The sequence below is a fragment of the Rhinoraja longicauda genome, chromosome 1 (assembly GCF_053455715.1).
Source record: "Rhinoraja longicauda isolate Sanriku21f chromosome 1, sRhiLon1.1, whole genome shotgun sequence".
Lineage (NCBI taxonomy): Eukaryota > Metazoa > Chordata > Chondrichthyes > Rajiformes > Arhynchobatidae > Rhinoraja > Rhinoraja longicauda.
In genome coordinates this window covers 61,424,645-61,496,733 of record NC_135953.1, presented here as the reverse complement: position 1 = coordinate 61,496,733, position 72,089 = coordinate 61,424,645, and the positions used below count along the sequence as shown (strand labels likewise).

Here is a 72,089-nt window from a genome sequence, read left to right as displayed (position 1 = left end):
AATTTAAAGCCTGCCGAGGATAAAATTGCTTGATACATTAAAACTAGCCTGTCCGTTCAGATTAACAGAATATCTGATAGAACTAACGAAAGAATGGTAAGATAGCGATGAAGTATTCTAATTGAATTTTATCCCTAAAACAACACCTGATGTTGGGAGATCTATTTAAATTTAAATAGTCTCTATTTAAATAGTCTCCATCTCTGCCCTTGTAATATCAAGTCAAAAAATGGGCTGTGTTGTAAAAGGACATAAAGTACTGGAGTAACTCAGCAGGTCAGGCAGCATCTCTGCAGAACATTGATAGGTGATGTTTCAGATCCACTTCTTGTCTCTTGTATTTTGCATATCCTGACAACTAGAAAAAAAATCCTTGCACACAAGATAATTCTTACTCATTTTAAAGATATAGGTGAGCATTTACATAATATAATGATTGGTCACAAGGGAAATCTCAACATCTCATCAGTGGAGGAATTCACTATCTAAGGAAAAAGCTAGTTCCATTAATCAGACCTTTCCTGTCCTATGCGCTGATGAATCAAAAGCAGTGTGTCATTCATTCTTGTGGAAGGAGCAATTGTATGCATTTAAAATATGTAAAAATAAAATTATATGCCAAGTCTTCAAGGATAGAAAGTAAAAATTCCTCCAGTTTAACTTCTCCAAATTTGTTTAGGCTATTTATTGGCGCAATGCACTATAAGCTGCTGGGCACATTCTTCCTTGAATTCAGGTCAGGTCATGCAATATCTGTATAGGTCTTGGTCCTAGTAAGTTGGTTATTATACAGACAGAAATGGCAATGAGAGACTTTCTGTGAGAATCTGTCCAATGGCCCAGGGTTTCTAGGCTCTTAGAAAACAACAAATCTGATATACATTTCTCTAATTCCTGTGGTTTGCATATTTTTCCAGCTAAAAACCACAGGGAATTTTGCCCCTTCCAAAATATAAAGGCTTTCATTTGTTCAGTCACAATTTTTTTCATATTGTTTTTTTGGTGGTTACAATTACTGAAGAAATCATTCCCATTTATTGAAAAAAGCTGTGAAACATTTTTGCTGGGTTTTATTTTAGGGGTTAAATTCTGTGTATATAGTCGTGTAAAATGATCCTAAAGTGGCAGACCCTTTCCTTCTCTCACAATATCTGTTTTCATTGAATGCAGAAAATAAAAATAACGCATGATGTGAAATAGCTTTGGAATTACTAGCACCTATTTTGCATAATTCTTTAAATTTAAAACCTCCATTAAGGTTGATTTTATAGCCTTTATATTGAACATGCTTTTGTGTTTTTTTCATGCAGTGAGTCAGGACTGGCTTCAGACAAGGCAGTATAGAACACAAACAATAATTATGTCAGACCTAACAAGATTAACTCAGAGCATTATAATTTTATTTAAAATAATAGCTTGAAGTTAAATGATCATAGATGAATCGTAGATGAATCTCTGAAATTACAATGTTTTCGGATGTAGAGGATCAAAGTAATTGGAGCAGATCACTGCAACAAGGGAAATAATCTAAAATGAAAATGTAAGAATTATTAATTTTTAAAAATGACATGGAGCATATGTTGGCATTGGCATAAAATAGCTCCTAACCGTTCAACATGGCAGGTGCTGGATGCCTGGCCATTCTTTGTAAGAAGAGCATTGCTGTCTATCTTGAATAGAGATTTAATTGGCTTCCTGGGTATACAGATATAACATGGCCATTGGCATGGTGGCACCTGGATGGTGCTGTTCAGAAGCTGGTACTTGGACTGTGAAGTAGGTGAGTTAAACATCAGTGATAGGAAAATTATTGAAAAAATTAATTTGCTCTTGGAAGGACAGACAATAATGAAGGATAGTAGGCAAGACCTTGTTCAGGGCAGATCCTGCCTGGTTAATTATATTAACGTTTAACAAGACGTAACTAAGTGTGTCAAGGTGTGTCAAGGTTTGTAGGTTAATTGGCTGGGTAAATGTAAAAATTGTCCCTAGTGGGTGTAGGATAGTGTTAATGTACGGGGATCGCTGGGCGGCACGGACTTGGTGGGCCGAAAAGGCCTGTTTCTGGCTGTATATATATGATATGATATGATAATGCAGCTTGGACGGACTTCAGGAGGATTTTAATTTATTTTACGGATACAGTGTGGAAACTTCGGCTCACTGAGTCTGCACCAACCTGCGATCACCCACACATTAGTTCGATCCTACACACTAGGGATAGTTTACAGAAGCCAATTAACCCACAAACCTGCACGTCTTTGGAATGTGGGAGGAAACCAAAGCATCCGGAGAAAACCCACGTGGTCACAGGGAGAACGTACAAATTCTGTATGGGTAGCAACCGTAGTCAGGATCGAACCCGGGTCTCTGGCGCTGTAAGGCAGCAACTCTACTGCTGTGCCACGGTACCACCCCTCTGCCATGCCATGACTCTGCCGTGTGGCGTATTTCACAAGATGTCACATGATAGATGGGATCGAAGGATGTCCATGGCAAATTGGATCTGAAAGTGTCTGGGGAATAAGGAGCAGATGGAATAGCTGAAGTAGTTTCTGTGAGTGGAAGCCTCTGACTCCACCCCCCCTCCCCCCCACCGAGGGTTGTTGAATTCCAGGACATTCCTACAGGTATAGTGCTGTCAGGTAAGCTCACAATTGTTATATAGTATTTAGATAAGGTATTGTAATGCCATGAGTTTGAAGACTTAGGTCAGGCGCTGGGAAATGGGAATAATATAGCTAGATACTTAGTCATATAGTCATACAGCACGGAACAGGCCCTGCAGTGCAACTCATTCATGCCATCCAAGATGCCCCCCCTCCCCCAATCTAAGCATTTGGCCAATATCCCTCTAAATCCTTCTCATCCACGTACCTGCCTAAATGTCTTTTAAATGTTGTTATTGTATCTGCCTCAACCACCTCTAGCAGCTCATTCCATATACTCACTGCGTTCTGTGTGAAAAGTTGCATCTCAGGTTCCTATTAAGTCTTTCCTCTCTTATCTTAAACCTATGACCTCTAGTTCTTGGTTCCTCTACTCTGGGGAAAAGACTGCACATTCACCTTATCAATTCCCTCATGATTTTATACACCTCTGTAAGATCAACTCCTGTGCTGCAAGGAATAAAGTGCTTGCCTGTCCAATCTCTCCCTATAGTTCAGGCCCTCAAGTCCTGGTAACATTCTTGTAAATCATCTCTACACTCTTTCTAGCTTAATGACAATTTATTTGTAGCAGGGTGACCAAAATTAAACACAGTACCCCAAGTGTAGCCTCATTAATAATGTCTTGTGCGATTGTAACATAACGTCCTAACTTCTGTATTTAATTTCCTGACTGATGAAGGCCAATGCACTAAAAGCTTTCTACATCACCCTATTTAATGCGATGCCACTTTCAGGGAACTGTGCAACTGCACTTCTAGATCTGTCTGCTCTCCGACACTTCCCAGGGCCCTACCCTTAACTGTGAAGATGCTGCCCTAGTTTGACTTCTCATAATGCAACACTTCACACTTGTCTGAATTAACCTCCATTAGCTATTCCTTGGCCCACTTGCCTAACTGATCAGGATCCTACTGTAATTCATGACAACCATCTTCACTGTCTACGATCTCACCTATTCTACTGTCTGCTGTAATGGTGAACATGGATATGGTGGGCCCAAGGGCATGATTCCTGTCTCCTGTTTCGTTGTTGTCCTGCCAATTCCTTGGCCCATTGCCTTTCAACATGCAGTGGAGCAGAGAGAGGACTGCACTTGAGCCTGATTTTTCTGGCTGGATCTCCACATGAAATGAATTACATAATATACGAATATCCTCAGAATATCCTAATTGCCTTAAATGCAACATTTGTAATATTGAAATAAATCTTTAATACTGTTAAGAACATGATTGGTGACATAACATCTAAAGGGGTAGCTTTTGCACTCAGAAAAGGTGGGTAAATGGAACGAGCTGCCAGACGTAGCTAAGGCAGATAGTAAAATAGCATTTAAATAATACTCGGACAGGTACATGGATAGGAAATGTTTAGAGGATATGGGCCATTCATGGGCAACTGGTGCAGTTTTGTCATTGTGGACAGGTTGGGCTGAAGGGCCTGTTTCTGTGCTCTATGACTCTATAACTCTAAAAAATAAGTCATAAGGGAATCCTGTTACTTTTAGAAACATAGAAAATAGGTGCAGGAGTAGGCCATTCGGCCCTTTGAGCCTGCACCGCCATTCAATATGATCATGGCTGATCATCCAACTCAGTATCCCGTACCTGCCTTCTCTCCATACTCCCTGATCCCTTTAGCCACAAGGGCCCCATCTAACTCCCTCTTAAATATAGCCAATGAACTAGCCTCAACTACCTTCTGTGGCAGAGAATTCCACAGATTCACCACTCTCTGTGTGAAAAAAAACTTTCTCATCTCGGTCCTAAAAGACTTCCCCCTTATCCTTAAACTGTGACCCCTTGTTCTGGACTTCCCCAACATCGGGAACAATCTTCCTGCATCTAGCCTGTCCCACCCCTTAAGAATTTTGTAAGTTTCTATAAGATCCCCCCTCAATCTTCTAAATTCCAGCGAGTACAAGCCGAGTCTATCCAGTCTTTCTTCATATGAAAGTCCTGCCATCCCAGGAATCAATCTGGTGAACCTTCTCTGGCAAGAATGTCTTTCCTCAGATTAGGAGACCAAAACTGTACGCAATACTCCAGGTGTGGTCTCACCAATGCCCTGTACAACTGCAGCAGAACCTCCCTGCTCCTATACTCAAATCCCCTCGTTATGAATGCCAACATACCATACCATTTTGCTTGCTATCAGACGAAGAAGATCCTCTGAGGCATGCTTGGAATGAAACATAGATATTATATAAACGGCAATTGTGGTATTTATAAACAATAATAAGGAACTGCTTGAGATCACCATTCAATTTGCTCCAATAGGGATTCCATCAAATCTTTGGCAAATGATCACAAGGTGAAATGCACCTGTGACTTTAGGGGAACATTGAAGTTATCATCACTTCACAAATTTTAGATCTGCAGAAACGAAAACAATCATCAATGCATTTTCCAACCAAATTAAGAAAAGCCATCAGATTTCCAAGAAGCACTGGAATCCTAGTTTGCTACAGTTCAAGGAGAAGGTGTGTCTTCAACTTCTGAAGAATAATGTCCTGACAAAAGTAAACACTTATCTGTGGAATTAATTTAAAGTCAGTGGAAAAGAATATATTTTTACAGTAAAGAGAAGGAACATCATGGCCAACAACTGCGAATAAAACTTAACAATGCACAAGAGGTTCATGCCTGTTTCTGTTGAAGAGTAATTCCAATGCATGGAACGTGGGTACCAGTGACAAAGGGAGGAGCAGTAATGAGGTCTTGAACTCAGAACTAGGGAGTCAATTAGAAAGTGGGTCTCTGAGCAATATACCCAATGTCATATGTTTGGTTGGGGCCTTGATGTAGGAGGGCAACTTTACGTTCCTACTGCATCTACTGCATCTATTTAAAAGGTATGAATCATATTTCAATATGAATTCCACTGTGAACAATGTTGTACCAGGAAGACCTACCATTATGTTTGGGGAGGTTTAAACTAAATTGGAAGGTTAAAAACATCCACATGAAGAAGTCAGGGCTGGATTAAGCTAGTGAGGGGCCCATAGCAAATGTTATAAAGGGGCCTTAAATGCGGGACAAGGTGACGTCACCGCCCACGCCCCACGTGACCTCACCCAGCCAGCGGCCAGGTGCTCCCGCTCCACCAATAACGGCTGCCTGGGCCGGGAAGCGGGTTGCAACCTCCCTTTGGCGAACACACTCGGCTCTGCTCCCCGAACGCACTCGGCCCTGCTCCCTAAACACACTCGGCCCCACTCCCCTGACACACTTGGCGCTAGTCCCCGAACACACTCGGCCCCCCTCCCTGAACTCCATTAACGTTAACGAGCTCCGTTAGCCTACACTGTCCAGGCCTGTAGTGTTGGGACCTACAGTGGCCCGCGGGCCTAATACGGGATTCTCAGAGAGTGTGTGATGGAGGGGTTTAGTTTAGAGATACAGCGCAAAAACAGGCCCTTCGGCCCACCGTCCGTACCGACCAGCGAACCCCGCACACACTTGGGACAATTTTACACATACACCAAGCCAATTAACCTACAAACCTGTATGTCTTTGGAGTGTGGGAGGAAACCGAAGATCTCAGAAAAACCCACGCGGTCACAGGGAGAACGTACAAACTCCGTACAGCCAGCACCCTTGGTTGGGATCGACGCCGGGTCTCCGGTGCTGCAAACACTGTAAGGCAGCAACTCTACCGCTGCGCCACCATGGGGAGAATGGTGGAGGATTGCGAGAAGAGGACTGGAGGAGTGGGAACCGAGGGTGCCAGAGAAATAGAGACAGGGAGGAATGTGGAAAAGGTAGGGCCGGAGGAGTGAATAGAGATGGGAGTGGAGGTATAGAGGTATAGCACTTAAGGTCATAAGGTCAAAGGGAGTGACTCACGGAGTCGCTCAAGTGATCTGGGGGGCAAGCAAGCTTCCGGCACAGACTCGCCACACACGCAACACATATGTCCCGCTGCATTACTCCAGCATTTTGTCTACCTTCAATTTAAACCAGCATCTGCACTTCTTTTCTACACATTTTGTCCATTCCACTGCAAAATCCATTGCAAATCAGGGCTGCCAATGCCCTTCCAGAGCTGGACACACTACAGCGATTCTGGGCTGAGACACCAGGAGCCCAGCCAAGACATGCTACCACTCTGGATGGATGCCCCACTTAATGTCCACAACCCATCAACGCCATAATTACACGGCGTGTCCTGGAGCAAGACGGCCAGGTCCAGAGTCTGTCTGACCTCTTCCCTCTCGTGTCCTGCCATCTTTGAATTTGCAGGGAATTGGAAGCTTAGAACATGTTGTCCACCACAATGTGTAGGAAGGAACTGCAGATGCTTGCGTAAACCGAAGATAGACACAAAAAGCTGGAGTAACTCAGCGGGACAGGCAGCATCTCTGGAGAGAAGGAATGGGTGACGACTTGGGCCGAGAAGGATCTGGACCCGAAACATCACCCATTCCCTCTCTCCAGAGATGCCGCCTGCCCCGTCGAGTTACTCCACATTTTGTATGTAACGTGTCCTCCACACCTCAAGGGGGAGCGGCTTCCAAACTGCGATGTCAACCATTGTATTGTGATGAGTGGAGGACCGATCTACCATCCGTGGCCAGAGAAGCTTCACTTCATGCACTGGAATCGGCCACCGACACAAGTCAAGTCACATTTATGACACGCAGGGAAACAACAGTTAAGCAGCCTGATGTGATTAAGCACTATATTTATGTGGTGCCATTCATAAAGATTTTTGGTTGGGATTGAGGTGTTGCAAGTTTACTGGCGATTTTGGCTGCAGAATCTCTGGTACAATTCTAGCAAAATTCTGGCAGAATTCTGGCAAAAGACTGCGACAATTCAACGGCTGCTGGGACCAAAGACGGTCCCGCTGTGCTGGCAGCCATAGTCAGTGCTTTCCTCCAGTAAACCGCTTGCCCCCAGAAGACGTTGCATGGCAACAGTACATGTCAGGGGTCATGACCTTGCCTGCCGTGCAAGGGCTCCATAGGGGTGAGAGGGACGGAGTAGGGGTAGGGAGTGCTGGAGCAGTGGATGCTGAGAGGCATGCAAGGTGTGGGTAGAGGAGGAGGAGACAGGGCCCAGAAAGTGAGGTGAGAAGGCCGGGGGATTGGTGAGATAGAGGGCCCGAGCTTTTGGGATGGGTGAGAGGGAGTTGCAGGATTTTGGGAGCACATGGGCCAGAAGAGTAGAGAGAGAGAGGTACGGACGGGTAGGGGCTGAGTAAAGGCCGAAAGGGAAAGTGTCTATAGAAATGGAAAGTAAACGCCGGAGGAGGGGGGGGGGGGCATGGAGGGAGGTGTGGGGGAAAGAGGTTCGGGGGGAAAGGGAAGAGTGTAATGGAGATGCGCAGGGGGGAGAGTGGGATGGAGAAGAAGAGGGAGAGTGGGACAGAAGACTGAGAATAAAGGGGGGAGGTAGATTGGCGTAAGAGCTGACTGGAACAGTAACAATTTGGAGGGATGGAAGTCTGGCAGGCGAGAGGGAAGGGGGTTTGGGGAGAGAGACGCCCAGTGGAGTGGGGAGAAGGAGAGTGGGGGGAGACAGAAGACCGCAGGAGTGAAGAGAGAGCGACGGCCCTAGCAAGGAGAGGGAGGGACGGAGGGGGAGGGGCGGAGGGGGAGGGAAAGAACAGGCGGGAGGTATGTGGAAGAGTGAGCAGCGGAGGATTTGGGGAGCAAGTACCAGAGGAATGGGGAGAGAGTACCAGAGGAATGAGGAGTAGGGAGAAGGAGGGCCGGTGGAGTGGGAGTGTTGGGGGGGGGAGGTGATGAGTTGGTGAAAGTCACCCAGGGACTTGAGGAAAAAGACCCGATGAGCGAGGAGTGAGAGGGCCGGGATGTGTGGGGAGACAAGGCCAATATTCGAGCAGAGAGGTCCAGAGGACAATAGACAATAGGTGCAGGAGTAGGCCATTCGGCCCTTCGAGCCAGCACCGCCATTCAATGTGATCATGGCTGATCATTCTCAATCAGTACCTCGTTCCTGCCTTCTCCTCATACCCCCTGAGGAGTGAGGTGTTTGGGTGAGGCAGGAGGTGTGTGGAGTAAGGGGGCCAGAGACTGGGCGGTTGGACGGTGATGCACCGGCTGCCCATTGGTCCATGCAGCCTCGCCAACATATTCAAACCGTGGCGGTTGGGGAGCGGCGCGCGTAACACAGCACCTCTCAGTGGGATGCCGATTTCAAGCATTTAGCTTGCAAACATTTAGTGCAGTGCCCTCAAAAGTGGGGGGCTCGTGGCAAATGCTGCTTTTGCTACTAGGTTAATCTGGCACTGGAAGAAGTTGAAAGGATGAATAACAAGCAAAATGAAGTGACACTGTTGGATCTTATCAATACAGAAAGTAGTATTATCTTTGATAGGATAATATGAGGACCAGAATACAAATAGATATGTGAGTGCACAAAGAGTTGTGAATAAGGTTGGTGAAATCCAAACATGAATGGTCAGGTGGGAATATGATGCATGGGCAAAAATGGAAATATGACTGAACAATGGTAAGGCTTGATGCTTAATATAAGGTCATAAGGTCATAAGTGATAGGAGTAGAATTAGGCATTTTGGCCCATCAAGTCTACTACGCCATTCAATCATGGCTGATCTATCTCTCCCTCCTAACCCCATTCTCCTGCCTTCTCCCCATAAGTCAAGTCAAGTCAAGTCAAATTTGTTTGTCACATACACATACACGATGTGCAGTGAAATGAAAGTGGCAATGCCTGCGGGTTGTGCACAAAAAAGAATTACATTTACAGCATATAAATAAAGTTAATAAGTTACTATTAGTGTCGACAAAAATTTAGTCTCTGGGGTTTTAAAAGTTGACAGTCCTGATGGCCTGTGGGAAGAAGCTCCGTCTCATCCTCTCCGTTTTCGCAGCGTGACAGCGGATGCGTTTGCCTGATCGTAGCATCTGGAACAGTCCGTTACTGGGGTGGCAGGGGTCCCTCATGATCTTGCTTGCTCTGGATCTGCACCTCCTGATGTATAGGTCCTGCAGGGGGATGAGTGTAGTTCCCATGGTGCGTTCTGCCGAATGCACTACTCTCTGCAGGGCCATCCTGTCCTGGGCAGAGCTGTTCCCAAACCAGACTGTAATGTTGCCGGACAGGATGCTCTCTACAGCCCCAGAGTAGAAGCAATGAAGGAACCTCAGAGACACTCTGAATTTCCTCAGTTGTCTAAGGTGGTAAAGGCGCTGCTTAGCCTTACCCACCAGTGCGGCAATGTGCATTGCCCACGTCAGATCCTCTGTGATGCGGACTCCCAAGTATTTAAAACTGCTCACCCTATCCACAGTAGACCCATTTATCTCCAGTGGCGTGTACGTCCTTGGATGTTTAGCCCTTCTGAAGTCCACAATCAGCTCCTTTGTTTTAGTGACATTCAAGAGGAGGCTATTGTCCTGACACCAGAGTGCCAGATCAGCCACCTCCTCCCGGTAGGCCTTAATTAATATTAATATTCATTTATTGTCATTGCAACGAGTACAACGAAATTAAAAAATAGCCAATCCTGACGGTGCGTACAAACATATATGCAATAAATGCAAAAACAAATAAATACATAAATACAATTAAATACAATTATGTTAATCGTTGTTGGAGATCCGGCCCACCACCACAGTGTCATCAGCAAACTTGATGATGGAGTTTGAGCTGAACCTGGCCTCACAGTCATGTGTGTACAAGGAGTACAGTAGGGGGCTAAGGACGCAGCCCTGGGGGGATCCTATGTTCAGGGTGAGGGAGCTAGATGTGTGTTCCCCCATCCTGACCACTTGCGGCCTGGCAGTGAGAAACCTCTGACACCTGTATTAATCAAAAATCTATCTATCTCTGCCTTAAAAATATCCACCGGCTTGGCCTCTACAGCCTTCAGTGGCAAAGAATTCCACAGATTCACCATCCTCTGACTAAAGAAATTTCTCCTCATCTTCTTCCTAAAAGAACGTCCTTTAATTCTGAGGCTATGACCTCTGGTCCTAGACTCTCCCACAAGTGGAAACATCCTCCCCACATCCACTCTATCCAAGCCTTTCACTATTCTATATGTTTCAATGAGGTCCCCCCTCATTCTTCTAAACTCCAGTGAGTACAGGCCCAGTGCCAACAAACGCTCATCATATGTTGACCTTCCCATTCCTTGGATCATTCTTGTAAACTTGCTCTGAACCCTCTCCAGAGCCAGCACATCCTTCCTCAGATATGGTGCCCAGAATTGTACAAAATTCTTCCAAGTGCGGCCTTAAGGGCCTGTCCCACTTAGGCGATTTTTTGGGCGACTGCCGGCAACTGTCATAGTCGTAGCAGGTCGCCGAAAAACTGGTGACTGGCTCCCCTTACGACAATGTCTACGACAAGGTACAACAACCTACCACCTAGTCGACATCAAGCCACGGCAAGCAACTGACAACCGGCGACCCAATCATTGCGACTTAGGACGTCCACCCATGACCGCGCCTACGACAACCTACGACCACACAGGCGACAACCTACAACAACTGAAGTCAACCTACGTCTACCCGCGACAAGCTACGATAAGCTACGACCCTGTCGGTGACAACTGAAGACAATTCACGTCATTTTCGCCTCTGGTTTTGACACCGGTGCCTGTTGCCGGTTGACATAGGTTGACCTAGGTAGTCGCCAATGGAATTCACTTAAGTCAGCACCGGCGACAACCTACGTCACCTGGCGACAACTTACGACAACCTACGACAGCACCTACATCAGGAGATGTCAAGCTATGATCATTGGCGTCAAACCAACAGTCGCCAATTTAAAAAAAAACATTTCAAAATCCAGCGGCGACCAGAAAAAAGGCTACAACTCTTTGGAGACTACTCACGACCATACGGGCGACACCCCGGCGGCCGTGTGGTGACAGACTAGTTGCCTAAAAAATTGCCTAAGTGGAACAGTGCCTTATAAAGCCTCAGCATTACATCCCTGTTCTTGTATACAAGCCGTCTTGAAATAAATGAGTTTGCTTTATTTACTACCGATTCAACTTGCAGATTAACTTTTGGGGCATTCTGAACTAGCACTCCCAAGTCCCTTTGCACCTCCAAATTTTGGATTCTCTCGCTATTTAGAAAATAATCTACGCTTTGCTACAAAATGTATTGTGAGATGCAAATGTCTTGCCCTCTCCTCGGAATGTCACTATTTGTTCTTGCGGTTCTTATCCGCGGTTCTCATGGTCCTTAGTTTAAATCAATTAACCCTTTTTACTTCTCTCTCACAGTATGATTCCACACTTTGCTACATTATATTCCATCTGCCACTTCTCTGCCCACTCTCCCAACCTGTCCAAGACCTTCTGCAGAGTCCCTACTTTCTCTACACTACCTGCCCTTCCACCTATTTTCGTATCATCCGCAAACTTGGTCACAAAGCCTTCAATCCCCTCGTCCAAATCATTAATATACAACGTGAAGAGTAGCGGCCCCAGCACCGACCCCTGTGGAACTCCACTAGTCAATGGCAGCCGACCAGAAAAATCCCCCTTTATTGCCACTCTTTGTCTTCTGCCAACCAGCCAACATGCTATCCATGCTAGTATCTGCCCTTTAATACCATGGGCCCTCATCTTCCTTAGCAGCCTCACGTGTGGCACCTTATCAAAGGTTTTCTGAAAATCTAAGTAAACAACATCTAATGACTCTCCTTTGTCTGTCCTATTTACTTCCTCAAAGAATTCCAGCAAATTTTTCAAGCAAGACCGCCCCTTCACAAAGCCATGCTGACTTTAGCCTATTTTATCGTGAATTTCTTAGTACTCCGTAACCTCATCTTTTATAATGGACTTTAAAATCTTACCAACCACTGAAGTCAGACTAACTGGCCTATACTTCCCACTATTCTGCTTTGCTCCCTTTTTTGTGCAGCTAGGAAATATTTCCAATCATCTGGAACCTCCCCTGTCTCGAGTGATTCTTGAAATATCACTGTCAATGCCTCCACAATCTCTGAAGCCACCTCTTTCAGAACCCTAGTGTGCAGATGACTTATCCACCTTCAGCCCTTTCAGCTTCCCAAGCACATTTTCCCTAGTAATAGCCATTCCACTAACTTCCAACCCCTGACTCTTGAATTTCAGGCAGGTTGCTGGTGTCTTCCACTGTGAAGACTGATGCAAAGAAGTTATTCAACTCCTCTGCCATTTCTTTATTTCCCATCATCACTTCTCCTGTATCATTCTCCAGTCTCCCAACTTCCACTCTTGCCTCTTTCTTACTCTTTATATAACTGGAAACTCTTGCTATCCTCTTTCATATTATTAGCCAGCTTACTTCGTATTTCATATCTGCTTTGACCCGTATTACCTTTTTTCATCTTTTCTCCCCGTATTGCCTTGCCATGTTAGAGAAACACATTAAGCCAAACACAGTGTAACATATTAGATTCTAACTAATTATGTACATTATTTAGTTACTTACATCATTTACCCTCGCTCTGCAAAATATTTTTTAAATAGCTTAATTGTTGGAGATGAAGACATTACTGCTCAAATTGCCATTCTGTTGTTTTTGGAAGTGCGGGGTGCTTTTGGACTGGACCCGCAGCATGGTGAGCGCCCCACTGTGCCGGCTGGTCGCTCCCCTCAGCCGGACTCTGGCGTCCTCTGCTGGCGGTAACCTAAGCAGCTGCGGGCTCTGCAACGATGGGTGAATATGGACAACTGAATCTAACGTAAAGCGAGCTCCAACGACCCGACGCTCTTACCTAACGTTTACTCAGTGTAACCTTGACAGCTAAACTTCATCGTTTTAGCTGATATCGTTTTAGCGGACTCTGGAGGTTTCATTATTAAAGAGTTGTGAAAGTCAGGCGTTTAAGGATCGAAGACAAAACGAGAATGGAGTAAGCACAATGAAACCAACTCGAAGAAGTACGAACACAAAAAGTACACTGACATACCATGTCGGTTTTGAGATATACATAAGCACATTCGATCTGTTTGCCTTACAATCTATTTCAGTGACCTTACAATTCCAGTAAGATTGCAATTCCAGTGCTATTTCAGTAAGACTGAATTTCAATTCGAGATATATTCAATTTGTACATTGGTCATCTTCAGTGCATGCGACGACACCAGAATATATATATTTTATATAGAGTTGTTATTTGTGACTTATAAAGAGCTTTGTCTGCGACGCGCCTTCTGTTGAACGCTGCCACGGGAAATAATCCACATCTCCTTATCAGCTGTCTGGTGGGTGCCCCATCTCATTCGCTGAAAGGATTTGACTCCGTAAAGCGCCAGAGTAAACATAATTTCTAAATGGATTCACCCATTGTGCAAATCCATTAATTACTTCAGTTCGCGTAAAAATCACCGCCGATAGACAATAAGCCATTGCCAAGTTGATGCAGTGAGCCCATGGTTCGTAGACATTGTGATGATTACCGCTGAGAGGAGAAGTCGGCTTCCACTCGGAATTCTTTCATCAGGACGTTGCAGATTAAACAAATCAATCGCGCGAAGGTCACGGATGTCACTGTTCTGGAGGCAGGAATATCCTCTGTAGTCCCCTTGAAATGTGCAGTGGTCAGCGATGCCGTTGTCTTATCGGTGCTTACTGACGCTCTCCGCCTCACTGTTGCTGCTGCCTTAACCCAGCCGCGCGTTGTGAACAGCGTCCGCAAACACATGGCAAGCGGCATAAAATGCCTCTCCGTGTGCTCAAATTAAACGCTCATTAGGTAACGGGGTGTACTAAAACTAGATTCGCCTACTCATTCCCACATTAAATCTGTGGTGTGCACAAGGTTTATTACTAACTTTGGTCATTCTGAGAGAGTTTGATCTGCGGGTATTGGTCCTAACTTTATCTGGACACCATCTATAAGTTTCTGCTTTTCCCTGTTATCTAGCTCTTCTTATCTACTTCTGACTGGCACTACTCACCTACCGAGATCATTTTGGACCCTAGAGTTTATTTACACGCCAGCGGATCTCAGAATAGTAGTCAGTCTGCTGTTTTTCAATAAACTGAGGTATCTAGTGTAACACTTCATTCTGGACCTTTTCTGCAAAGAGATGCTAACATTACTGTGTGTGACGCCAGCAAGATTTAATGCATAGGCATTAGAATGTATTAAAGTTCTGCACGGTTTTTGTTTTGTATATACTGTATTTTTATGGTGAATAAAGTTTATTTTTGAAATAAAATATATCCCGGACCATTGCGAGGACGGAAGTGTCCCCGGGAGGCGCTTCGTGACATGGGTGGGCATCAACGAACGTAGGACTCGGTAAATGCGCAGGACCTTCCAGTCCCAGGTATACCTGAAGCCGCGGTCACATCAGATCGCGGAGGTGAGACAGGATGGAACTACAATTTGACAGGCATCCTAACAGCTTAAAGGGCTGGCCATATGTTCATGCAACCTACCCTGTGTCAAAGATTGGGTCCAATTGCCGAGATAAATCGACTGGGAAATGGACAATGTCTTGTCTAGGAAAACGTGCTGGAGTAACTCAGTGGGTTACATTTCTGTATGACATAGTTAGGCGACCTTTCGGGTCGGGACCCTTCAGTTCGGGACTCGGGTCTGAAGAAGGGTCTAGACCCGAAATGTCATTTACCCATGTGCTGCAGAGACTCTGCCTAACCCGCCTAGTTCCTCCGGCCCCTTGTGTTTCGATTTGGCAAACCAATATGCTCGTGTCTTTATTTCCTTCTGACCAGCTCACCGGGTACTCTAATGGTCCGGTAGGAAATTGGGGGTGGACTGTGGGCTGATCTCGTACTACCTGGTTAGATGGAGATTTGGTGGTCATATACTTGGATTCTCATGGAGTATCCTGATGCAAAGGTCAAATCAATGTGCAGCAGCCCAGTTTACTGTCAACAAAATAAAAACTGCCTGCAAGTACCACTGACAAACGCTTGAATAATGAATCAAAACAATAACTGTTGGAGAGAGAATGGAATTAACGAACTGTAGAATTGTGAACGTTAAAGTGAATCCATTCGTGGTAAAATTGGATGGATCACGTGGGGTATGTCCTTATCTCACCCTTCACGGTGCACTGAATGATCACAATTGTGATTTCCTCTGATGTTCTCGCACATTAAAATGCACCCCATTTTAAAGAAAACGGTTAGCATTTCGATCATCAATGGGTGCGTGTGTGCGTGCGTGTGTGCGCGCGTGTGTGTACGACCAGCGACCGTGGAGGGTGGGAGCTGAGAATATTAGTAGTTTATATATATACATATATTAGTTTGAGTATATTAGAATCCGAAGAAGGCTCTCGATCCCGAAACGTCACCCATTGCTTCTCTCCGGAGATGCTGTCTGTCCCGCTGAGTTACTCCAGCGTTGTATGTCTATCTTGAGCATATTAGTAATTGCCCTTGCGATAAATGTTTCCAAATTGATTCAGGGAGGGGAGTGGGTTGACTCCGAGAAGAGATTATGCGGACTGGACCGTACTCTGGCGTTTAAGAGAAGGGGTTCCATCTCGCTTGATTGGTAAACGCTATTTCGCAGAGCTGGGCTTTCTAGAGCCGATTCATGGTCTCGGAGTATGGAATTGGTCTTCGGTGCAGAGATGAAAACACATTTCTTCGTTCAAATGGTGGTTATTTATCCAACAGTGAATTGGAAGTCTAGTCGTTGAGTTTAAGCAAGGCAGACATCGATATATCTTCAAATATTAAGGGAATTAAGGGACAACGGGTTTGCACAAGAAAGTGACACTGAGGTAAAATCAGTGTCATGATCTTATTGAATGGCAGAGCACATGTGGCCAAAAGGTCCACTCCTACTTCTATTCCTTGTATTCTCACACTCACAGTTTGAATGGGTTTTCAGTCAATTAAACGCGTTTCTGGAGAAATAAGGTCAGCAAGTGGAGCTGGTCCAAATATATGACTTACCTGCTTTAAAGACAACGCACAATGAATGTAGTAAACACGTAATGTGGCACAATAAATAGTAAAACACATGTAATATTAACGGACGAAATAGACACGATAGCAAACTCCTAAAGTTTGAGAACAGATCACGAGAAAAGGATTGGGATAATGCACCTGAAGATCAGGCGAGTCCAAGACTAAAGACCAAATAACTCCCAACATTTAATTTCAGCCAGAATGGAGGAACTGCAGATGCTGGTTTATTAAAAAAAAGACAGAGTGCTGGAGGAACTCAGTGGGTCGGGCAGCATCTGAAGTCTGAAGAAATGCCCCGATCCAAAACGTCACCTATCCAGAGATGTGTAGAAAGGAACTACAGATGTTGGTATATACCGAAGTCAGGCACTAAGTAACTCAGCGGTCCAGGCAGCATCTCTGGAGAAAAAGGATGGGTGACGTTTCGGGTCGGGATCCTTCTTCAGACCTGCTGCCTAACTCACTGAGTTACTCCTTCACTCTGTGTCTTTATTTAATTCCAGCACCCGCGACCTAACAAATCATCCGATCTCCAAAACAAACAGGAAGGTTTAAAGTCGTGAAACCAAGCTGGCACGCTGAAGTCGCTCGTACTCTTTACTACACGGGTGAAGTGTGCTTGGGCATCAATCAGTGAAACCTTGGTCTCAAAGATGAGATCAAACGCCACCGTAAGTTTACATTTGCAACGAATTCGCGGAACGCGCTGGCAATAACTACTCGCACTAATCCCAAATCGATTAAATTTAAAAATCACGCAAAAAATTAAGATAGACATCCCCTCCCACCCAAAGGAACAACGAGCCTTAGCCCATCACTCACAGGGAACAGAGTAATGGTTGTTTTGAGACGAATAGCGCTCACTGCGTGGGGTTGTGGTGAAGTCGAAGTCTGGATTCTATTAGTGCTCATTCTGAATATATCCAATCTTTGTGTAGAGGTGGCGAATAATTCACTCAATATTCTTCTCATATTGGGATTGGTACAAAAAAACTCATCATTCCGATGGGTCACTTTGAGTCCCAGCACTGTGTGACATATGGTCAAGGAGTTGACACTGTAGGGACCAGAGGTCTTCAATAAACCATCAGGGGACACATATGGTGAGCATTTTAACGCTTTCTGTCAGACGCACGGCCTGATAAGAAACAAATAAACAAACAGACCTGTCAATTTGGAGACATTTTTTTACCCTCCTACCCATTAGGACCACACAGATCCCACTCAGGTCGCCGGGCAGTTTATTTAATTGCCTTTTCCCGGCAGATCATCCCCAGCAAGAAGAGGGCCCAGCTGGTCCGATTTAACAATCCGCGTCGGGCAAAAGACGCGGAGAGATTTAAATGTTTGGGATTTACAAACGACGTCCCACCGAGCGACAGCAGTTTCAGTAATTTTCACCCCCCCCCCCCCCCCCCCCCATTACTCCCCTGAACCCAAGGCAATCAAACGGGGTTAGTCTGCTCTCGCTGCATTAAATGAAGGAGATTAGCTACAAAGTGAGAGGTAATTGCGTTTCAGGCTGGGAGAGGGCTGGTTCTGCCCAGTTCGTCCCTTCCTCTTGTCAGATTCCGAGATCCGCAAATAAATTCTCACACAAGGGGACTTTTTTTTATGGTAAATGTTTGTTAATGAGCGCGGAACAGAGACTCTGCGAACGAGGCTGGTAATTAGAGTTGGATGGGCTAAGGGGAGCTGGGGGTCATTGCTCGATCTCCAGAGAGTGCCGGGCAGCGCTCGCTGGCAGCGGTCCCGGGGATGCACTGTAGTTTCATCAACTGCATGCTCATAAACAGGGCGATGCTTTGATTTCCGCTCGGTGACACTGTTGTTTGGAACAGTTTTTGCTTATTTAACATTTACATCAAAGCATTCATTTTAAGTGAGGTCACAAAACAAACGGAAACGACAATCTAAATAATTGCTGGATTATGGGCTGCGAAATGTTGGAGCAAATAGTGTCTTTATTCATGAAAGGCTCTTTAGTTTTGTCCCAACCCGCACCTGCATCTAACCGCAATGGTTGCATTTCCAATCTCGACGTGGAATAAACTAACACGAGAGTAATCTGCAAATGAGTGGCCGCCTTCTCCAGATCCTGATCGGATTATGCTGATGTGTGTTTGTGTAAAGAGTTACGTTGCATATATGCGTCCTATCTCTACTGTGCACAAATGTAGACTGGTTGCATGCACGTCAAGGTTGGATCTCCCTCCCCCCGGAACGTTGTTTATGAACGAAGAGACTCGTTCACAAAAGCACTGAGGTGAACCATAGTTCGTGAATTAGTTCGGTTAAGTGATATGGCGTGGAAACGGGCCCTTCGGCCCACCGAGTCTTCGATGTTCAGCGATCCCTGTACGCTATCCTAAATACTGGGAACATTTCCAGAAGGCAATTAACTTTCAAACCTGTACGTCTTTGGAGTGTGGGAGGAAACCGAAGCATACAGAACAAGGGGCCACAGTTTAAGAATAAGGGGTAGGCCATTTAGAACTGAGATGAGGAAAAACTTTTTCAGCCAGAGAGTTGTGAGTCTGTGGAATTCTCTGCCTCAGAAGGCAGTGGAGGCCAGTTCTCTGAATGCATTCAAGAGAGAGCTAGATAGAGTTATCAAGGACAGCGGAGTCAGGGGGTATAGGGAGAAGGCAGGAACGGGGTACTGATTGAGAATGATCAGCCATGATCACATTGAATGGCGGTGCTGGCTCCTGCACCTATTGTCTATTGTCTAAAACCCACACGGTCACGGGGAGAACGTACAGGTGCCATACAGACAGCACCCGTAGTCAGGATCCAACCTGGGTCTCTGACGCTGTAAAAGTTGCGCTGTATCGCGCAACTCTACCCCTGCGCCATCATGCTGCCTGACAGCAGCAACTATTGATCCACCTCCGCACCAGGCACTGGGATGAAACCGGACCAAACCATGGAGCCAATGGATTACCCAAACCCAAACCTGCCGGCTCTGGTCTCCATCCTCTCCAATGGCGGAGGGGGTTAGAATGGGGTAGCTGGTGTCAACTGTGTTGGTTCGGCGCTGAGTTCACTGAGGGATACCGCGTTTAGCTGGGATATTGAAACTAGATTATCCAAGACACTCTGACTCGTCCATGTAGATCTGGGGTAACCTGTATGTCGGTGAAGAGTGACCATCCAGCCAGGCTCATTGGTCAGTCGCGGCGATAGCCTGGTCATGTTCATAAATTCAGAAGTGATAGGAGCAGAATTAGGCCATTCGGCCCATCAAGTCTACCACGGTATTTGGGAGAGGCATTCTTCCAATCTATTCTAGACAAACCAAAGGGCCAATGCGCAGACGGCCACGGTCTGAGTGAACGGATAACCAAGTATTGTGCAATCGTTTTGGTGTTAACCAGTCAATTCGGTATCAGATGCGCCTTCGCCACTCCACCCCCCCCCCCCCACCCCCCCGTCTCTCCCACACTCATTCCATTTGCACTCAAGTTTGCTCTGACCTCGATGTTTACATCATCCCGTCAAAGTCGGCGACCAGTTTGTTTCCAGGGACCAGTAATAACTTTCAGAGTAAGACCAGGACTCCGCCTCCCCAGCCAAGCACACCCAAACAAGCATCTATGACTTCTTAAAGTCGCGCAGCAACCATCTCATCCGAACCAATGTGGTCCTGTGGCGTTAACCGATTGCAGATAAACTAAAGAAATTTGTCGTGGAAAGGCGGCTAACATAACTTATTTTATGTCAATGTACCAGGAATATTCTATATAAATAAAAAGTATACCTGACGCGTAGTTATAAACAGAAAATGAATATAAAAATGGATAAGGTGAGAGAAGGTGGGCGAGGACAACGAGGGAAACGCAAAGGAAGCAGAAAGGGGATAAAACGAACTGGGAAGGTGAAAAGCTTATGTAAAGACTAGGTACACCCCGAGCCCACGAGTTATTCCAGTTTTTTGTGTCTTTATTTTATAAACCAGCATCTGCAGTTCCCTTCCTAAACTTTTATTTCCTCTCCTTCGGGAGTGTGCATTATTTCAAACTTGTTCTTGCTTCCATTCAAACGCACAAGTGTCCTTCGGCTAGTTGTTTTGGGGGGTACTATGGATTTCCCGAGCACCCACAAACAAGCGACTGGCCGGACTGGTCTGGCGTTGCCTCCCAACGATTTCCTGGAGCACATGTGGAAGTAATAGTTCGCCTGTACCTTCACAGCTCTGAAGATATATTACCGCAGCTAGCGGCTGGAGGCAAGATGAGAAACAGCATTCGGCAAACAAAAAAAAAACCCAAACTATTGCAGCCGCTCCTTCCAGCAGAGAGTCTGACTGACACACACTTTACCACCCGTGTACAAACACTGCGCGGGTTCAGTAGCTGTCCCCCATCTCCAACACCCCAAAATCTCTCACAAGCCTCCTGTTGCTTTCTGCCCAAATAGTAAAGAGGGGGTTGGGACCGAGAATCAGAACAACCTTATTATCCACTAAAACTGAGATTTCTGTACAATCGCAAACAAACTCAGTCGGACAGACCAAGGGCGCCTCCTTCTTTTACTGATGGGAGTTGCTACGAGTCATTCCTCAAAAACGACCAATTTATCACACAGCAACACAATTACATGGTGTTATGAAATGCGTTCTGCTTTTCAAAAACTTGTTTTTCCTGTAGATTTATGGTGGTCACAAACGCTGAGAGCGAGGGAAAAACAGAAAGCATTTAGTCATCTCCCTTCCCCTTAAAAATGCCCAGTTCTCCTCAAGCCTTCAATCCTTTCACTTCAGTTAATTTTTTTTCTTTCGAAATATTATTGCGTAGATACATTGTTCTCGTAAAGTTGGTTTTCGCCTGATGTGTAAATCTGTTCACAAAGATCTGGAAGCTGAACAACAAAATAAGGTTCTCCTCCATGCAAAACCTTCTACAAAACGCACATATGGCAACTTTCTGAATAAGACGGCCCTAGAAGTGACTGTGCCCTGCGTGGATAAGAGTTGGGAGGCGCAACCAGAATCTGAAGCTATAGCAAGACTCCCGGCGCTGACTGAGAGCAGACTCTTATTCTGAAGCGACCACAGGGGCTTCATTTCCTGACAGTTATTTACTTAAAGCAAATGATTAGTTTTTTTGGAAGGATGGACTGCAACATTGAATCAATTACAAGACGCTGTTCTGTGCGCCCATTAACAACCAGAGCCCAACTCCAACGTTAAACCTATATGCTACCGCCCGTTTTAAGAGGAGTTTGTGGATTTACCATTTTACGCAAGGTAAGTGGAACGTGATGTAAATTTATTAAGCCGATGCTGGCTTGTTTTATTATCGTTACTCGCCGATTTCGTAAAGAAATCCGCGCTCTAAAGCTGTGACAGAGGAACGCAGATTGCTAACTCCCCGTTTCGTTCTCTCCCCCCCACACACATAGGGTCAGTTTCAGAGTTGTTTCGAATTTATTCTGTGAGTTTCTAGCTCCTAGTATTAGTTTGGACGACTATTTTCTGAAGATTGTTATCTTTGGCTTAAAAAAATTGTGCGAGAGTGCGCATTTCTTTGACTTGGAGGGGCTGGATGCTGAATGTTAAATACTTGTCTGAGGACTGCAGTGTGTTTTTTGGTGTGTTGCTGTTGTGTGAGGGGAGTGAGTCCGATGGTGTTGTGTCACGCCAGCCCGCTCGCTGCATTGCACTTGGACAGCACTAACGATGATGGCTCTGGTGCGCAGATCCTATAATGACAAACACATTGGCGGTGGATGTGGAAGCCATCGGTTGCCTGCGTCAGGGGTTTAAGGAATTTCGAACAAGATACAGGATTTTTTTTTTGCTGGCAATACTCTGCTATCCCGGGATCGAGGGTGGAGGAGGGAGAGATTTTTTGGATTGTCCGGGAGCCCTGCCATGCGGATGAATTGCGTAAACAGGAAGGAAAGGAGCACGGAGCCAGGACTGTTGGAGTGTCCGTGAAGTGAGCTGTACTGAGAAAGCTGTGCTGGAGTTTCGGCGGGCGCTAAAGTGGCCGAGGTAGGGACAGAACGGTCGTTTATTTTACTTGTTCGACTCTTTGTCTTGGAGCTTTCTGCCGTTTCCCCTCACACCCTGTCCCATCACTTCTCCCTGTTTGCGCTCACACATCTTCCCTGCATCTTTGGCTATTTCTGTTAAGCATTAGGCTCTTTTCTGTATGAGGGACCCCATCAGTAAATAATTCCTCTTTCTGCACTTTCGTCCCATCTCCGAGGTGCCGTCTTTCCCAGCCGTTCCCAATTCATCTGTCCTCACTCTTTTCCCATTCTTTCTTCCTTTTGTACTTTTCCTTTAAAAAAAAAAATTCCATTCCTTTTTATAATCTATCTTCTCTCGTTCTCTCTCTCTCTTCTCTCACTGTTTCTCTTTTTCTCCATCCCCTCCCCCATCCTCCCTGATCCACACACACCCCAGTAATACATCTGTAGTCTATTATAATTTCCCTGCATTTTTTTTAGTTCTAGGCTTTTCTCAAAGGCACTGGGCTCGCAGTTCCCCTACGCCCCCACCTTTCTTTCTCGGCACAATCTCCCCCTCCTATCCTCCCCTCAGCCCCCACCGCCCAACGCCAACATTTCGCCGGTTTTTTTCACACAGCAGATTGAGAAGCAGCAGGCGGCCGGTCGCGCAACCATTTGGCCCGAAGCCATCTTCAGGCTCTTTACCCAAGTGCCAAAACCCAGCGGGAGGACTGGACCAGCTGTCCGGGTGGCACCGAAACAGTTAACGCGCGCCAAGGCGATAAAAGAGAGCGCACGGAGAGTCGGTAGCTGGCACTTTAAGGAGAGGCGCCTTGCTGCTGCTTCTAGCTATGTAAAGTCGAGTACAATGGAGCGCCTGTAAGGCAACCTTTTGATAAAGCAATTTCTGTTCTAGGGAAATCCCTTCTATTCGCCCTGGTTTAATCCCTCTATTTGATAAATGCGAGGCGAATGTTTTAAACTGTTGTAACCCGTTTCTTTTCGTTATTGACGATGGCGTGGTTGTGTTGTTCTATTCCGGGCAGGCAGTTCAATCTTTTATTAACTCATGGCTGGATTTAGGGCAGCGGTGCTCGATTGCAATCGGTGCTCGAAACCTTTTCTCCGATGTGGAGATGCACAGCGCCAGCGGGGGAAGGCATTGCTCGTCGTTTGCAAGTTGCCAGCTCAACTGAGCACGGGAGGGTTTTCATTACACCCCATCGTCCTCCTCTTGCAACACAAGAGAGGCGTTCGTTGTCCAATCGCATCTCTCAGTCTCCGAGGGGCTGAAGAGTATTTTTGCAACAACGGTTTTGGACCGTGGCGGTGCTGCGGGTCTGACTCTGTCAGTCTGGATTCAGCTGCCCTCTTTTTGATGGTCTCCAGAGGGCGAACATTAAAAGCGGTTCGCTGAGTCTGATAACTAAGACTTATGTGTCTGACTTTTACTACAGCAGGCAGGATAATGGGTTACAGTCTCAGAACCCAAGTCTTCAAACTGGTGCTTACATGTGCACACGCAGGGCAAAGGCTATTGGCCATAGAAACCAATTTTCATTTGAGCAATCTGGTAGTCGAGGCAAATAAATGTGGTCAATTATTGGGGTTCGAATCACAAACCCTATCTCATAGGAGGGTGAAATATTTAAAGCTACAGAGAATCAAGAAGTTGCAGATGCTGGAATTTTGAGCAAAACACAAAGTTCTAGAGGAACTCAGTAGGTCAGGCTGCATCTGGCGAGTGAAATGGACTGGCGACCTTTCAGGTCGGGACCCTTCAATGGATAATCGACCTTTCGGGCCAGGACCCTTCCCCAGACTGAAGAAGGGTCCCGACCTGAAACGTCGTCTATCCACTCTCTCCACAGATGCTGTGTGGCCCGCTGAGCCCCACCAGCGGTTTGTGTTTTGACTAAAGCTATAACTGAGTAACATTGTCCGTACAAGGCTCATGGAGACGCTAGGTCGTTGCACCTAATGGTGGCATATTCAAGCGTTTAAAAAATAATTTTGCTTTTACAAAACGCACTGAGTTTGAAACAAAGATAAATAGATAAAATATATGGTTGATTTATCAACTTTTCATGTGAGTATTTGAAAAACGTTACAGAAATAGGTTAGAAAATTGTACGGACGGCGAGAAAACGAAAACAAAGCACCCCGAGTTTTGTTGTCACTAATTCGAATCGAATTATTTATGGAACTCAACATCGGAGATCGAATAGAAATTTGTACTAATGTGAGTGCGAGACGGGAACTATGGCTCCCCCTACACGATCAGGCTAGAATTGCACTCATGGTTTCCCACAGAATAAGTATTTATATTGTTGCAACATGCCCTCTTGTTCTCCACTCACTTGCAATAAAGGGCAAGAACCAGTTTTCAGAAAGTGGCAATTCCCGGTGCAACCAGTTGGTCGCAGTCATTTTATTTTTGCACGAATTTACTCCAGCTTGCATTAGAAGATTGATGTTTGCACTCCGCCAAAACACAAAGTGTTGGAGTAACTCAAACGGTCAGGCAGCATCTGTGGAGGGAAATGGATTGGGGCGGCATTAGGGGCGGGACCCTTCCTCAGACTGTCGCTGCCTGACCTGCTGAGTTACTCCAACACGTTGTGTTTTGTTCTAGATTCCATCATCTGGGGTTCCCCGTGTCTTCGTTTTATTCTCCGAACATTTTAATCACATATACTCTCTGGGTATTTCTAAATGCATTGGAGATTCGTTGCATTTGGGAATAACCAGAGAGTGCATGCCATCAATGCCATAGAAAATAATCAAATCAAAACTAGCTGCAGCGTTGTGGCAGTGGTTGGATTATTGGAGTGACACTGCCTGCACAGTAACAGGCTTTGGATGTTCCCCTAAGGCTTACTTTTACACCGCCCAAAATGTGGGAAACGCGAATACAATGGACTTTAATCAGATTGAATGGAAGTTTTAACAATCTTATGCGTTTCGCAAGGCTTTGCCGAAAGGATGCTGGAGAATTTAACAGCCTCAGTTGTATCAGTATTTGACAAACCAATCCAAGTATCTCAATTGCGCCAAGTTCTCCAAAAGGAAAACAGCGCTCATAGACAAAAAATGCTTATTACATGTTTACAGTTTTAAAGATTTCTTCTAGTCTAACATAACCATTTAACGAGCATAGTATATCGTTAAATTAAAATAGGCATTATATTTCCCCCGTCAGCCTGCATTTTAAAATGGCTAAATACTTATTGCATCAAAATTAAATTGCAGGATTCAAATCCTGGGAAAGTTTAGATAGTAGCGTCTGATTTAAATTTAACCCAGAACTCACTCGCCGTAATTAACATTACTCGCTTTCTCAAAAATAGATGTTTACAGCTTTTGCTGTTTAGGCAGGGGTTCCGTATCAGCGGCATGTAAATCACTCGAACCAGCCCGTTTTCCACGCATTCCCAATTCCAGGGAAGGGTTAGTCTCTACTCCAAACATTTCGCGCCCGAAATCCTCTGTTAAATGGAATCACAATGGAGAATATAGTTTTGTCTGTTTATTTCGTTTGAAAAAGTTAAAACAAATTTAGCAAATATGCGAAACTGACATACTATTCACATTTTGTTAAACTACAACATTAAATTATTTGGTTGATCTTCTAATGTTTTAATATAAATGTAATGCTAATGTAGATTTTTTTGTTTTTGTTTAGTTTTCCTTCCTGAATCAGTGACATTTAATTGAATGACTTCACGTTCGAGTTGTCTCCACGTTTAAAAATACACATAGTACAACTACAGTTGGAAAAGGTACAAAATCAATACAATAAAAGTAAATACATGCTAAAAAATATAAAGCTGGGTGCGGATGTTGTGTCTGTGTAGCGGGCCTTTGTGAGTCCGCTGCTAGTCTAAATGATGGAGGGGGGGTAGGTGTGGATGTAAATATCCAGGCAATTCCAGGCAGCAAGCTGTTGACCGGTGGAGACACAGCTCCACCTTGTGGATTATTTCTCGCAGTACGAATCGATGCACTATTAACCCTTAGATAGTCACAAAAAGCTGGAGTAACAGTCTGGAGAGAAGGAATACGTGACGTTTCTGGTCGAGACCCTTCTTCACCAGTTTTTCCAGCCAGGCTTAAACATCAGGCCCAGAGTCAAGAATGTTTCATTGGCATGTGTATCGAAACAGAACAATGAAATTCTTTCTTGCAGCAGCACAGCATTCAATAGATAATGCAATAAACAAACATAAAAATAAGTTCAATAAATAAAAAGTACAATATAAAAGAAAAAAACAAATCAATGCTCAAAGTCTCTAGTGCAATCATGGCAGTTTGTAGTTCAGAGGAGAGCTGGAGTTTGTAGTATTCAATAGCCCGATGGTTGTTGGGAAGAAGCTGCTCCTGAACCTGGACATTACCATTTTCAGGCTCCTGTGCCTTCTTCTCATTGGCATGAGGCAGTGCCTCCTGTTGATCCTTTCGATGGTGGGAAGGTCAGCACCCATGATGGACTGGGCATCGTTGACCACTTTTTGTAATTTCCTTCATTCCTGTGCATTGGAGTGGCTGAACCTTGCTATGATTTAAAAAAAATGAACAATAATTTTAAATGAGTCGATCTACAATTAAGTGAGACGAGTCCAAATTTAGAATTTTTCCAACAAAAGACCCATCAACATAGAACATGGAACAATACAGCTCATAAATGGCCCTTCCACCCACAATGTCCTCGCCAAACATGCCATATCTGCACCCAATTCATATCCCTTCATTCCCTGCATACCCATGTGCCTATGCGCAAACCTCTTAAATGTCACTTCACCACCACTCCAGCAGCGTGCTCCAGGCACCCACCACTCTCTGTGTAAAAAAAAACTTGCCCCACACCACTCCTTGAAAGTTTATCTCTTTCACCTTAAAGCTATGCCTTCTAGTTGTTGACATTTTCACCCAGGGCAAAAGGTTCTGACTGTCTACTCTGTCTATGTCTCTCAACATTTCATATGCATCTATCAGGTCTCCCCTCAGCTTCTGACACTCCAGAGAAACCAATCTAAGTTTTATCCAACCTCGCATTAAAGTTAATACTATCTAATCCAGGCAGCATTCTGGCAAACCTTTTTTACACCCTCCCCAAACATTTAGGGTTAATAAATTAACAACCACCCTTGTTTCCTGTCCTCTCTTGTGATCAATAACGGACTGGTGAAAGCAAGTTAAAGCAAATTTACTGAACAATTGAGATTTGATTAGCAAGCGTATGTAGGTTAATTGGCTGGGTAAATGTAAAAATTGTCCCTAGTGGGTGTAGGATAGTGTTAATGTACGGGGATTGCTGGGCGGCGCGGACTTGGAGGGCCAAAAAGACCTGTTTCCGGCTGTATGTATATGATATGATATGATATGATATGTTTTTGGCATATGCTAAGTTTCTTTGGCACATCACATGTATTCCCATGGCTTGCTTGGCTTTGACCTGTCAGACTGTTACTGCTCAATACTAGAATTTTGTGTTCATCATGAACCGAGATGTGCTTTAGGATGAAACCAGTCTCCATTTGTAAAAGCACAAAGTGCTGGAGTAACTCAGCAGGTCAGTCAGCATCTATGGAGGGAATGCATAGGCACCGTTTCGGGTTGGGACCCTTTTTCGGACTGAAACAAATTGTGTCTCCATTTGTAACCTTGATTTTAATTCTGTACAGATGAGTTTACCTACCTCAGATTCTAATCAATGAGAGGGCAGTTTAGACAGATCACAATGCTTTCAGATCAGAGTGAGATGAAGGATGTTGTGTTGTAGAAGATGCACACTTATACCCTCAGGACAGTGGTTGTGTTTTGTCTTCCCCATCGGGGCTTCTCTGAGAGTCAGTGTGTTGCCAGCTGAAGTAGGTTTTGAATGAACAGAGACTTTCTTTCCATTCACAGATCATCTGTTAAATGATTACAGATGAGTTTATGACTCTGAACATTTGCCAAGTTGGATGCATGCACAAGTGTGCAGAATTGTTTTTTTTTGAAGGGGGAAGGGGAGGATGAACAGTTCCAGCCGGTAATCAAGAAAGAGAATGAGATTTAATTCACAATCTCTTTAACACCTCAGGAGGAGATAATTTGTCAGTGTTTTTAGGGAACTGGGAAATGGATTAAAGCATTCCTATTTTACTGGAAATTCAGGCCAGAGGAAATTGGAAGAAGATTTCATCACAGGCAAGTACTAGCACAACTCATCTTGCCAACTCCCTTCACACAAAATAGTGCAGTTAAAAAAAATTCACTAATAGCCCTATATCCAGAATCACATTTGCAAGAAATGCTCAACAAAATCACCAAAACAAGCTCCCGAAAAGCAACTTCCGACCAAGTGCTCTTTTAATGCCTCTTGGTGTATTTTCTAGCATTAAAGATGCAATATAAATCCAGTTGTAGTTGCTTTGTAGTGTATGACCTGAACAAAACACTAAAGTACAAACATTGTAACATATATCACATGTTCTATTTCTTTTTTACTGCTGCGCCTCAAAACATCCTTCCATTTTATATCATTTTCTGGAAGTATTTATGGGTGGCCAATGTTGTCCCACCTGGAGTTTGACTTGGACTGTTAGTGGGAAGTTACCTCCCACAGCAAGCATGGCTGTCAACCCAACATCATCCTAAGAGGAGGTGTCTTGTGAGCTCCACGTGCAATACCCTGATTCATCATAGGACTGAGAAGCCCTTCAGTGAAAATGACCATGTACTGAAATGTCACAAGGACTAAGCTTGGTGAAAGTGTGATCCATAAATCCACAGGTGGTAGCTGGCTTTTGGTTGGTCATCCTTCCATTTGCATTTTTTGCAAATTGCATTATGTGGCGAAAATATGACTGTTGACCTCACAGGATTAGTGGAGGGTGTCAGGAGGAACTGATTTGGAATGCTTGTGCTGAAGCACTCGGTGAAGCAGTGTTCCTGGAACACCTATGGTCTGCAATTGAACCCAAGTTTTGTAAAACAGGATACTCCATATTACAATGATCTTCTACAATTAAGGCTGATTGATTCACCTTTCACATCGACTGTGTTCAATTCATCAGAAACAACAATTTCTCATCAACCAAGGTAGCTTCTTTTTGCTGCAGAGGTGCAATAGTTTATTGACTGAAGATTTTTCACTGATGGATTTGCAATCATGGCCTTCACAGTCCAAGAGGTGAAGCAGTCACCTGGATCTAAATCCTGGAATTTCCTCCCAACAACACTTCGGGAGTACAGTACCTTCACCAGAAGAGCACAGCATTTTAAGAGGGACACTCTCCACCACCTTCACAAGGGCAGTAAGGGTTGGGCAATAAATGTTGGCCTCGCCAGTAATACCCTCATCCGGACATTAGGGGTGGCTGAGTGGCGCAGTGGTAGAGTTGCTGCCCTATAGCACCAGAGACTTGGATCCGATCCTGACTACTGGTACTGTCTGTACAGAGTTTGTACGTTCTCCCTGTGACTGGATGGGTTTCCTCTAGGTGCTCCTGTTTCCTCCCACATTCCAAAGATGTACAGGTTTTTTAGATTAATTGACTTTGGTAAAAATTGTAAATTGTCCTTAGTGTGTAGAATAGTGCTAGTGTATGGGGTGATTGCTGGACAGTGCGGACTTAGTGGACTGAAAGGTCTGTTTTTGCACCGTATCTCCTAAGTCTAAAGTCTAAAATGAATAAATATAGAATGCTGTTTTGTGTAATGCAAGGGGTATCGTTTAATAGGAAGTATTGATTCTAAAAGCTTGATGTTTCTGTTTGAATATGCATCATCTATTTGTTCAATTACGTGAAATGCTTTTGCTGATCTTTGTTTGAAAATTATACTCATTTTATATCCTCTCCCTTCTTATCAAACACACCTTCAGTCCATACATGTACTTACCCTTTCTGCTCATAAATAATTATTACTTTAGTAAATGTTAATCAAATAAATGAACCAAGTGAATGGCCCTGTACTGGGAGTCTAAGAACAGTGAATGTTTAAGCATAAAGTTTCTAATTTCTGTAAAAAATGATTGTTTTGTTAACATCTAGAGACTTAACCACACAAAAAAAAACAAGGGGACAGACACTCTGGCATTTTGGGTCGGCATTCTCGTGCAACACTCCAGGAGTACTACACTGTCTCAGGTGTCATCTTTTTAATGATTTATTAAATTAAGCTCTCAGGTCAATAGACAATAGACAATAGACAATAGGTGCAGGAGTAGGCCATTCGGCCCTTCGAGCCAGCACCGCCATTCATTGGGATCATGGCTGATCATTCAGGTCGATATAAAAGGATATAAAATGGATATAAAATGAATATAAAATTGGCTCTATTTGAAGAACTTGTAATTGCCTCTGGTGTATTGGCCAATGTTTATTCCTCAGTCAATTTTACTGAAATTAAATATCAGGTCATTGTACGTACTATGTTCAACTTCCTGCGGTACTTTAAAAATACTTTGTGGACAGTACAGAACGTAGTCACATGATGTATAGAAGGAGTGATGTAAATGCAGTTCTCTCTTTTATCTTTTAAATTCATACATTTGAAGATTTGGGACTGATCATTTCATGGGGTAATTCAAAAATGTAAATATTTGTGTTCAGCTTGACAGGGACACCGCGGTATATTGGTATTCACTCTTCTGTTCTTTCCCCCCAACATCCCCTCTTGCATCTTTACCCAGACATTAGCCCCACATCTGTTCTTGCGCACAATAATGTTGCTGAGACATCACATTTGTTGGAATGTAAGAGCTGCTAGTTTTTTTGTGCCGGGAAATAGCCAATAGTCATTCCTAGAGTAACCACAAAAGCAAATTCCAGTAGATGAGAGAACCTGAATTTAAAAATAAAAAGGAAAACCTGGAACTTTTCAGCAGGTCAGCCAGCATATGTGAAGAGAGAAATACGAGTGGGTGTTTCAGATTGATGTCCCTTAATCAGATTGTAGAAAATTTGGATATGCAAACCATGGAGGTAAGAGGAGTGCTGGAGAGGACCAAAGGAAAGCACTGTGTCAGATAGAGACCAGCTGAGGTTGGATGTAGCAGTGGTAGAGGTGGAAGTGGATGTTAAAGTCTCATAACTAATGAAGTTGCTGTCTTGGGAAACAATGAAATTTACCAGCAGAGGGGAAAGCAAAAAAATCCAAATGCAGAAAAAAGTGAGATAGGAAGCTGGATTGGAGACCAATGAAATTGTTGACTTCATTGTTGAATCTGGAAGGCTGCCATTTGCCATGGGGGTGAATAGATTACTGTTCATCATGCTGATGTTGAGCTGATTTATGGTAGAAGGCCATAGGTAGAGAGGTCAAGGTAGGTTTGGGTTACAGAATTATAGTGACAGATAACTGAAGGTGCAGGGCGATGCTTGGAGACTGAATGGAGGTGGTCCGTCCTCATGTAGGGTCTCAACCCGAACGCCGACCATCCATTTGTCTCCACAAATGCTGCTTGACCTGCTGAGTTCTTCCAGTAGCTGCTTTTGGTTTTGCTCCAGATTCCAGCATCTGCCATCTCTCTCCCTCTGTTCTGCAAAGCTTACGTTCAGTCAATGTTGGGTGTCCATGGTGTCAAGGGGATTACACTATGAGCATTGACTGCAGTGCACTGTATCGGAAGAAATGCAAATGGACAGCTGTCTCAGTTGGAAGGACTGCTTGGGTTGCCGGACATTGCAAAAGGAGGGGGTGTAAGGGAGGAGAACTCTTTCTACTGTAGTTGCATTCAAAGGGAGGGGAATGACCCCGAGCAAATTTATTCAAAGAGTAATTTGTTGGATTTGCCGAGGCTTGATGCCAGAAGGACGTGGCTTTCCTGTTGTTTACCCAGGGCTTTTTGCCAATTGTGTGAAACGTTTGAGGAAGAAAGCTCTTCCATCATCCCAAATAAATTAAAATGTCGGGAGCCCCAACCGCCCCGACGTGGCAATTTCGACTGCCTGACCGCGGGAGAAGACGGCAGGGAAGAGAGAAGACATTCTGGCCTTCCATCACAGTGAGGAGGTGACTGGAGGAGACTCACTGTGATGGATGTTTTTTTGTTTTATGTTGGTTTTTGTGATTGTGTGTTTTATTGCTTTCTTGTTTATTGCCTCTCATTGTTGACTGTGGGTAACGTAATTTCGTCCAAAAACATGTTTTCGGATGACAATAAAGGTACAATATTTTATTATATATATAAATACCTATGTATCTCTGGGCAACGTTGCTGCATAGAGTAATATACGGCATGGAAACAGGCCCTTCAGCCCAACTCGTCCATACTGACCAAAATGTCTTATCCAAGCTAGGCCCATGCTTTGCCCATATCTCTCTAAATCTTTTCTATCCATGTACCTGTCCAAGTGTCTTTTAAATGTTGTTATCATATCTGCTTCAACTATCTCCTCTGGCAGCTTGTTGCATAAAGCCACAACCTTTGAGTAAAAAAGTTGCCCCTCAGATTTGTATTAAGTTTTAACCATCTCACCTGAAACATATGTCCTCTTGGTTTTGATTCCCCTTTATCCTGGGTAAAAGACTGCATTCACGCTATCTATTCTTCACATGTCTATCAGATCACTCCTCAGCCTCCAACTTGGAGAATGTCGAGGCACTGATGTGTCAGTGTACTATGATGAACCCTGATGATATTTCCTAATTAGTGGTGGCCGGTGTGCAAGATGAATAGAGGCTAATTTGTTTTGTTCATCTTAGCTCGGTACTTCAGTGCTGCAATGTTTCATATGGCTTCTGTGTAGCCCCAGAAAATCTCAATTGACATGGCCACTGAGTTTCTTTATCATTGTTTCTCAACTTTGCAGTTCCTGGATCCAGATGTAATATTTTGCACATCAAGGCTGGTGACTTTATCTCTGCTGTTACTGATAGTTAGTCCCATCGTTAGGAATTGCAGATTTGTTGTTACTCCATTGACTGAATTCAAAGTGAAACTCTCCCAAGTTTTCTTCGCGTTTGGAAGCTTCATTCTTGGTTAAACAAAAATGCGTGTGCTGATTGTGATCGGTAAAATGTCATAATTTTATAAACTTTTTGCTCATTTTTGGGATAACAAATTTGGAGGTGACACCCAGCTCCACCACTTTCACAGATTTGTGATTCTGTAACCCTTGGTCTCCCTGCTCCTGAACCCCCAACTAGATATCAGTAGCGTAAGACCAGCTTAACTCTGTTAATATTTTGACTGGAAATGCTGAAATGAAAATTAATATCAGAGTGTAGCACAAATGGGCCACTTGTTGATCAATTATGGGTGGCACGGTGGCACAGTGGTAGAGCTGCTGCCTTACAGTGCCTGAGACCCCGGTTCGACCCTGACTACGGGTGCTGTCTGTACGGACTTTGTACGTTTTCCCCGTGACCGCGTGGGTTTTCCCCAGGTGCGCAGGTTTCCTACCACACTCCAAAGAAATACAGGTTTTGTAGGTTAATTGGCTTCAATAAAAGATTGTAAATTGTCCCTTGTGTGTAGGATAGTACATGCGGATTGTTGGTTGGTGCAGACTCGGCAGGTCGAAGGGCCTGTTTCCGCGCTGTTTCTCTAAACAAAATTAAACTCAATTGTATTAGCTTTGGATTTCACTAATGGTTTTGTTTTACACTGTCAACACAGAATGTTTCCAACAGAGAGTGTCCACACAGAGCATTTCCAACAGATGCTTTCCAACAGGGAGTGTCAGCTATTTGCCTAAGCTGATCATCAAATGCAGTGCAATGTTGCACTTATTAAATCCCAACTGAGCCGGCAAACACTCATGGAAAAAAACTGACCATGCTCCGACCTACTCCTGCAGCCGACTCCAATCAACTAATCCAGGCCAGCATTGACATCATAGTCTGCAAATTGTTGGAGTCTTGTGGTTGCAGGAAGAAGTCAAGAAAAACTTATAGAGAAGAAGGACATACTGCAAAACCAACATTTACTGTTGTCTGTTTGATGCTCCGCACTCTGCAATCAATTTTCATCTCAGCAATTCCTGTTGGCAGAGATGTAGGTGATCCCAATCGGGTTTGGAAATGTTCATGTTAAGAAATAGACAGCTGGAGGGAGAAAATACAAGGAAATGTATATAGCAAAATGTCACCAGGCCAGGTGAATGATCGGCATGGAATGCTGTAAAATAACAGTCGAAGTCTGAAATACCACACTGGCGTCCAGCAGGAATGTGGGTGTTCTTGGCACTGCGGGCAGTGTGTGTGTGTGTGAGAGAGAAAGAACGAGGCACCTTGTGAGACTGATCAATGGACAAATCTGAGTTTATTTAATTTTCAAAACTATGGCCGCAATAAGGTATATACAGTCTTGGCCAGCTCAATATTCACAATGCCAGCAGCACGGCTCCCAAGAGAAGGATTGTTCGGAATGGGCTGATCTCCCTCTGAGTTTCTTGGCTGCCATGCTGAAATTATAAAACCAGGCTGCTGGCTCGTACCACACTGAAGGGTCTCGACCTGAAACGTCACCCATTCCTTCTCTCCAGGCATGCTGCCTGTCCCGCCTGCTGAGAAACTCCAGCATTTTGTGTCTACCTTCAATTTAAGCCAGTATCCCCAGTTCTTTCCTGGGTAGATCACTGATCAGATCATTGGGCGAGGCAGAAGTCCAAATCAATGCACAATGATGGAAAGACAATGCAGTGATTTTAAAAGGTAAAAGTGTCAAAGCAAACGGTCTTCAAATGGCCAAGCTGACAACCAATTCTCTGTGGGTGCTCTTTAAATTTAGAAAGTTGAAGACTTTTGTATCTTTTTAGTGGCTAATTGTTGCAATTGCTGTGAGTCACTGCAGAAATTGCTGAGGTGAAGCATTTAGTGGGATGAGCATCTGTTCTGATTGCATTATTTTTCCACTGCTATTTCTCCCGGTGTGATCGGATAATGACAGAACAACATCAGCATGATACTTGGGTTCCCCTAAATCAATGTAATTTAAGGATAGAGAAAGAAAGCAAGGAAGCAGTGGAGAAGGAGAGAGGGTGAATAGGAGTAAAAGTAAACTCCGAAAGGGCAAAAGAGAGGGAAAAGAATGAATTGACAGAGAGAGAAAGAAGACAAAATGTCTGTATATGTAATTCCTTTATATGACTGTGTAACAGTACCCAGTGAATGGCCGTGACAGATAGATGTGGCATAGTACAGGAAATGCATGTTGCCAAACATAGCTTCCTAAACAGATGAATGTTGAAGGGATGAAACACACCTTGTATATAATAATAAAGTTGTACAAAACTGCCAGTGTTCCTGGAATAATGTACATACTTTCTCTTTCTAGTAATTTTCCACAAACATGGCCACATCCTGGAAGATATTGCTGATTGTGGATTGCTTCTTCCTGGGAACCCTCAAAGGTAAACTCATGTTCATAAGTTCTCGGAGCAGAATTAGTCCATTAATCCATTCAATCATGGCTGATCTATCTTTCCCTCTCCACCCCATAACCCCAGACACCCTTACTAATGAAGAATCTGCCAATCTCCACCTTAAATTTTCCCGGTGTGGGACAAATAAAGGAATATATTATTATTATTATTAAATATATCCATTGACGGCCTCCACAGCCGTTTGTGGCAATGTAAGATAGCAGGCTCTTCCATAAATGCATCTTTACAAGACAACTAAAAATATCAATCTGGCAATTCAAATCTTAATATGAAAGGGATTTGTTATTTGTTGGTTAGGTCAGATAAAATATCTTCAACAACAGTACACTTGTGAACCATCTTGCTGTAGTTTAAGACATATAGAACACAGAACATCACACAGTACAGCACAGACCTTTGGCCCCTCGATGTCTGTGCTGAACTTGATGCCAAGATAAACTAATCTCGTCAACCTGTACATGATCCACATCCCTCCGCTCCCTGCATATCCACATTCCTATCTAAAAGCCTCTTAAACTCCACTACAATATCTGCGTCTACCACCACCTCTGCCAACTCGTTTGAGGCATCCACCACTGTTTATGTAAAAATACTTGCCCCAAATGTCTCCTTTAAACTTTGTCCCTCTCATCTTAATGCTAAGCCCTCAGGTCTTTGCCATTTCCACTCTGGGAAAATGGTTCTGACTGTCTACCCAGTCCTTTTCTAGCACGTGGGTATGCGGTAAAGAAAGATCAGATTTTCATGAATCGCTATGGCATCCTATTTTGTGCAAGTCACTGATTGATGTCCTCAGGGAAGCTTTCCCATCTGCTAACAATTGGGTGGTGGGGAGTGTGGGTGGTGGGGAGTGTGGGTGATGGGGGGGGGGGGGGGGGGATGCAGTTAAAATGACCCTGTCCTGGCTGGTTTCCTTTACCCAAGAATTACCTTAATTGCTTGCCAAGCCATGTCGCCCAGATGTTTCTGCTAGCTGTACCATATGGATGCATTTAGATGGAAAATGCATTCTATTATTTCATAGCTGTATCAACAAATTTGATTTGTTATGCCTAACTTTGTGAACCACAGAGACAAATACCATCGGTATAGATATCAACTCACAGGTAACTGCTGGGATCCAGGGAGAGATTGTAAGGAGGACTGAGAGCATTGGAAGGATCAGAGAGCAATTGAATGCTTCCAATAACTGTGGATGTTAGCTCTTTGTGGTATATGCCTGTTATCAGAATATCAAATGTTCCCAATCCATACATTGTGCATGGGTATACATTGACCTGGAATGCATATTTTTTGTAAAAACACACATCCTTCCCTAATTCCTTATCTACAGATAAAAAACAGGGAAGTATTTGACATTTTGCACCAAATACACCAATTTGGGTCCATGTATCTTCATAGCCTGCTTTGATTTAACAGACAATAGACAATAGGTGCAGGAGGAGGCCATTCGGCCCTTCGAGCCAGCACCGCCATTCAACGTGATCATAGCTGATCATTCTCAATCAGTACCCCGTTCCTGCCTTCTCCCCATACCCCCTGACTCCGCTATCCTTAAGAGCTCTATCTAGCTCTCTCTTGAATGCATTCAGAGAATTGGCCTCCACTGCCTTCTGAGGCAGAGAATTCCGCTGACTGAAAAAGTTTTTCCTCATCTCAGTTCTAAATGGCCTACCCCGTATTCTTAAACTGTGGCCCCTTGTTCTGGACTCCCCCAACATTGGGAACATGAACATATAATATTTATATTTTATCATTCGCTTTATGTTGATGATAAAAAGAACTTTTCTGAAATTCAAAACAAAGGTGAAAATGAGATTATTCTTTGTGATGTGGTGCCACAATGTTATTGGCATAGTCACAGATGGTGGCATGATAAGTTATTCATTGGGTGTCTTGGCAATCTTCCAGTTTCACTCAAACTACCCAAGTAGGAACGGCGTAGATCTGAGACTCACATTCATGTGGGCATTAAATTGGCCAAAGCCTGCCGTGAACCATTCCGCAGGGGGATACACAAACTGAGTGACAATGATCCGGAACCAGGGCAATACGGGTGGTGATAGCTAGTAACAGAGCAGGAAATGCAATAAAATTAAGACATAAATATTTTTAGCATTCCTCAAAGAGGAATATACAGATAATCATTTTTATAAAATAAAACACAAAGTGCTGGAGTTACACAGTGGATGGGCACAAAATGTTGGAGTAACTCAGTGGGTCAGGGAGCTTCTGTGAAAAATGTAGATAATCACTTTGTAATAAAAAGGAACTGCAGATGCTGGTTTATACCAAAGATAGACACAAAATGCTGGAGTAACTCAACGGGTTATACTAAAGACAGGCACAAAAAACTGGAGTAACTCAGTGGGTTACCAAAGATAGACACCAAGTGCTGAATTAAGGATGCTGACCTGCTGAGTTACTCCAGCATTTTATGGCTAATCACTAGATTTCTGGAATTGCCCAGTACCAAAGGATATAATGAAAGATGTATTTCTGAGCTCCATCCGTAATTATATCTTGTTTGAAAGATTCCAGTGTTCACTTTGCATTTCGTTTCGTTTATCATAGTCACATGTTCTGTTTCTAGTGACATTTGAAGAAATTAACCACGACAGAGGATAATTGAGCAAGGAAAGGATACTTTTTGTTTTGTGAATAATGATGGATACTCTTTTGCTGTTTTTAGGGCCCCACCTGGCTATGTGCCAGATGTTACCAGATGTTTACCCCAACGAAGTCGAAATAAGGGTCACCCTCCATTCCACTTTCACCCTGACGTGCTCAGGGGAGAATGAGGTGGACTGGGAGTTGCCGTTTTATGATATTAAAGAAAACATCAACAAAAAAAATGAAAACAACAATAGCGGGAACTTTATACAAACGCTCGAGGTTACCAAAGCAACAGGGATCCACTCTGGGAAGTATATCTGCTACTACCCAGCAGTTCAGTACGACGACAATGATGAGATTGAAGGCCGGGGTATTTATGTGTTCGTTCCAGGTGCGTTGATTAGTGGGAGTTTAATTGCTAATGGCTTCAATTTTATCATGTCACGACTGCACTTTTTATTTTGCTTACAGGAGTATCACTTTTTAATATCTTAGCCTCATAGTTGGCCTCAGAGTGTGGGGCAAAGCAGTGAGTATTGCAGCTTGTCATGTCCTGTGGATGGCTGGGCTCCAACATGACCACACCTCATGATTTCATAAGCATGTACTCTCCAGTGGGACCTGTTGAATCACAGTCAGGAACGTGTTGGCATTCTGCTTTCCCTCGTCAGACTGGGCACAACCACTAATTGCTGCAGCTTGGCTGAGTTCAGCCGTCTCCAGCAGAGTCTAAAGCTTGAACTTGCTGCTTCCCAGGGCTGTGTGGCTGAGTTCTGCACTTTACATTTACATATCAATAGACAAGCCGATGATCCAACACAAATTTTCATGATTGTATCTGCAAATTTTGCAGTAAATTTGGAATTCTAAAATACGCCCAAAATATGTTGGGGGTTGAGGGTGTTGTGATGGGTTGTTTTAAATGGTCATGGCAATTGGTGGAGTTACCAGTGTACCTGCTTCTACCACATGAGAAAAGCAGACACGAACATGTTCCCTCTATTAAGTGGGTTTGTTGCATTAGCAATCTCATGTTATAGCCAGAGAATTATACAGCATGGAAACAGGCACTTCAGCCTCATTTATCAATGTTGACTAAGTTGCTTACCTGAGCTAGTTATATTTGCCTACATTTGGTCCTCTAAACCTTTTCTATCCATGTATCTTTCCTAATGTCCTTTCAACATTGTAGTTCTGTCCACCTCTACCACTTCCTCTGGCAACTTGTTCGATGTGCCCATCACCTTCTGTGTGGAAAAGTTGCCCCCCAAGATCTAATGGTGACAGGTCCCATCCAGGGTAGTTTTTTTTAATGTTTAAACTTTTCAAAATCTTTACTTTCCAGTTGAGAGTTTATACATTGTAGGGTTACAAATGAAAATATGCAAGCTACTTGCAAAACTTGCAAAACTTGGCAATGGCTTTGAAGGGATGGAAGAGTTTAAGGTGTTGTCATTTATTCAAAAGTTTTATTTTATGTAGAAATGTGAAAACGAGTTCTAATTGTTGCATTCTACACAGGTAGGTTGAGTACTACTGTGACCCCTTCACCAGGAAGTTGATGACACTTTAAATTGGAAGCTTTCCATGATCTCTCGTGCATTGGTATAGGAGTTAAATTATGAATGACAAATTGGGTGAAATCACTTTTTCCTTTGCTATAATCTGCACCTCCCTCTTGTAAATTGGCTGTCAGCAGCTGAAAGTCATTCAAACCAAGAAAAATAAGTTTGGTCTTATGATTTTGTAGTTGCTATGCAGTTGTAGTTAACTTTCTGAAATTATAGCTCTGACTAAAGCCTCTGGGGTGTATTTGTGTTTTAGTGCAACGATGGTGTGCATTTTATGATCTAAACTTTGTGCTGGAGTTGGATAAAATTTAACTTCAGCAAAACCATTAACTGGAAATAAAGCATCAAATAAAAGCTGTAAATGAAAAAAATAAACACCGATAATGTTGTTCTAATGGGGGGGGGGGTGGGGGGGGGTAGCATGTACATCAAAAGTAAAGCACCAACCAATGCTGACTCCAGTGTGAATAGTTCCACACAAACCGTTCGCAGATTTTCTGATATCCTGAAAAATATGTCCTAATTAATTTTACCATGTATTGTGGCAATTGTCCGTTTTTGAGGTGGCATTATTGTTTAATACTTTGGCCTTTACACAGATCCCGACTATCCTTTGATCCCACAATTGCAATTTGAGAACGTAGTAATAGTAGCAGAGGGTGAAGAGGCTGTGATTCCATGTCGAGTATCTGATCCAGACGTGCATGTCACCTTGATGAATATTGATACTAAGAACATGATCTCTGCTACCTATGACAATAAAGAGGGATTCAAAGGCCTCTTCAAAGAGGGGATGTATGTCTGCATCACAACAGTCAATGGAGTGGAGCACAGATCCGAGGAGTACATTGTTAATACATTTAAAGGTATAGTAACTCTTGATGCTGTCATTCACTAGATCAATGCTAACTGTTACTTCAATAATTTTATTTCCTGGGTTTGAAGTTTCAAACCAAGATTGTGGGATTATCAGTATAATTATATAATGTTCATCAGCAGAGATCAAATAGATGACTAGTCATTGTTTCCGATTTATATGGGGATATATCAACGTATCAAACATTGTTTAATACGTTAGGTTTTGTTTCAGTGCAATATTTAATTAAAAATAAACTATTTCTAGTGATTTTAAGGTGACGATTTTTTCCCCCATTAACAGTGAATTCTTAGATTCTACAACTTTATTACAAATAACAACTGTAATAATGTTATACATTTTAAAATTATATTTGTTCCATTTTTGAAAGATGACAAAATGTATTTTTAAATCTGCTCCCATTGAGATAGGCATTAACATTATCATATTGCATTTGTCTTTCAGTGGGTAAGGATCTGAAAGTTGAAATAGAAGCCATTAAAAGTATAGTTAAAGTCGGAGAGAGCATCCGTGTAACCTGTTCAGTAGTGGACAATGAAGTGGTGACTATCAACTGGAATTATCCAGGAGAAAATGTATGCAAAGCTAATGACCTTTTATGTTTCCTTACCCTGTGACAGATCATTGAAATCAATTTATGAAAACACTTGAATATAACGGAGTTGTAACATTTTCACTGGCGTAGTTAATATTTTAGCAAAATGTGATTATATATAATTAAGTATAAGATTTATTTAATAGATTTTGATATATTACGATTTAAGCAAGGACTGAACCAGAGTACATTGCACAGGAGTCTGTAGTGAAATGCAATTCTTTTTGTGCATTGTGTTCTGCATAGACACTAATGCAACCGTGTCACAGGCCTACACACTTTACTTTAGCAATGTGCCAGTGAAAAAACTTGGACTTATTCAAACATTAAGAGCATTAATGCTCTGCAGAATGGATTGAGAGTATATCACTCCTGTCTTTACTCTGAATGTAGAGAGCTGGCTTCCTAACGATGAACTTTATTGGCTAGTGTTCACAAGGTGTGTTTAAGGAATAGGGTTGTCAACTGTCCCGAATTAGCCGTATTTTGGGCTAAATTAGTTTGTCCTGTACGGGACTGCCCTTGTCCCTTATCAGTAGGATTGCCAACTTCCTCACTCCCAAATAAGGGACAAAGGGTGACGTCACCGACCCGTACTCAACATGACCTCACCCAGCCAGCGGCCACGTGCTACCGTTCCACCAATGGCGGCCGCCCGGGCTGGGAGGCGGGCATTCGAATCACGGTTGCATCGCGATTCTCTGAAAGCACTGAGCTCCTGGCATCGAGAGGGGCCCACAACGCTCGGTAGTTACTCATCGCGACTGTTGCCAGCTACGCTTGGGTTGTCTCACTTAATCTAAGGTGGTTTGTTTTTGTGGAAAAATAATCAGTTTGCCTTAAAACTGACAGGTATTTTGGCAGTGCCACATTTGGGTGGCAGGCCAGGGAAGCTGCCTGCTGGGCATGCAGCTGTCTACCATTAGCTGCCTCCCTCCCTTGCCCAGCTGGGATAGGACAAGCAGTTGAATCCATACCCAACCCCCCGGCTTGAAATGACAATAAGGGACAATGATAATCCAAAGATTCTCTCTGAACGGTGTTCAATTTTAAACTGCTATTAGACCCAGGGGGGGGGGGGGGCACTGTAGGCCCGGAAGCTATAGGGCCCGACACTGTAGGCCCCGACGCTGTAGGTCCCGACAGTTTAGGTCCCAACACTCTAGGTTTCCGACATTTTAGCTCCGGTTTGGAGGCCTGGGCACCGCCTAACGGAGGTTATGTAGCAACTCGCCTCCCGGCCTGGGTGGTCGCCATCGGTGGAGTGGGAGCATGTATGTGGCTGCTGGTTGGGTGAGGTCACGTAGGGCGCGGGGCGGTAACGTCACTTTGTCCCTTATTTGGGAGTGAGGAAGTTGGCAACCCTAATATGGAATGAGCTGCCAGAGGAGGTATTTGAGGCAGGTACTAGCACAATGCTTTAAAGTCCTTTGGACAGGTACATGCATTGGATAGGTTTAGAAGGATATGGGCCAAATGCAGGCAGATGGGACTAGTGTAGATGGAGTATGTTGGTCGGCTTGGGTATGTTGGGCCGAAGGGCCTGTTTACACTCTATATGACTCTTTGATTCTATGTCCATGCCAACCATTTTTCCCATCTACATTAACCACGTTAGGTCCACACCCTTCTATATCTAACCTCTTCAAGTACCTTTCTGAATGGCTCTTAAACGTAGTGATTGCATCTGCCTCCACCACGTCTTCTGGCATCGCATCAGATATCAACCACTCTCAATGTAAAAGAAACCTTCCGCTCAAACCCCCTTTAAATCTCATACCTCTCACTTTAAACATATGGCCTCTTGGTTTTGATATCCCTATGAAAAAAATATATATTATTATAAAAAAAGAAATCAATTTGTCAATCAGAATGGAGTTGTGGCTTGGGGAGAAGTAATTTGACATGTCCCTTCCCTTCTGACTAATAACAAGCAGCACAAGGGCAAGAATATCATTGGTCATCATTAGGCAATGCCCAATGATATTCTTCACAGTGAATGTTCACAGCGACACATTCTCAGACCTTTTCAGCGGCTTTGGATTAATGTTTTGAAATTCCTACTTAACAGGTATATGTGAGTACATTTAACATGGTACTCAACATAAGGTCTGCATTGACTCAAGGAAAGGGTAGCAAAGCAAACTATATATTTTTTAAAGTTAAACTTCCCTACTACCTCCACAAGAGGGGATGCAATCTCTTCCTGAAGTCCAGAAGACCTTGTTGTTTTGGGCCTTTAGTCTGGAAATTAACCCGAAGACTAGTGGCCACATAATCCATTAAGAGATCACTTGGAAAATCTCTGCTTGAACATCAACTCCAAACTGTGGGTATTTATTCACAAAATGCTGGAGTAACTCAGCAGGACAGGCAGCATCTCAGGAAAGAAGGAATGGGTGACGTTTCGGGTCAAGACCCTTCAACATCAGTCTGAAGAAGGGTCTCAACCCGAAACGTCACCCATTCCTTCTCTCCTGAGATGCTGCCTGACCTGCTGAGTTACTCCAGCATTTTGTGAATAAATATCTTCGATTTGTACCAGCATCTGCAGTTATTTTCTTACAACTCCAAACTGTGAACCTTTTCATAGTGAAATTAATGTTACTGCATAAGCGCATCCTAAGAATTTTTAAATTTGTCCTGTTGTTCGTTGAAAATGTCAGTACTGTTGCAATGCTACTTCTTAAATCTCAAGGGTAAACTATCAGAGACCGTGAATATTCATGTAGATTACTTGCTTCATTTCTGAAGGGGAAGGAAGATCTCAAGGAAGTGAAACACCCAAACATAAAAATAACGAAGACTCTGGAAATTGAGAATGCCACGCTGGAAGATACTGGAATCTATGAATGTTCTGTGTCACATGCAACTCAAGCCACCTACAGTAAAAAGCAGGTTCACATCCAAGTTAATGGTATGTATGAATTAAAGTATTTGTCTATTTTACTTTCAAAGTTTATATTGGTTCAGAAGTACAGACTTACAGACACATAGCATAGCTTACATCAACATTGCCACTTGCTAAAGAGGAAGCTTTAATGTACGATCACAATATCTTTCACTCGGTATTCCAAAATAAATTGGTTTCAGGTTTCAGATGTGCTGAATTCAAATCAAACTCCTGAGTTCAAATCATCTATTCTCCTTTTAGACTTGGAATTGAGACCTGTGCTCATTTGGGCAAGTGCTCACTGCAGTTATGTTAGTGTTACCACTGCATCCCAGTTATTTCTGTTAATTGACAGCAGATAGGGAAGATTGTTGTGAAAGATTGCAGCAGGATCTGGATCGATTGGCCAGGTAGGCTGAGGAATGGTTGATGGAATTTAATACAGAGAAGTGTGAGGTGTTGTAATTTTGGGACGTCTAACAAGGGCAGGACCTACATATTGAATGGTAGTCCTCTGGGGAGTGTTGTAGAGCAGAGGGATCTAGGAGTGCAGATACATGGTTCCTTGAAGGTCGAGTCGCAGGTAGATAAGGTGGTCAAAAAAGGTTTTGGCACATTGGCCTTCATCAGTCAGAGTATTGAGTATAGAAGTTGGGATGTCATGTTGCAGTTGTTTAAGACATTGGTGAGACCACATTTAGAATCTAGAGTTCAGTTCTGGGCACCATGTTATAGGAAAGATATGGTCAAGCTTGAAAAGGTTCAGAGAAGGTTTACGAGGGTGTTGCCAGGACTAGAGGGTGTGAGCTAAAGGGAGAGGTTGAGTAGGCTGGGTCTCGATTCCTTGGAGCGCAGGAGGATGAGGGGTGATCTTATAGTGTATAAAATCATGAGAGGAATAGATCGGGTAGATGCACAGAATCTCTTGCCCAGAGTAGGGGAATCGAGGACCAGAGGACATAGGTTCAAGGTGAAGGGGAAAAGATTTAACAACCAAATAGTGAATAAAAATAATGCAAGCATGTAGTATTTTATTATTTTATTACATTTAATTTTAAGACTTCATGTAACGGCTATTGCAGGAAGAGAGAAAGGACTGATTTGGGAAGTTTAGAAGAATCAAAATTAAAATCAACTAATATTACATTCCATTATTGTTAGATTGCTTGAAAGGTTTGTGTTATACATAAAGCATAAGCAGAAAAGACAAGTGTGCCCCAAAAATGTTCATGTCGATGCACCATTAAATTGGGTTAAAATTAGTGCAATGAAATGTGAAAATGAGAAACAGGAAAAGATCAGGTGACAGGAGTCTACTCCAATCAAAGATGGTGAAAGTGGCAACTCCACTGATACATTCAATAACCACACAGTTTGCTGGGGAAGGTTACATATTTTGGCTCATGAAGCTTTGGGATTTTTATCCTTGTTTTTGAAGATGTTCCTGTACAAGAAAGACAGGCCACTTTCTTATCACACGGGAAGACATACAATGGGGTGGAGACTTGGCCTGAGAACTAAATCTAGATCAATACAAAATGTGGTGTTCTGTCTTTCTTTTTGGATGGGTTGTTCAACGGAGACATAATTTGCTCTTTTAGATGAGTTTCCCATGATTCTGTTTTATTCTGTAATTTCTGCAGTGCTATGGCCAATTTTGATTCCTCAACCAATATCACAAAGCAGATTATTCTATCACAATCTCCTTTGGGACCTTGAATGTCTGCTGTTTTTCTCCTGCATTAAAAGAATGATCACTCTTAGGCGTATATAATTGACTATAAAGTGCTTTGGAGAATCGTTTGTTTGAATGGCAAGTTGGTTCTTTGTGTGTTTTGGTGCAATCATTACCCAAGTTGTATTAATTGTGTTAGATGGAAGAATCAAAACTGTGCAAAAGTTTTATTTTTCAGTGATTTAGAAATTTCTGAAGAGGGCAAAAGTACATTTATTTCTCAAAGGAATATCTGACAATAATTCTGATTTTACTGTTGAAAGTACTAGTTTCGTTTTGGTTTAGAGATACATTATGGAAAAACGCCCTTTGATCCACCAAGTTCACGCTGACCATCGATCACCCATTTACAGTTGTTCCATGTTATTCCACGTTCTCATCTGCTCCCTATACACTTGAGGCAATTTACAGAGATGAATTAACCTAAAAAGCCGCATGTCTTTGGGATGCGGGAGGAAACCAGAGCACCCGGAGGAAATCTACGCAGTTAGAGGGTGAATGTGAAAATTCCACACAGACAGGTAACGGGGTCAGGATCGAACCCAGGTCTCTGGTGCTGAGGTAGCATATGTACTTAGTTAGCAGGCAAAATTCTCTGTCCAAAATTGGGTCAATTGCACCAAGAATTACAATTAAGGGCTGATATAATCTACTTTTCTTTTTCTTCTGCTCCTTAGAGAAGGGCTTTATACATGTGGATCCCAGTTTTGGGGCAGAAGAGTTTGCAGACCTGCATGAAGTCAAGCAATTTGTGGTCAACATTGAGGCCTACCCAGAGCCCACTGTTCGGTGGCTAAAAAACAACATTACTTTGCACGAGGATAACAATGAAGTGATGATCAACACCATTAAAGCCCAGGAAAACAGGTAAAGATGGACTCCACAACACCAGTTCAACACATGATCAGTGGAATGTGACACACTTGCTGGAAGTAATCCGGACGCCAGTATACTGATAAGATTGTTCAACTGTGCAATTAATTCCCAATAATCTGCTATATCTATTCATTTGTTGCTGTGTCATGTTTTCTTCTGTATTAGCATGTAAGAAAAGCAAAACACAACCTGGAACTTCGGCCACTCAGAACATGAAAAATTAGGTGTAGGCCATTTCCTCTGAGCCTACCCTGCCATTCAACAAGATCATGGTTGAGCTTCAAGCGTGGGGGAAAGAAGGGAGGAGAGGGAAGAAAAGAAATACTGAATATGGACACAAAATCCTACTCCCTTGTCCCATGATTCTTTCAATATCCCGACATCTATTGATCTCAAATGAACTCAGTCCTAGAGCCCCAGTAGGGCTCAGGTGTAGCAAATTCCAAAGATGCACTCTCTTCTGCCCATTGTGCCCACGATCTATGACCCCATGACCTCTATCCTGCTTTTGCATCCACTCCCTACACACAAATTGTCCTTGATTTACAAAGACCCATGTCTTTGGGATGTGGGAGAAAACCGGAGCACCTGAAGGAAACTCATATCCACAGGAAGAACATGCACACTCCACACAGACAGCACCTGATGTTGGAGTGAAACATGGGTGTCTGGCAATATGAGGCACCCTCACTTCATTCATCATTTGGGGTTGATGATCTTTTATCAGATCCATAAAAATGAAGCGACTTTTAAGCTGAGAGGAGGGAATATCTTCATAGAATGGAAACTTGGAGGGATTGAATGGCACAAGAAATGGTGGTGCCAACTGAGATTGGAAGTAATGCCACATAAGTTGCTCGCTCATCTTGAAGAAATGTTTGGGCCCCTTAGTGCTGGGAAAGGAACAGGATGAAGGACAGATGTTTTGTATCTTACCCTTGTATTGGAGGGTGCAGTGAGAAGGGGAGTGAGCATTGGTGGAGATGGAAGAATGAACCAGGAATTGTGGAGTCATTATCAAATTTGGGGTCATGTCAGATGTCGTCAAGATGTTTAATGTTTATTGTGGTGTTCTCATTGAATCCTGAGGTCCACACTTAATATTGTGTTTTACTATGTGCATGCTCTTTCAATCTCCATTTATTAATTCACAAAATGCTGGAGTAACTCAGTAGGTCAGGCAGCATCTCGGGAGAGAAGGAATGGGTGACGTTTCGGGTCGAGACCCTTCTTCAGTCTGAAGAATAAATCGATTTGTACCAGCATCTGCAGTTATTTTCTTATATTCCATTTATTAATTCCCTGTTTGCTCTTTGTTACTTGACTTTTTCCAGGTATCAAAGTAATTTAACTCTGATTCGTGCAACAAAACAAGACAGTGGGGCCTACAGCATCATTGTTGAACATGAAGATAATAGTACTATCTTTACATTCTTCTTGCAGGTGAAAGGTGAATCCATAAGCTCTACTCTGTTCTTTAACTAAATGATTTTTGTGGTGCCAAGGTCAGATCAAACCGGAGTATTTGCTGTGACTGAACATTTCTTAAACGATACCTACTGCTTCTCTATGGAATGTCATACTTCCTTGCAATGATTCAGTATAGTGATTTTTTGGGCCAGTGGTACTTAGAAAGTTTAAAAGACTAAAAGCAAATTTAGAATGGTGAAAATCGTAAATAAATGTTTGATACTTGAAGCATATAGTGTAAGTAAGTAGTATATACACTTATGAGAGGCAGGTTAGACGGTCAGAACATTGTTTTCAGTGTTACAAATGTCCAACTAGAAGGCATAGCTATTATGTGAGAGGAGCAAGTTTAATGGAGATGTGCAGGGCAAGTTTTTTACGGAGAGAGTGGTGGGGGCCTGGAGCACGTTGTCAGGGGTGGTGGTGGAGGCAAATACGACAGTGCCGTTTAAGAAGCTTTTAGATAGGCAATGGAAGTGCAGGGAATAAGAGGGATATGGATCATGTACAGGCAGATGAGGTCAGTTTAACCTGGTGTCATGTTCGGCATAAACATTGTGGGTGGAAGGGCCTGTTCCTGTGCTGTACTGTTCTATGTTCCATGTTCGTATAAGAGGTCTGCCAGCATTCCAAAGAGAAGAAGTAGGTATTGTTTCAGAAATGTTCAGCACAGCAAATACTCCGGTTTGATCTGATCTAAGGTACAATCAGGGTCTATTCTGCAAATAAGTTCATGAGGTCTCTGTCTGTTTTATACTATGTATTAAGGTAAAAGGCGTCAGTGAAAAAGTTTGGGCCAAGCGAATAATTGACCTGTTCAGTTTTATTTGCCCATGTACTTGGTTTCCACTGGGAAGGTCAAGTTAGCATTGCCCTTGGTGAGCCCTCTGATTCGTTTTGAGATTTGATTGCATGTCAGTTTGCATTTTCACTCCCTTTGGCTAAATATTGCTGAAGTAAGGCCTCTCAAACTAAAGAACAAAGGTGGAAGTTCATTAACAAAAGACATTCTGCATTGATACTTGTGCATGAAATTTAATATTCCAACTTTAAAAAAAAGAACAATGTCATTTAAATGAGAATAAAACTGGGCACCATCTTATGTTTTAATTATCGATGCTTGTACAAAATATTTTAAACATTGATGTACTGTTTTGGTTGATAAAAATGGTTAATTTTAATTTTAATGTTATGTTTCCTCTTCCTGTTCCAGTGCCAGCAAAGATCATCAATCTTGTTGACGTGCACCATGGCTCTGCCAATGGCCAGATTGTTTCATGTTCTGCAGATGGGACACCCAGCCCAGAAATCGAATGGCTAATCTGTACGGACCTAAAAAAGTGAGGCCTTAATCATTCAATCATAGAAACATAGAAAATAGGTGCTGGAGGAGGCTATTTGGCCCTTCGAGCCAGCACCGTACGGCAATAATGCAGCATTTTTCAGTGAGGAAACTACTTACTTTGAATAATAATTTCTATTCTGTTAGTTTAAAGATTTACCATTAATAGATTTAATTTATTTCTCCAAAAAGGCAATCTTTAGTTGAAAATACATATCCAATACATTACTGGTGGATAATGAAAATAAGCCTAAATAATCTCTGTATTTCTTTCAGGTGTGCAAATGACTCCTTGCTGTGGAATGTTCTCCACAGTAATTCGAATGATATAAGTATCGAGACCCATCAGACAAAGAAAAACATTGTAGAGAGCAAACTGACCTTTCGGAAAGTGGATAACACAGTGGTTGTGAAATGCATTGCAAAGAATGAGCTTGCGGCTGTTGCACGTGAAGTCAAAGTGGTGGCTCACAGTGAGTAATGCTTTTATTCCATCCCCTAGATCAAGTCATAAGATCATAGAGTCAGTCATACAGCATGGATGCAGGCCCTTCTGCCCAACTTGCCCACGCTGACCCAGGTATCCCATCTACACTAGTTCCACCTGCCCGCATATGGCCTGGCATATATCCCTCTAAACCTTCCCTGTCCATGTAAGGTATTGGTTCGTTTTCAACCAGGATAAACTGACATGTAGCAAGGTGTCTTTCAAAACCCGCCATTGTAGTGCGATTCATTTAAGCTGGAATAATTCCAATTGTTAAAAGGAAGGCATGTAAAGGTAATGCTTTACAAACTACTTTGTGGGTGCTTAACTTGGGTCTATGATTCATTAAACATTGAAGGTCCAGGTCCCTGTCACAAAGTTTTGCATTGAATTGCTGGGCCAATTGATTAAGAATGCCAAAGTACACTTTGTGCAAGACTTTGCTCTGGCTGCATCTGGAATAGGTGCCCACTTTTGATTTTTAAAAGTCTGCTGTGAAGCAGGATGTGTGACGTTCAGTTGATGTCCACTTTAAGAGATGTTTGTTATAAAATTGGTGCAATGGAAATGGTTTTACTTTGATTTGAGTTTATCTGAACTCTACTGCAAATATCCTAGGTTGCATTGATTCCTGCTCACAGCAGTTCATCATTTGACAATTGCTCTGAATAGTGAAAGATTAGAGTCATGAAGATCTCAATTTAAACCAACAATGCCATCTGTGGGACATTACTTCCAGGTTTTACTCTGAAATAGAGGCCCCACGGAGGGATTTGTTGCTTTAAATTACTGTTGAAAGTTTTAAAAAGCAAAATATTAATATTTTTGGAATGACACAAAGTGCTGGAGTAACTCAGATGGTTCGGCAACACCTCTGGGGAATACGGATCGGTGACATTTTAGGTCGGGACCCGTTTTAAGACTCACTCGCCAGTCTGAAGAAGGGTATCCAGGAATCCCGCTTGACCTGCTGAGTTACTCCAGCACTTATTTTGTAAATTAGTATACGCAGTTCCTTGCTTTTACATTTTTGGAATAACTGTCTTTTACCACTGATTTGCAGATCTACACTCCGAATTGACTGTGGCGGCTGCTGTATTGGTGCTGTTGGTTATCGTGATCATTTCTCTGATAGTGTTAGTTGTGGTTTGGAAACAGGTAAGCAATTAAAATCTCTAATCTTGAAATCTTAGAATTCCCGAAACACAAATGTAGGAAAGTGAAATTTACCTAAGTGTATTCTTTGGCAGAAATAAAAAAAGTAATCCAAAAGTCCCATTATGAGTCCCATTATGCACAAAAATGTTTGCTTTAACTTTGGTGCTTGAAAGTATAATTTATAGTAACAGGTATAGCTGCTTGGGCCCATCACATATATGACAATACTTTTCTCCATCTACACTAATACCTTATATATGCATCTGTCTAAATGTATTTTAAACTTTGTGATTGTATTTGACTCCACCACCTTCTTTGGGAGCATGTTCCAGGTATAAACCTCTCTGCACAAAAAAAAGGTTCTCCTCAAATCTCCTTTAAAACTCCTTTATCTCACCTTAAATTTGTATCTCTACCATGGGAAAAAGATTCTGACTATCTGCCCTATTTTTGCCTGTTATAATTTTATATACCATATGCCCACCCCTCAGCCTTGTTGACTCCAAGGAAATTAAGCCCAGCCTATCCATTATCTCTTCATAACTAAAGCCCTTCAATCCAGGCAGCATCCAAGTGAGCTTTCTCTGCATTCTCTGCAGTGCAACTACATCCTTCCTACAGTGTGGCGACCAGAACTGCACACAAGTTTCTTGTGCCGCCTAACCAGTGTTTTGTAAAGTTGCAACATAATGTCCCGACCTTTGTATTCTACCTTATACCTTCACCCATTATCTGCCTATGTTGTCACTTCAGAGAATTACAGACTTGAATCTCAAGGTCCCATTTGTTCTTCAACATTCCTCAGAGCCTTAGCATTTACGGTATATGTCCTATCCCTATTTGACATGACAAAATGCATCACCTCACCTTGTCACGATTAAGTTCCATCTGTAATGCTCCGCCCTAATGATCCATCCGAACTGTATCTAGCTGCAGTTTTAGACAACATGCCATGATATCATAATTCCAAGTGCTAATCCATACTCTAAGGTCATCTGAATTACTCGCATTAAAGTAAAAGCATTTGAGCCTGCTAGTCCTCCCATGCTCCCTAACCTGCCTCTGTCTGTTATATGATTCCTATAACAGCTTAATGTAGTCCATACAGTTGCATTCTCCAAAGGTATATTAGAAATATTTGTATCCTATTCAAATTGACAACTCATGATGACGTCAATAAAATAAACGTGCAACATAGATACATTTTAACATTTGAACATTTTAACTTTGTCTGCCTGAGACAGAAAAAAGTTCTTACTTTAATAATATAAAACAATTTATTATTTTGTGTAGAAACCAAGATATGAGATAAGATGGAGAGTCATTGAATCCATAAGTCCGGATGGCCATGAATATATTTATGTTGACCCTATGCAACTTCCCTATGATACTAGATGGGAGTTTCCTCGGGAAGGACTTGTCCTTGGTAAGTACTTGTCTTGTGGCGCAAAGAGGCATTCAGATAACAAATATAAATTCCATTAGCCATTAGTTATAACTTCTCAAATTTAGAGACCCATTAAGCAAATATCCAGAATGTCAAAAATCCTTTTGAAAGAAGTGTCATTTTTTTACTTCTTCCAGTCTTGATTTACTGGTTGCATCCTTGCGAGTTCAAAACCTATGCAGAGATTTAAGCACAAAGTCCAGCTACCATAGTCAAAGGTAGTTTCTTTGGAATGTGATGCTTAAAAAAGGCTCTGCTTGATCTCCTAAGTGGATGGAAAAGATTCAATGCTATTATTGGAATAAGAATAATGGTATATTCCCCACAGTTCTTTCAAATCAGCATAATTGAACTAAACTACTGTATAATGTTTTTTGAGGGACCTGTTGTGCACACCTTTGCTTTCCCACTTTACATATTTTCATGGCCATAAAGCAATATCAGATGTCCAGGGGATGCTGAAATGTATGTGAATTTTTATACTAGACAGTGCTCCTAGAATTACCTTAAGGTGTCAGTAATAAATGGAATTATATTAAATCGCAGGTAGTATCCCAATGTATTTGGTCTTCAGATACCCTTTGTAATAAACAAAGTCAGTCTATTTTACCCAAGGAGATGGTGCCTACTGTGTAGGAAAGAACTGCAGATGCTGGTTTAAATCGAAGATAGACACAAAATGCTGGACTAACTCAGCAGGACAGGCAGAATCTCTGGTCTTGAGATATTTATTTATAAAGTAGACCACACAGAAAATTGTGAATTGTAAATGGATTTTGAAATCTGGAATAGAATTTGCTCTTTCTGACATACTTTTTTGTTGCTCTGCTAATTTACCCCAAACCTGCAATTTTAATGATAATATTTGTAATGTTACATTGATTATTGTGCATTGTGTGTTTTTTAAAGGCCGCATCCTTGGTTCTGGAGCGTTTGGAAAGGTTGTTGAAGGAACTGCATACGGTTTAAGTCGCCCACAGCCTGTCATGAAAGTTGCAGTGAAAATGCTGAAACGTGAGTTTACCCGTATTGTTCATAACTTGGCCAAGTGGTGAGAATGACTTTAAATTTCTTACAGTACCGTTGTTTCACTAACATTGTTGATTTAATCCATTAGTACTGATTGAGTGGCTATTTTCTTACCAGTATGTTGAACTGGCCTGTTTTGGGTGAACCTCAGCACTGGCATGGCTTGATGTAATTTACATTGAAGAAATCCTGTAAATTTTCGCAATCGATTTTACATGGAATCTTTCATGTCTTAGAGTCATAGAGTCACACAGCTTGGAAACAGGCCCGTTGGACCAACTTGCCCATGCTAACCAAGATGCTGCATCTACACCAGTCCACCTGCCTACGTTTGGCCCAAATCCCTCTAAACCTTTTGTAGCCATGTACATGTATGCAAAACAAGACTTTAAAAAAGTTTTTATTAGACTTTTAATTATTAAAAGATAGTTGCATGTTACTCAGTAGGTTTCCAATAGCTACTTATGACTAAAATGGTTAATCTATGGACAATAGACAATAGGTGCAGGAGTAGGCCATTCGGCCCTTTGAGCCAGCACCACCATTCAATGTGATCATGGCTGATCATTCTCAATCAGTACCCCGTTCCTGCCTTCTCCCCATACCCCCTGACTCTGCTATCCTTAAGAGCTCTATCTAGCTCTCTCTTGAAAGCATTCAGAGAATTGGCCTACACTGCCTTCTGTGACAGAGAATTCCACTAATTTACAACTCTCAGACTGAAAATGTTTTTCCTCATCTCCGTTCTAAATGGCCTACCCCTTATTCTTAAACTGTGGCCCCTGGTTGTGGACTCCCCCAACATTAACATATATAACAACTACAGCATGGAAACAGGCCTGTCCGGCCCTACCAGTCCACGCCGACCATTCTCCCTGACCTAGTCTCATCTACCTGCACTCAGACCATAACCCTCCAATCCCCTCCTATCCATATACCTATCCAATTTACTCTTAAATAATAAAATCGAGCCAGCCTCCACCACTTCCACCGGAAGCCCATTCCATATAGCCACAACCCTCTGAGTAAAGAAGTTCCCCCTCATGTTACCCCTAAACCTTTGTCCCTCAATTCTGAAGCTATGTCCCCTTGTTGGAATCTTCCCCACTCTCAAAGGGAAAAGCCTACCCACGTCAACTCTGTCCGTCCCTCTCAAAATTTTAAAAACCTCTATCAAGTCCCCCCTCAACCTTCTACGCTCCAAAGAATAAAGACCCAACCTGTTCAACCTCTCTCTGTAGCCTAAGTGCTGAAACCCAGGCAACATTCTAGTAAATCTCCTCTGTACCCTCTCCATTTTGTCGACATCCTTCCTATAATTTGGCGACCAGAACTGCACACCATACTCCAGATTCGGCCTCACCAATGCCCTGTACAATTTCAACATTACATCCCAACTTCTATACTCGATGCTCTGATTTATAAAGGCAAGCATTCCAAACGCCTTCTTCACCACCCTATCCACATGAGATTCCACCTTCAGGGAACAATGCACAGTTATTCCCAGATCCCTCTGTTCCACTGCATTCCTCAATTCCCTACCATTTACCCTGTACGTCCTATTTTGATTTGTCCTACCAAAATGCAGCACCTCACACTTATCAGCATTAAACTCCATCTGCCATCTTTCAGCCCACCCTTCCAAAAGGCCCAAGTCTCTCTGTAGACTTTGAAAATCTACCTCACTATCAACTACTCCACCTATCTTAGTATCATCTGCATATTTACTAATCCAATTTGCCACACCATCATCCAGATCATTAATGTAAATGACAAACAACAGTGGACCCAACACAGATCCTTGGGGCACTCCACTAGACACTGGCCTCCAACCTGACATACAATTGTCAACCGTTACCCTCTGGTATCTCCCATTCAGCCATTGTTGAATCCATCTTGCAACCTCACTATTAATACCCAACGATTTAACCTTCTTAGTCAACCTTCCATGTGGAACCTTGTCAAATGCCTTACTGAAGTCCATATAGACAACATCCACAGCCTTGCCCTTATCAATTTCCCTGGTAACCTCTTCAAAAAATTCAAGAAGATTAGTCAAACATGACCTTCCAGGCACAAATCCATGTTGACTGTTTCTAATCAGGCCTTGATTATCCAAATAATTATATATATTGTCCCTAAGTATCTTTTCCATTAATTTTCCCACCACAGACGTCAAACTAATAGGTTTATAATTGCTAGGTTTACTTTTAGAACCTTTTTTAAACAAAGGCACAACATGCGCAATGCGCCAATCTTCCGGCACCATCCCTGTTTCTAATGACGTTTGAAATATTTCCGTCATAGCCCCTGCTATTTCTGCACTAACTTCCCTCAATGTCCTAGGGAATATCCTATCAGGACCTGGAGACTTATCCACTTTTATATTCTTCAAAAGTGTCCGTACCTCCTCTTCTTTAATCCTCCTAATTTCCATCACTACTCTACTTGTTTCGCTTACCTCACATAATTCAATATCCTTCTCCTCGGTAAATAGCGAAGAAAAGAAATTGTTTAATATCTCCCCCATTTCTTCCGGCTCAGCACATAGCTGTCCACTCTGACTCTCTAATGGACCAATTTTATCCCTCACTATCCTTTTGCTATTGACATATCTGTAGAACCCCTTGGGGTTTACTTTTACATTACTTGCCAAAGCAGCCTCATATCTTTTTTTCGCTTTTCTAATTTCCTTTTTAAGATTCCTTTTACATTCTTTATATTCCTCAAGAACCTCATTTACTCCCTGCCGCTTATATTTATTGTATATCTCCCTCTTTTTCCGAACCAAGTGTCCAATTTCCCTGGAAAACCACGGCTCTTTCAAATTATTATTCTTTCCTTTCCACCGAACAGGGACATAAAGACTCTGTACTCTCAAAATTTCACCTTTAAATATCCTCCATTTCTCTATTATATCCTTTTCATAAAACAACAATTTCCATTTCACTCCTTTTAAATCCTTTCTCATCTCCTCAAAATTAGCCTTTCTCCAATCCAAAATCTCAACCCTTGGTCCAGATTTGACCTTCTCAATAATGATATTGAAACTAATGGCATTATGATCACTAGACCCAAAGTGCTCCTCAACACATACCTCCGTCACCTGACCCATCTCATTTCCTAACAGGAGGTCCAACACTGCCCCTTCTCTGGTAGGCACCTCTACGTATTGCTGCAAAAAACTATCCTGCACACATTTTACAAACTCCAAACCATCCAGCCCTTTAACAGAATGTGATTCCCAGTCTATATACGGAAAATTGAAATCACCCACAATCACCACTCTGTGCTTACTACTAATATCTGCTATCTCCTTACATATTTGCTCTTCCAATTCTCGTTCCCTATTTGGCGGTCTATAATACACCCCTATAAGAGTTGCTAAACCTTTCTCATTTCTGAGTTCCACCCAAACAGCCTCCTTAATCGAGCCTTCTAGTCTGTCCTGCCAAAGCACTGCTGTGATATCCTCCCTGACAAGCAATGCAACACCCCCACCTCTTGCCCCTCCGATTCTATCACATCTGAAACAATGAAATCCTGGAATATTTAATTGCCAATCGCAACCCTCCTGCAACCATGTTTCACTGATCGCCACAACATCATACTTCCAGATGTCAATCCAGGCTCTAAGCTCATCCACCTTTCTTACAATGCTCCTAGCATTAAAATATACACATTTAAGGGACCCATCATTTCTTATTCTCAGTTTATTTCTTTGGGAACATGTTTCCTGCCTCTAACGCGTCCAGCCCCTTAATAATGTTATATGTTTCAATAAGATCCCCTCTCATCCTTGTAAATTCCAGTGTATACAAGCCTAGTCACTCCAGTGTTTCAACATACGACAGTTCCGCCATTCCGGGAATTAGATTCCTAGTGAACCTACGCTGCACGCCCTCAATAGCAAGAATATCCTTCCTCAAATTTGGAGACCAAAACTGCACACAGTACTCCAGGTGCGTTCTCACTAGGGCCCTGTACAACTGCAGAAGGACCTCTTTGCTCCTATACTCAATTCCTATTGTTATGAAGGCCAACATTCCATTGGCTTTCTTCACTGCCTGCTGTACCTGCATGCTTCCTTACAGTGACTGATGCACTGGGACACCCAGATCTCATTGTACGTCCCCTTTTCCTAACTTGACACCATTCAGATAATACTCTGCCTTCCTATTCTTTCCACCAAAGTGGATAGCCTCACACTTATCCACATTAAACTGCATCTGCCATGCATCCGCCCACTCACACAACCTGTCCAAGTCACCCTGCAACCTCATAGCATCTTCCTCACAGTTCACACTGCCACCCAGCTTTGTGTCATCTGCAAATTTGCTAATGTTACTTTTAATCCCTTCATCCAAGTCATTAATGTATAGTTAAAATGATTCAGGATTACCTAATCAGCCCCCATCTAGGACCCTTAAAACTGTAACATGCTGGATCATTGAACTAGGAAGGGTTAGGAAGGTAAGTGGGATACATAAAGTCCCACATGCATTGTGTGGTAAGACTAGAGGCCATACTACCTGATCATCTCCATGGAATTTTTTGAGACTCAGGAACAGCCTAGTAACAGTAAAGGTGGAGGAGAAAGGGAGAAAATAATATTAAGTGTGTTTTCACAAAATATAAAAAAGCCACAATTTGTTCTTTAAAAAATTGTGAAATAGTTTGAAAACTGTTTGATTTTGTTTAAATAAAAATGTACACAACAGATTTATGAATTTCATTATAAACTATGAACTTTTTTCAATTGTCAATTTCGAATTGATTGCTTATTCTAATATTTTCTCACAGCTACAGCTCGTTCCAGTGAGAAGCAGGCCTTGATGTCAGAGCTGAAGATAATGACCCATCTCGGTCCACATTTAAACATTGTTAATCTGCTTGGGGCTTGCACAAAAGCAGGTGAGGTGTTTGATTTTACTTGCCCTGCTTTTCTAATCCATTGTAGTTTAAATCTAGTAAACTACTGCAGAATGGGGATGTTAAACATCGCAAAGAAATGAAGATAGACACGAAAAGCTGGAGTGACTCAGCAGGACAGGCAGCATCTCTGCAGAGAAGGAATGGGTGACATTTCTGGCTGAAACCCTTCTTCAGATTCAAATATTACCTCCCAAGCAATCCATACTTTAGGTTTTTAGCACAGCATTAAGGAAAGTTTTTTTAGTTCTGGTCTGCAGCATGTTAATTTTACTTTTTTTTTACCATTAGGTCCCATTTACATCATTACTGAATACTGTTTCTATGGGGACCTGGTCAACTACCTGCATAAAAATAGGGAAAGTTTTATAAATCGATATTCTGAAAAAGGAAAGAAAGAAGTGGATATTTTTGGTATAAACCCTGCTGATGAAAGTACACGAAGGTGAATTCATTGTCGACAGCCTTTTATAATTTATTTTGCCACTGATTATGATGTCAATCAAATGAATTTATCATCTTAACAAAATACAATCTTGAAAAAATCCAAGGCCGTGCTTGATTCCTTTGCGTGCAATAACGAGTCGTGTGGACAATGGAATTTCTTCATAGGAGAATCAATTTTATTGTATTCTGTAGGTTTTTTGAAAATATTAAATAAAATGTATCCAAAAAAAACAGTTGTATTTAACATCTCGACGTAAATATTACTGAATTCAAAACAATTAGAAATTAGTCTAATTGTTCACTTAAAACCCAATGGCAAAATATAATTTAAATAGCAGCCTGGCTTAGTTAATTATGCACCTGCTTCGAAATGAGGAAGCTGCTGGCATAGGCACCATTTTAGGAGCTCATTATCCAACCTAAGCAGAGAGTCTTGTTCAATTTTGATACAAGTTTTCATACCAGGAATAGGACTGTTGGTTTTACATTGAACAACATGAAAACCATGTCATTATTTCTACAGTTACGTGATCTTGTCTTTTGAGAGCAATGGGGACTACATGGACATGAAACAAGCAGAAAGCACCCAGTATGTGCCAATGTTGGAAAGGAAAGCCAGCTTCAAATATACTGACATCCAGCAGCATGTGTACGATCATCCACCTTCACAGAAAAAGAAGTCCTTGATAGGTAAGAGACAGTTTTTGTTCTATTAATTCTATGATATTCGAAACAAATTACAGACATGTATTAGAGCAGAGGAGAGGAACAAAATCAATTTATTGACTGAATTGATTATGTCTTCATAATTAATGTTAATCATTGAACCGTCCCTGAAAATTTAAGAAGTGACATTTTGGTGTTGTAATGCTGGCGAAGCCTCCATTCTTAACTGAACTATTTGTCTTAAAGTTATTAGAACGGGAAATTGGATTTACATGGCATCTTTGCCAGGTGATGCATGGATTAGGGGCTGTTGGCTACAGGGAGAGGTTGCACAGACTCATTTTTTTGTTTTACATAGATACATAGATACATAGACAATAGGAGTTGGCCATTCGGTCCTTTGAGCCAGCACCACCATTCAATGTAATCATGGCTGATCATCCACAATCAGTAGCCCGTGCCTGCCTTCTCCCAATAGCCCTTGAATCCGCTAGCCCTGAGAGCTCTATCTAACTCTCTTTTGAATGCATCCAGTGAATCGGTCTCCACTAACTTCTTGAGGCAGAGAACTGCATGGGTTTCCTCTCACACTCCAAAGACGTACAGGTTTGGAGGTTAATAGGTTTGGTATAAATGTAAATTGTCCCTAGTCTGTGTAGGATCGTGTTAATATGTGGGGATCGCTCGTTGGTGCGGACCTGATGGGCCAAAGGGGCTGTTTCCACGCTGTATCTCTAAACTAAACTAAACTTTTCATGTGTCGACTTCAAGTACAAGTTGGAGAGACTCCTTTTGCACAAATGTGGCATTTTAAAAGAGATTGCCAATAACTGCTGAATTGGGTGGACTCTATGTTGTGAATTCATATTCATCGTCTGCGATAAATGGATAGAGAGTGCCCAAGTTAATTTCATTGAGGACACATATTGAACCCACACAAAGGAATTTGTGCTAAATGTGAATTCAGCTCCAAAAATTAAAAAATCTCTGCAACAAAATCACTCCACCAACACGTTTCCCAACTAGTCAGTCACAGTTCTAGCTCCTGGTTACTTACAATGATGGCAGCAAGTCACAATTAACATTTACCATTCACCCAACAGAAACAGATGAAACATGGAATCCTCTTTCAGATGACAGCTCGGAGGGGCTTTCTTTCATGGATCTAATCAGCTTCACCTTTCAAGTTGCACAAGGAATGGAGTTTCTCGCTTCTAAAAATGTAAGTGTGTGTTTCATTGCCAGTGTTCCCATCTACCCTCGGCACAGTCTCTGACACAATGTGGTGTTACATTGTGATAAAGATTCAGTCTTTCTTTGTTCTTTTTCTTTTCACACAGTGTGTACATCGTGACCTGGCAGCACGTAATGTGCTCCTAGCGCAAGGAAAAATTGTCAAGATCTGTGACTTTGGTCTGGCACGAGATATCTTGCATGACTCCAACTATGTTTCTAAAGGCAATGTGAGTATCAGACAAATCATATTAGATCCATAGATGTTTTTAAGAAAGACACAAAGTGCTGGAGTATCCCAGTGGGTCAGGCAGCATCTCTGGAGAACATGGATAGGTGATGTTTTGGGTCGGAACCCTTCTTCAGACTCAGTCTGAACCACTGCCTGACCCGCTGAGTTACTTGAGCACTTTGTGTCTTTTTTTTGTTGTAAACCAGCAGCTGCAGTTCCTAGTTTCTAGGTCGATAAATAACTCTATGAAGAATTCTCGGACTGTAGAAAATGTCTTTGGGTTTAGGTTTATTATTGTCATATGTATCGATGTACAGTGAAAAGCTATGTTTTGCATGCTATTCAATCAGATCAAATAATACTTTACATAAATACAATCAAGTCGAACCCATGTACAATAGGTAGAGCAAAAGGAAAGATACAGAGTACTGAATATAGTTCTCAGCATTATAGCGCATAGCATTGTAACTCTGGAAAATTCAGACATGCTTGGCTGCTAGATCAGTCATTGAAGGAAAAGCTCCATCATTGCACTGTTATGCAGTCATTGAGTCATAAAGCACTGGACTCAATGTCCCTGCTGATTATTAAATACCCATCGGTACTAATCCCATTTACCTGCACTTAGTCTGTAGCCTCCTGTGCCTTGGCATTTTAAGTGCTTGTCTAGATATTTCTTAAAGGCAGTGCATTCCAATTTCCATCCACCTTCTGATGCAATAATGGAAGTGTAAAAACTAATTAAAAATTCACTTCCACTTTAATTCCAGAGTCTGGCAATGCATAGAAACAAGGAATTGCAGATGCTGGTTTACAAAACAGGAAACAAAGTACTGGATTAATTCAGTGGGTCAGGCAGCACCTCCGGTGAACTTTGATAGGTAACGTTTTAGGTCTGGACCCTTTATCAGTGTGTTCTCCAGAGATGTTCTCCGGAGATGCTGACTGAGTTAGTGAGTTACCCCCTGCATTACTCCAACACTTTATGTCTTTTTCTGGCAATGCATATGTTGTAAGGTGTCTTTCCATAATATTCCATTCAAATGATAATAATTTATAACTCAATTTGGATCTTTTCAATTTATTATTTCAGACTTTCCTACCAGTGAAGTGGATGGCTCCTGAGAGCATATTTGATAACATGTACACTACGCTAAGCGATGTCTGGTCTTACGGCATTCTTCTGTGGGAAATATTCTCCTTGGGTTGGTGAAACTTTATATATTTTAAGATCTTATAAAACAGCAACAGTTTATTTTGCATAGAGAGATGAGTGAGGGATTGCATAAGCCATGTTTTTAAGAGTTAACAATTTGGGTGGGTAATTATGTGCTGCTGCTCACTAACATTAGCAATAGTCAGCAATCATGTGTGGTAACCAAAATATGACATCTTAGGAAGGGTACTTGGAAGGGCTACACATTATACTTATGTACATGTCCATAACGGAGTTAATGGTTATTAGGGATAGACAGTGGGGGGTGGGATGTATTTGGTGGGTTGCTGTATGTCTGTAATGGAGACTTATTTCTGACCGTTTAGTTCTACTATAGTGCACCTACCTCTGGCTTAACTGAGAACTGGGGGCAATGGCCATGCGTTGAACCCCAGAAATCAGATCCATGTGGATCAGTTACTGTAAACAACTCTGTCAACCAAACGCAGGAACCGATGTTTTGATTTTCAAGATGTATATACAATTGCTCTGTATCATAGAGTCATACGGTGTGGAAACAGGCCCTTCAACCAACATGCCCCATCTACATTAGTCCTATCTGCCTGCATTCGGCTCATCTATCTATATCTATATCTACATTTATTACAAACTCTCATAGTGTATATTTGTGCTTATATTTGTATTCGAAATACAGCCAAAATGGTACAAAGCGAGACAATTTTAGGCCCACCTTACTCACCATTCCTCTGCGGTCTAAATAAATCAAGTTTTGTTACTTTTTCAAACCAATTGACTTAATAAACCTTAATAAATGCACTCCCCCCTGTTGTTGGAATCAAACCCATACACAGGAGTAACAATTCATGGTTTTATTGTAACACAAGCGGACGAAACATTACATGCTATCGTCTCCATGGCCAGCATCTAGTCTGCGTAAGGCAGCTTACATAGCCTAGGTAGGAATAAAGATCTGGATTGGATTGCATGTGGAATGTGCAGCATGCATAATAAGTGAGGTGATTACAGTAATTGCAGACTTTTCCAAAAGCAGGGCATTGTTCACGACTTGTGACATGTGAACCTCCACTTTTCCCACATTTATTGATGAATCTGGTATTTGATCTGCCGTGCACTTCTGAAGGCAGGCGCTGAGCCCGGTAAAACGTGCCGGCAACATTTACATCATAAGCAGAATGGGGATCCGGTCCCAGAGTCTTAGTGTGCGAGTCTGTCAACTCTGCAACACGACAGCGATTCTCAGCCCTTTCCAGTGTGAGGTCGGCATCACGTATAAGTTCATCCCGCACCTTGTTTGCACCCAACGGGGGTTGGCGCGCCTACAGGAGCCCCCACAAGAGAGATTTGGACCCAGCGGGTCCACGCCAGTCTAGTATCCCTCTAAACCTATCCTGTAGCCGCCTAAATGTTTCTTAAACATAGCAATAGTACCTGCCTCAACTACATTCTCTGGCAGCTCGTTCTATACACCCATTACCCTTTGTGTAAACAAAAGTTAATCTGATTAGTGCAGAAAGCTCGCTGTGAGGCAATAGTTACCTCATGATATTATTATCAGAGAAATGCTGACATTTTGATAAAGTCACTTCGGAACACCTGGTGAAAGAAACGTTAATTTAAAATAGTTCCAGATTTCAATGTTATTAAGTAACTAGAGTGCTAAAGCCCACCATAATCATTTGAATTTATATTTGTTAGACATTTGACTTCTTTTCAGCTTAACTGTTCCTGTAATGTTTATAACAAAATGGCCACATGATGAATTCTTTTTATCGGCAGATACCAATTTTCTTTCGGACTGATGGGTATTGTTCAAAGTATCATTGGTGCTTTTGTTGTTGTATATGAACTATTCTGTGAGAATTGTACAAGCATGTTCAGCTCATCTCCATGTTCTGTTTTAGGTGGCACACCATATCCAGGAATGATGGTAGATTCCAACTTTTACAATAAGATAAAGAGTGGCTACAGAATGACGAAACCCGAACATGCTTCTTCAGATGTGTACGTTTAGCAGCTGACATGCTGTGGATTACAGCTTCGATAAAAATTATTGAAAATGAATAGATAACTTAACTCTTGATTCTTAAAGTAATTTTCTGTTTCAACCTTCCTCCATGTAGCTATGACATGATGGTGAAATGCTGGAACAGTGAGCCGGAGAAAAGGCCTTCCTTTAGCTGCCTAGCTGAGATTATTGGGTGTTTGTTGCCAGAGGGCTACAAGAAAGTATGTCCCTTGCATGGAACTATCGCATGTCCCTTTGCATGTTAAACAATACCAGAATTTTAGTTTTGTTTAGTTTATTGTCTATAAAGCTTTTTTGTTGCGTGCTAACCAATCAGTGGACAGCAAAATTCATTGTAGGTGCAGTAATCAGTGAAGCAAGAACTTTGGCTGCTCTATTCATAAAAAATAAATAGTCCTCAGCAGATTATAAGGAAGATACAGTTACTAGTCATCACCCTGTACACTAGCATTATTCCTACACACTAGAGACAATTTACAATTTTACAGAAGCCAATAAACCTACAAACCTGCATGTTTTTGGAGTGTGGGAGAAAACTGGAACGCCCAGAGAAAACTCATGTGGGAGAACATACAAACTCTGTACAGACAACATCCGTAGTCACGGTTGAACGCAGGTCTGTGCTGACCCTAACAACCCTGTGTGTTGATGTGAGTGTGTCCAAGCAGGTAGAATACCTCATAACAGCCTTAATGATTTGATTGGCCTTAATGATTTGATTGGCATTAATGATTTGATTGGCATTAATGATGCCAAATTTAGACTGGTTAAGCTAACAAACCTGAGCCCATCCATGTAAACATCCATGTAAACATTTAGAATCATGCAGCATGGAAACAGGCCCCACAGGCCCCACAGGCCATCAAGTCTGTGTTGACAATCAAGTGCCCACTACATGAATCACATTATATTCTCCCCACATCTCCACTATGCTCAGAATTTAAATCTCACCTACACACTTGGAGGTAATACAATGTCAAGTTACCAACCCAAGCATCTTTAGAATGTAGGACGAAACCAGAACACCTGGACAAAACCTACACAGTCATGAGAAGAACATACAAACTCCACATAGATAGCACTGGAGATTAGGATCATATCTGGGTCTCTGGAGCTGTGAGACAGTAGCTCTATTAGATGCTGCCCATGTGTGTCCATATTTGCATTGAAGGTAGACGCAAAATGCTGGAGTAACTCAGCGGGTCAGAAAGCATCTCTGGAGAGAAGGAATGGATGACGTTTCGGGTCGAGACCCTTCGACCCAAAACGTCACCCTTTCCTTCTCTCCAGAGATGCTACCTGACCCGCTGAGTTACTCCAGCATTTTGTGTCTACCTTCGATTTAAGTCAGCGTCTGCAGTTTTCTTTCCTACATGTTTGGATTGAATTGGCTTTGAAATTATCCTCAGGTTTGGCGTGTTTCAATGAAGCTATTAAAAAAATGTCGTGCCTAAACAGATGTCTAATCTGTACACTACAGACTGGAATGCGCCCAAATTGCTCTGATCAATGTTATTGGCTGTACCATTTTTGAATATCTCCTGGGAGTAAGAAAAAAGAGAAACCGATATGTATATGTCACCTTTCCTATCATGGATTTACCGTTAATGCACTACTTTTGAAATGCTTCTTTTATAATGTGGGAAGCATGAAAGGCAATGTGAGTGCAGTCCCACAAACTGTAATGCAATAATGGCAAATTTGGTGAGCAAATCTCAAAGAGCTGGAGGAATTCAATGTGTCAGGCAGCATCTATGGAGGGAATGAACAGACGATATTTTGTGCATGTCGGGACACATTTTGAGTGTGATAAAGGATCTTTACCCCGAACGTTGCCTGTCCATTTCTTCCACAGGCGCTGCCTTACCTGTTGAGTTCCTCCAGAACTTTGTGTTTTGCCTAAGATTCCAGCATCCGCAGTTCCTTGTGTCTCCATTTATTTTGGTGACATTGATTGGGGAGTGAACATAGGCAAGGCTGGTCATTTGCTTTCTGTAGGATCATTTGTGTCTACCTCAGAGAATAAGTAGGACATCTCATTAGAAAGATGGCATTTTAATTGTCAGCCCCAACTTTGGGGTTTGGACCTTCTGGATTAGATCTTACCTAGAACCTTATGACAATGAGGCAGGGTGCAACCATATGAGCCATATTGACATCTGCCGCTAGATCCTACTCAACTCTCTTTTCAAACCTTATAACTACATTTTCTTTCTTAACAAACAGAGCTACAAACAGATGAACGATGACTTTCTGAAGAGCGACCATCCGGCTGTTGCTCGCATGCGGATAGAATCCGTGGACCCTTACATTGGAATTAACAGCAGCAGTGAGGAGAAGAAGAAAGACAGGGAGAGTGGTTTTGATGAGCAACGGCTAAGTGCAGACAGTGGTTACATTATTCCACTGCCTGATATTGACCCAATCGCAGACAGTGATCCTACTTCTTCAAGAAACCGCCACAGGTAAACCTACCTTCAGATGCAGTATGTTTAATAAAATCCCTGAATGGTTAAATCTACTGGATGTGATTGTACAGTGGTTGTGTAATAGGTGTAGAAGGCCCAGTTTGGGACTGCCATGAGGGGGGGAAGGGAAGAACAATGGAGGGCCCGGCGTGGGGGAACTGCTGGAGGGGATGGGGTACAAAAGGGGGAGCCAGCTTGCTTTGTATCTTTGTCAGGACCGTTGGTGGCTGTTATTGAGTATGCAAGCAAAGATTTTCACTGTGCCTAGTCACATGTGACAATAAAGTATTCCCATTCCTAATGATGATGGCATTTATCTAAATTCCAGTATGACAACAAGGGAAATTAAATTCAATTTACGTAATAAATCGGGAATTAAATAGATTGTGTAAAATTGTCGAAGTAACTACTGAATTATCTCCAAAGAGACTGGTGTCCATTAGGGAAAGAAACCCAATGTCCTTGCATGATTTGTCTGACAACAACATGGTTGACTCTTAATTGAAGAGGTTCGCTAAATTCTTCTTACATAGACTGTAACTATTCAACAAAGTAGCCTACCATGAGGGGAATCTGCCATTGCCTGTAATGCTTGCTTCCCATTAATGAAAGGTCAGTCAAATGGACCACTTTATCAAGCAGTAACATTGATCCTGATCAGTCACCCAATTTTCAGTATATTTGCTTCCCCCTTCATTTAGCGTGTCATGCAACATTCCCAGGTTTCAAAAAGTAGAAATGATCTGTCTCCTGTCCTTCTCAAATGCCTTGTTTTATCTGATGTTGATGGATGGTAAAAACAGTTCAGGAAGACTTACTTTATTCTTTGTTGGTGAATTGGGAGGTTGCGATGGAATGACCAATGACCCACTAATTATGTCATATCACTCTCCTTGCTTAGTTCATGTCATACCTGTTTATTGCCCCATATATTATTTTTTAAATTACTTTTTAAAAACATACACCATTTTCTTTCTCAGTTCCCAGACATCTGAAGAAAGCGCGATAGAGACCGGTTCCAGCAGCTCAACTTTTATAAAGCGTGAGGATGAGACCATAGAAGACATGGAAATGATTGATGACATGGCCATTGATCCCTCAGACTTGGTGGAAGATAGCTTCCTGTAACCTGCTACATTGTGGAAAAATAAACATATCCTGTCCAGCTATGACCATCTCTATAACCACTTACTGAAGCATGCCCAAAGAGGGACGTTTGAGGAGAGAACTTTATGGTGCATCTCAAAACGGGACCAATTTGGAAAGATATCTTGGGACAACAATATGAGTCGTTCATATCATATGTCTATTTCAATGTACATATCATATGTCTATTTCAATGCATTATTTTTGTATTATGGTACACTCTATAGTGTTTGTATTATGGTACACTCTATAGTGTTTGTATTATGGTACACTCTATAGTGTTTGTTTTACTGTGCATACCCACTGCCATTCTTCTGGACTAAACATAAGGCTATACAAAGTTACTCGTGTGTTTCAAAGACTCTTTGCTACATGTTAGATGGTTCTTGTATCTGGATATTTGATCACATTTATCAGATGCTTCATATGCACATAATGATAACTATTACTAAGAATGTATGCTTTGTACGTATTGTTGTATCATATTTTTCTGCAGCTGAAGATGAACATTGACTATCATTCCCCAAGTGGATTCCAATAAGTGGTTTACCATTGTTTTCAGACACCAATGCACACCTTCACTTAGTGTGTGTTCTTTTCCGTGCTTACTTCCTAATTATAAAAATACTTTTTTTCTTGCAAAGCACAATTTTTGGGAGTAACTACACGTAAAGAATGCACTTTGGATCTTTGTAAGATCCTGGACTTGAATATTTCAAATGTTTGTGCAAATTCATGAAAACATCACCAGTGAGACTACGACCTGCATTGAAAAGCTAAACTAAGAGCTTGGAATCCACTTTTGTACCTCGGGTAGTGGATTGAGCCAACACCTGAACTGACTTGTTTGTACATGCAATCATTAGGAAATCAATGGATTTACTGAGCTTGGATAACTGGTGCAGTTGAACCAGTTGTAAATGACCTGGTAGGATTATGGTGACGACACGCCAGGAGTGTTGAAGAGGAATTACTGAAGAAAATTCACTTTAAAAGGAGCTAAAAGGAAAAGCAAACTGCTTCTTTCGAGCCAGGACTGAATCTGGTCATGGAGAGCTTTGGTTAAATAGTAGACAAATTACACCAATACTTTATGGGCCAAATAGTACAACCACTTCTGCAATTTTAAGGAGGATGCCAAAAAGCACAGAATTCCATTATGTAAATATTGTAAATTCAGTCTCATTAAATCAGTCGTACTGAACGTCAATTCATTCTGAGGCATCGATTGAAGTGGTCATGTGGTATCAAACTGAACTTGCCTCTGACCAAAAAGGAAAGAGAACCCTACAAATGTTCTGGGATCTCAAGCTGGAGAACTGAAATGTATTACAAAACTGAAATCTTTACAGCACACTAAGGATTGACTTGGTACTGAACTCGCCATGTTGTGACAGTTGCTATTGACTGGTTTACTTGTGCTAAAAACCAGTAAAATGGATAATTTAATGGCAGTAACTAGTTTACAAGTTACTGATTGATGTTGGTAATTAGTCATTATGTTATTTGCTGAAATGTACAAACAATAGATACCAGATGAAACTGAGTCATTGAATATTTTTATGCACCATAAGCAAAGGCCATTATAAATCATCCACAATCTGGATTTTCTGAATTTTCCCTGCATAGCATGTATGTATGTATGTATACATATGTATCATAAAATCTTTTCAGGGATGGTCATTAGTTCAAAAACGTGAACAAAAATTGATTACTCAAACCAACAGCTACATAAACTTAGCTGCTTCTTAAACTGTCAAATTAAATTTAATCTAAGGTTCAAGTAAAAACAGAAAATGCTGGAAATGCTCAGCAGGTCGGTGGCGGTGTTGTGTACGGCACAGTAGCTCAGTGGTAGAGTTGCTGCCTTACAACGTTGGAGACCTGGGTTCGATCCTGACTATGGGTGCTGTCTGTATGGAGTTTGTATGATTTCCCTGTGACCTTGTGGGTTTTCCCCGTGGGCTCCGTTTTCCTCCCACACTCCAAAGATGGACGGGTTTGTAGGCTAATTGGCTTTGGTAAAGATTGTAAATTGTCCCTAGTGTGTAGAATTGTTCTATTGCAAAGGGATCACTGGTAGGCACGGTCTTGGTGGACCGAAGGATCAATTACTGTGATGTATCTCTAAACTAAACTAAACTAAACTAAAGGTCTGGTGACAACTGAGAAAAGAAAAATAAAGTCAACGTTTCAGGTCAAAGACCTTTTATTCAAACTAGTAAGGAGAGTCTGTATAATTTGTCCATCTGCAAAATTGGCTCTGGTCAACCAACAACAGGGAACAGTTTGAAAGTGAGAACAGACAAAAGAACCTTGGCAAAAGAGTCATGAAATGCAGAGCAAAGACTCAGGCCTGGCAGGACAGGCTTCCCCTGGACAAATAGAAAAAAAGGTGGGGGGGGGGGGGGGGGGGGGGTAGGAAACAAACGAGCTGAGCCAATTTTGCAGATGGACAAATTATACAGACAGAGAAATCATTTTTTACCTGAAGGTGTAGATTTTATTTAACTGTAAGGCGAGACTGGTCTTCTTGCTCTGTATTTTGTAACTCCTACAATCTTTTGATAATGTTCTCATTCTCTAACTGCTCCCATTCACTCACTGGCCAGATAACTTTGTTAATTCCCATGTTTACCTGTTTTTACCCCTCCAGAGACTTTCTCCAATCCCACACTCACCCTGCAGCCTAACAAACTTATTTTCCTCTCTCTCCCTCTCCCTCGGTTCTGTTACAGGATCTTCAGTCTGAAATGTTGACTCTGTTTCTCTTCCCACAGATGTGGCTTGACCTGTTGAATATTTCTGGTATTTTCTGTTTTTAAACAAAATTCCTGCATCAAGAGATTTTGTTTAGATTTTCTTTAACCATCAGGTTTTCCCTATGAATTACTTTGTTATTCAGATTGACTTGGAGACTAGTTGGGCCCACTTTGGATGTTATTTGGCTTATTTCTGACAGAGTAAATCACCAGATTTTGTTCGTACCTTTGACTGAGCAAAGTGCATTATTGAGCCTCCCTGCTCCAAACTATTAAGGCATTATCAGACTGCAAAATAATATATATCCCATGGCACATTATAGTTGCTGTATTAAGAGTAGAATTAGAAAATAATTATGAAGATATACTGACCACAAACCACTTTTTCAATGCTTTGGTAAATCTCCTATCCTGATTTCTGTGATACTACACGCCATTTCCTGCTCAGACCAATATTAGAAATGGAAAAAAAAAACACTCCTCCTTATCTAACAAGGGAACAAATATATTAAGTGACTATTGGAACACTGATTATTTTATTTTCTATAATGTGCAAGATTAAATGTAAAAAAAATAAGAAGTAATTTTGCAGGTGAACATATTCAGTGTTTCCATTCCAAGAGGAATTTTAAATGAACAAGTTAATGAGGCAGATCAAGATGATGTAGCATTGAGTTGGAATCATGACTTTATCTTTGAATGGCTTGAATGTTCAAATGTGGTTGAATTTTATCCAATGGTTCTACTAAGTTACCAGGCACATTGGATATATCTGATGATGTTATACATCATTTCTGTATATATATACATATATATATGTGTATTTCAGTGTAGTCATTTGAGTTACTGCCATACATTTATGTCTAGCTGTATCACTGCCTATGTTTATATTTTTTGACTGTGATGTTATCCACAGGAACGTTACATGTTGCACTTTTGAATGTCTTAAGAATTATATTTAAAAATTTTAAAAA

The 72,089-nt window shown here is 42.2% G+C and overlaps 1 protein-coding gene across 2 annotated transcripts; it reads left to right on the top strand.

The window, feature by feature from the left end:
- Positions 1-21,687: 21,687 nt before the first annotated feature.
- On the top strand, positions 21,688-70,771 carry pdgfra (platelet-derived growth factor receptor, alpha polypeptide). 2 transcript variants are annotated; one of them, XM_078398566.1, is made up of 23 exons: positions 21,688-21,817; positions 35,801-35,876; positions 38,602-38,916; positions 40,696-40,962; positions 41,418-41,548; positions 44,323-44,485; positions 46,874-47,063; positions 48,407-48,522; positions 49,756-49,882; positions 50,161-50,357; positions 51,435-51,529; positions 52,823-52,955; positions 53,886-53,990; positions 58,809-58,919; positions 59,229-59,382; positions 59,908-60,074; positions 61,154-61,272; positions 61,391-61,513; positions 62,609-62,720; positions 64,615-64,714; positions 64,834-64,939; positions 66,966-67,204; positions 68,188-70,770. In XM_078398566.1, exons 2-23 carry the CDS (start codon positions 35,816-35,818, stop codon positions 68,333-68,335), a joined length of 3,279 nt encoding a protein of 1,092 aa, XP_078254692.1. In that variant the 5' UTR covers positions 21,688-21,817; positions 35,801-35,815; the 3' UTR covers positions 68,336-70,770. The 2 variants fall into 2 exon arrangements, with proteins under 2 accessions (XP_078254692.1, XP_078254699.1); XM_078398573.1 differs by lacking the exon at positions 21,688-21,817 and adding an exon at positions 22,537-22,567 and having other exon boundaries at positions 68,188-70,771.
- Positions 70,772-72,089: the final 1,318 nt, after the last annotated feature.

Coding starts and splice junctions, on each gene's coding strand:
- pdgfra (XM_078398573.1), top strand. CDS start 35,816: ATGGCCACATCCTGGAAGATATTGCTGATTGTGGATTGCTTCTTCCTG. Junction 38,917..40,695: donor TATTTATGTGTTCGTTCCAG/GTGCGTTGATTA, acceptor GCCTTTACACAG/ATCCCGACTATCCTTTGATC. Junction 52,956..53,885: donor TCGGGAAGGACTTGTCCTTG/GTAAGTACTTGT, acceptor TGTTTTTTAAAG/GCCGCATCCTTGGTTCTGGA.